Below are 72,089 nucleotides of genomic sequence, written 5' to 3' on the forward strand. Positions count from 1 at the left end.
AACGGATGAGTCCACGGCTCTTTTATATGGACCTGTTGGTTGATCTTGCTGATCTTCAGCGGAGATTCCATATTGATTTTTATAAGTGAATATATTGTCTGGTACTATGAGCTAGGGGCTATCGAAAAGGCCCTTGAGTGAGCAGGTGGTGAAGCGTTCTGGTTTGCCAATGATGCCATAGATACTTCGATGAAGGAATGATTGGAAGTTAAGATTCAACCAGATACTTGAAAGATTATGATCGGTGACACTATGGTTTCATTAAATGATTGTTTTAAAGATTGTTGAATCTGTGAAAAAGGCAAGTCCATATTGGGTGTGTAAGTGGTGTGACTAGTTTTATGTTTGTATGAATATCTAGCTAGGGGGCCTGGGAACTCTTTTCCTTGGTACCTGGGACAAAATCTAACCAATTCCTAATTGGATCCCATCACTAGAGTGGTTGGGCAGTTAGCTAACCCATGGGACTGGATGGGGTTAGGCTGGACTGATGAATCCCTAAATCGAGACTCAATTTCTGTATAGTACGATAGATGAAGTAAATCCCAGACAAAAATTATTCTATGGAAAAGAATCAAGGGCTGTGCCTCTCGATGAGGAAAATAGCGTTGGTCTCTATGATCCAAGTGCAATCTGTCCCTTGATCTGACTATGGAACTTACGGTTTCGATCAGATCAATTCAATTAGTTAAGGATTTGACTACGTTAAAGAAAAGTTACCCTGGTGGAATTGCCCGTGCTTTTCGGGCAAGGGAAGTTTTTTCGGGTTCGGTTTTGGAAGAACCGATGGTTTAGTCTCTTGTCTGGATATCTGGGGCGAGGCCCTGAGTGTGGGACCCTACCCTGCGCAAGAAGTGCTACTTCCGCTGCTAGCACCCCAGAATTCGTTGTGCAGTGGGGTCAAGGATCTCACACCTCACCGAAGTAATAAGAGCTACCATATACAAGATTAGTACATTGGTGAAACCACATTCCAGGCCACCAACTAGAGCTAATTATAGTCCAAAGAAGCGGAAGTGTCGTGAGAAAGGAAACAGAAGGAAATCCGAAAGGAATCCGGATAGGAAAACTAATAAGGGAAATTCATGAAAAGGAAAGGGAAGCAAAGGAGAAAGCAGGAAGAATGTATAAAGTCCAAGGTATGCCCATTGACAAGGAGTAAAGAAGCAACTCCATGAAGGAACATGACCTATGAGAGGATGTTAGCAAGATGAAACTGAACATCACACTACACCAAATGCTGAACTAGTTTCCAATTATAGAGGCAAAAGATGCAACAGGCCATAGTACCAAATGAGAAACCGGTGCAAATTCCTTTGTTGTAGGAACCAAAAAATCTGATAGAAGAATGCAAGAATGTGGAAACAATCTAGGTCTATGACACATTTGTTCTGGAAGTGACCATTAAGATTAGAGGGCAGAGATAGTGGCCGAGGGTCACTCTGGATGGAGAATCAAGAGTGAACATAATATCAGGTAGCTTGGCCAAAAAGCTGGGTATCACGGACATGTATCCACTCCTTTTCAAATCCACATTGTTGACTTGAGAAGAGTCGAACCCGTTTGAATAATCATGGGAGAACAAATAGAGGTGGCAAGATGCATGTTCACTGTCATGTTCATAGTCATCAAAATGACTTAGATAGCGGGTGCATATCCCGTGTTATTGGGAAGACCATGGCTCAGAAGTGGAAGGATCAAGCACAACTGGGATACAAACAAGATCACAATCGAGAGGGGGACAAAGAAGTTCTACATCTTGGTCACACAGGAAAAGACAAGATGAATCTGGCCAGCCAACCCCGCTGCATGTAGAAGGTCTAAATTATATGGAAGGGGAAGAAGACGATGAAGAAGAGAACATCATGAAAAAAAATTCAGATCTGTTGTCTCACTATTTGAGGTGGATATAGAAAGGATTGTACCGAGGTACAATCTAGAAGTCATGGTGGCTCACCCTAAAGTGCTATTAAATGAAGAAAGTGCAAAGCTGGATCTGGTCGGATGTCTTGATCCCCTCGGTTTTGATTTTTGGCGATGAAGCAAGATCCAGATGTCTTGATCCTCCATTTGAATTCTTGATGATGAAGCCAGACAGAGATGTCTTGATCTTATATCGAGATTCTTAATAATGAAGCCAAATTCGGATGTCTTGATCCTCCGTTTGGATTCTTGATGATGAAGCCAGATCTGGATTTCTTGATCCTCGGTGTCTAGATTCTTGACGATAAAGCAGGATCCGGATGTCTTGATCCTCCATTCAGATTGTTGATTTTTAATCCTGATCCTGATGTCTTGATCTTTACTCTAGATTCTTAACGATGAAGCCGGATCCATATGTCTTGATCCTCCGTTTGGATTCTTGATGATGAAGCTGGATATGGATGTCCTGATCCTCCATCCGGATTCTCGATGATGAAGCCAGATCCAGATGTCTTAATCCTCTGTTTGGATTCTCGATGTGATGAAGTCGGATCCTCCATTCAGATTCTTGATGATAAAGCCAGATCCGGATGTCTTGATCCTCAATGATCAAGCTGGATCTAGATGTCTTGATGTGATGAAGTCGGATCCTCCATTCAGATTCTTGATGATAAAGCCAGATCCGGATGTCTTGATCCTCCATTCAGATTCTTGTCAGTTCTGTTACACAGACTCACTCCGAATCCTTTTTCACTTCTCCATGCACTGCCCATTATACTATTAAGGCTCCCTCACTCATGAACATTCCCGACACGAGGAGGTGCACACTTGCTTTCTTTATCTACCCAACTAGCTTCTCTATTCAGACTTCTTGTGTAAAACTAACCTCTTACCTTCCTACTCCCCTTCTTGGTGTACCACTCCCTAGTAGGATCGCCAAAAGTGTCGGCGGCGTCGGTGTCAAGACCCAGCACTTGCATGGTTCCAAATCACCTACTTTGAATGAGGGGCAACTAATACAACTATGCCGAATGCGATAAGATAACACTGGTGCATTGAGCTACTAGTCTGCCTAATCTTGGGGGAGTTCATCGTGACTACATAGAGGTTAGTTCCTAGGTCCGATGATTCTGGACAAGAGTCATGTCTGGATGGGAATGGCTCTTGATCCTTATTCAAGATCCTCATTCTAGACAGGAATACAATTAACAAAGGCTCGACAAGGGATAGATATAACTATGAAGTGTAGAATAGAGATGAGATGGAGACCAACCCAAGAAACATTATTTAATATTACTAACATGGGGAAAATAACATGCTCCTACGCTCATATCCATGGAGTACACGTACACATGTACACATGAGCATGGTGTAAGAGTCATGGATCAAGAACAATATAAAAGATACAAGAAAAACATCCTAATGGGGTGAAAGCAATGATAAGGTGGACTGACAACCTGTGTCCTGGTTACAACTAGTTATGAAACACTTTATGAAGAGTTAAATAATTAAAACACAGCTATTTAATCTTGTTTCACATTTATTATATCTAAAAGGCACTAGATAAATTACTAAATACATCTTATGATAATATTAAATCCACTAATACCGATTATCTTCAACTGTGGTAGCAACCAATGCAGCTGGTGGAAAGTTCACAACCTTATCATGCTTTCACCCAGTGTCTTCCATATCCATCATCTTGTATATATACAAGAATCGTGTGTAAGAATCATCTCTAATTTGCATACAAGAGTGGCTTCATATAACCATCCAACAATGTGACTCTTGGGATACCCATGTGACTATTAGGCTCCCGTAAGCTTCACAAGATCCCAACTCCCCACTATCCCTCTTGTAACCACTTCTTGATATGACATCTTTTAATGACCCTCCGTCTGAATTCTCACCCAAGCTATCACACGAAAATGCTCGACGGGTGTACACACCCGTCTCACAACACCCAAGAATTCCAAAGAACTTTCCAGCTTCCTTACAATAATCAAGTAGCATAGTAGATTCATGAAGTTCCTGGGCAAATGTGGCAACTCGGGGGGGTCACTCGTATAAATATGTAAGTATCACGTGGGTTCAACAGAAGGACATTTTAAATATTTAAAACTTACAGAAATATATTTACAGAGGGGATTTATTTATTTTATTTTAAAAAAAATTTACAGATTTGAATAGGAAAGGATACATTATATTCACTAAAAAATTCACAGATAAGGGACTTTTTAAATAGGCCTTGAACGCACGTGATATAGAGGATTTACATATAGTGACCCCCCCGAGTGTGGCAAAAACCCCTGTATGGCATGATGGTGAAAGATACAAAATATGTTTGGTCAAGGTCCTATCACGAGGCATTTCAAAATCTCAACTAGATCCTAGCATCAGCACCCATTCTTCAACATCCAAACTTTGATATGCTATTCCATATATTAGTTGATACCTCTGATTTTGCCATTGGTAGTGCTTTGATGTAGGAATCGCAAGAAGGTTGGTTCAGATGAGTTTACTATGCAAGAAGGAGGCTATCCATACTAGAAACGAACTACTCCACCACCATAGAAAAGGACTCATTGGGGGGGACGATTTACTTGATCAAGAAGTTTAGGCAATATTTGTTGGGAAAGGTGTTTTAATTTCATGTAGATCACAAAGCACCCTTATATCTAGTGAACAAACCAGACCTGGCAAAAACATTAGCTAGATGGATGCTTATGTTACAAGAGTTTGAGTTCACTATAAGGCACAACTCTAGAAACAAGCACGCAATAGATTTCCTAGCAAGACTGGAGTCAGGAGAAGACCCAAAGGGGGTGGAAGATGACTTCCCAGATGCGCAGCTCTTCCTCATAGATGAAGAGAAAACTAGGTGTGGTATGATGAGATGTAGTTTTTGTCTGACTTGTCCTTTATGGAGTACATGTCTAGAGATCAGAGGAAAAAGCCAACTCTCTAGAGCAAGTCATTCATGGTGGTAGCAGGTCAGCTCTACAAGATGGGCATTGATTAAATACTGAGAAGATGCATCCCCTAACATGAATAAGAGGCCGTGCTGCTGGCAGAAGCGCACCAAGGAAGAAACGGAGGGCACATTTTCGGAGAAGTCACGGGGCGAAAAGTGTTCCAGGCAAGATTGTGGTGGGTGGCTGACTACATTAAAGGATGCACACAAGTTTGCACAAAAGGAGTGCAAATGTGCTAGAGGCTAGGGCAACCAAATGATGCAAATAGAATGCCTCACAACCCAATATTACTCCTAGAGCCATTCCAGAAGTGGGGTCTAGACTTTGTTAGCCCATTTAAGCCAACAGCTCACCAAGCAAGAAATAAATACATTCTTGTGGCTACAGATTACTATATTAAATGGATAGAAGCAAAGGCCCTGAGAGACTCTAAGACATCGTTAGCAAAGTTTCTTAGCAAAGTTTCTTTATGAAACTATCATGAAAGATTTGGGTGCCCAATAGAGATAGTGAGTGACCAAGGGAGCCACTTCCTCAATTAAGTGATCAAGAAGCTAACAGAGCAACATATGATAATACATAAGAATTCAGCAGTCTACTACCCACCATCGGCAAATGGGCAAGTAGAATCCACCAATAAAATCCTAAAGGGAATTCTAGTCAAGATGGTGATTGAGAAAAGGACCGATTAGGACACAAAGTTGCACTCGGCTTTATGGGCATTCCGAACAACTTACGAGAATGAAACAAGACTTATGTATTTTAGCATGGTGTACGGACTGGAAGCAATAGTGCCCATGGAGTTCCTCACATTCAGCCTTAGGATAGCAATAGCAGAATAGCTCTCTCTAGAAGAATCAGGGGTGCATAGGATTGAGCAACTCCTTAAGTTGGATAAAAGGAGACTACACATGCATGGACAACAAAAAATTGTATAGAAAAAAGGAGAAAGCTGCAGGTGGATAGGAAAATGAAATTCAAGATCTTCGAAGAAGGAGATGCAGTCCTGGTTTTCTCATCAATAATGGGACCCCACCCTGGAAAACTAAAAATGAGATGGACGGGCCCATTCAAACTTGTTAGAAAAATGGGGACACATACCTTTGAGCTTCCACAAGTCTAGATGGTGAAAGGCTTAGAAAACTAGTGAATGGATATGGCTGAAGCCTTATCATGGAAGAATGCTAGAACAAGAAGGAAAAGTGTGTCTAGATCTAAATACAAAAAATGTTTTGACAAGCAAAATCCGAGTCCCCTCAGGAGCCGAAGAGAATGTCCAACAAGCAAAAGCCATGTCCAGTCAGGAGGATATCAGAAATCCAGATACGATTCTAGAGAAAATCAAAATAGAAAAGAAAAAAATCCAAAAGTAGGCATTACTATGTAAGTATGACTACAATGTGGACAGAGAACAAGGATCCATCAGGGAGTGGGCAGGAAAATCAAGGTTGCTGCCCTGAAAAAGGATGTATGGATGGAAAGGGAAATGTGTCGGATCGCATTGCCTATTCTCAGCCCATCCAGTAATGACCTTTGCAAATAGTGTAGCAGGCACTCATGGTCTGAGTTTGAAAGGGATTTATGGATATCATGGAGGTGTAGTTATGGCCATACCTAGAGCAGGTGTGCATCACGACAATGACTAGATACCTCTCCATCGAGGGCCTAATTTTAGAGTCAAGTTTGTGCAAAAATTCCTTGCTATGCTGCACTCTTAAGTTTTCTGCTACTCTGCTTTCACCCCCACCTTCTATCCCTCAACCCTAACCACTCAAATAACATGGTGGAGTTCAAGTACCTCTCGTTTAATATCATGGACGGGCACATTAGACGAAGACCCGCAAAACAAAATGTGTTTTGTGGTAGAGATGATCAATCTCACCCACAAACCATATTGCATTTCAAGGAAGGCTTGCGAGATGGTGAAGGCTGTGGAGTCTGGAACAAAGGTGGCATAGGTAGAGATGCTATATCACAACCTAAAGGACCAGATAGGGAAGATCAACCACACAAACACCAAAAATTAAAAAAAGATCGCCCATATTGACACCCCTATTTAAAGCACAAGCAGGAGCCGGAAAAGATAAGGAGGAAGGCCATAAAGAGGATGGAGGGAAACAAGATGATGCAGGTCACATGGAGGATTCAGGCCCCAAAGAAAATGCAACAAAAAAGCCCCAAGAATAGGTAAGTTCCAAACAAGGAAAAGACCAGGCGGCATTAGGAAGAAAAGGTCTACTAGTGGTTATGCCTTTACATTTGGAAGTGCAATGGTGAGTGGGAGTAGCAAGAAGCAACCTACTGTTGCTTTATCTACTACTACAGAGGCTGAATACAGGGGTGCAGCCATTGCTACATGTGAAGGAGTATGGTTAAAGAGTCTCTTGGCTGATTTGGGTGAGCCTATTGATGGCAAGGTTGTCATTCAGTATGACAACATGAGCAACATACAATTGGCCAAGAATCCAGTTTTTCATGTGCAGACCAAACATATAGAGGTACATTATCATTTTGTCAGAGAGAAAGTGTTGGATGGTACAGTGGATTTGCAGTATGTGAAGACTGAAGAGCAGGTGTCTGACATCTTTACAAAGCCACTTAGCAGGGAGAAGTTTGAGAACTTCCGTACTATGTTGGGAGTACATGGGATGAGCTTGAGGGGGAGTGTTGAGAGCTTTGATAGCCCAAGCTCATCTACATCTTCATCTATGACAGTACATCATGAGCTTGAGAGGGGCTGTTGAGATTCAAGCTCAATGTTAGTTTGTACCAGTTGCACTATGTGCTGGCATGTTAGGTAGTAACATGCATGAGACATAAATGACCGCGTCTAGTTGGTCATAGTGTGTGGACATTAGCTAGGGTTACGTGTGTGTGGACACAACACAAGTAGTGTGTTGTAGATTATGGATTATGGCTTTATGCATTGTGTGAGGGGAGATGGCTTCTCTCTATGGTTAGGGTTTACAATATACATTAGGGTTTGCTCCTGTGTGTGTGTCTCCTCTCTCTACCTGTTTTTCATCACACTAGTTTCTTTGTAGTTGCCTGTGCGTGTCCTTTCAGCCCTTCATCCAGGATTAGGTCCATTGATGAACCTTTCCATAAAAAAATTTCCGTCCCCTTTCCTTCTAACTACTCATTTTCTATTTGTATCTCTTTTTCTTTGGTGGAACCTCGCCCACTGACCTCCTTGCCCACTTGGTTGGGTGTAGCTGCTTACATGGCTTTTGTTGCTTCTGGGCCTGTTAGCAAGGGTGGAGGATCCAAATTTCAAGATCCTTCCTTTAGATTTCCATTTTGTGAATGGTAGGGAATCATCTAGTTGCAAGATTGTGTGGGGGATTTCATTACGACTATAAATTTGTTTAGATATTCTCCCCACACTTCACCTCAAGCTTGTAGACGTCTAGAAATTCTTCTACATCCAGGACCGCCAGCGTGGCTTCTCACTTGACTAGCACTATCTTGTCTTTATCGGCCCTAGCCTGCACTTTCTTTATAACCTTGAGGTGCTCCTCTTTGATCAAGGAAACTTGGCCCTCTATTATTTCTTGGCTTTCCCTCACCCTATCCAATTCAATTTGTAGTTGCACATTCATTTGTTCTTTTTGGGCCACATTGCCTCCTTCGTTTTCTACATTTTCCTTTGAATCTCTTCATTGGCCTTCTAGAGATCCTTGATTTACCTTTGTAGTTCGTCCGGGTGGCCCTCTTCCAACCTCGTCCTGTGTAGCTCTTCTTTGTAGGGGTTCCTGAAGACTCAGGAATCCCAGAATCCAACTTAAATAACCTGCCTTCTTTCTTGCCTTTGGAAATGACTCTACATCCATTTTTGAAATCCTCAATGAAGCAACCATGCTCGTTTTTGAAACGAACCTGTAAACCCTGTTCCACCATTTGACCAACTGAGGCCCAAACTTTTTGTAATAGAAGGCACATACAAGACATTTGCCATAGACTTTGTTTCACCATTGTGCATAACCAATGGTACACTTCCAACATGTGTGATAGCATGTTGGGTATCATCTCTTGTCTTGACACAGCCTTTCACATCCATAGGCTTTATATGCTCAAACCATTTGCCATGACAAGTCATATGGTTTGATGCTCCAAAGTCCATATACCAAGTGTCATCACTTTCACCATTTGTCATCATAGATCCCACAACATGTCTCATGGCAGACAAGTGATTTACGCTGCCATCATTACTGCTTGATGCAAAATTTTACCATTTTCATAATTTCCACCATGTTGTGCATAATGTCCACTATGTTGTGCTCTACCCCCTCTCAAATCATTTTGTTTGCGGAAACAGTCACGTGCCATATGACCAAATTTCCCACAGTAATGGCATTCCACATTTTGCATAGATGTTTGTTGGCCTTGCAAATGTCCTCTACCACGAGGATTACCTTTGCCTCACTGAGGTGTATATCCATGACCACCTCTAGCATCATATGTAGGCTGATGAAAACTCTATTGTGGTGACTTATCCTGCCATCCACGACCATTACCATGACCACATGATGCAAATCTCCCCCTGCCTCTAAATCCCCTTTGTGAATAGAAAGCTTGATTCCTGCCATTATCATCATGGCTAGTAGATGCATCATGAAAAGAGTCACTGAGTTTGATTTCCTCAACAAGCAAGAGTAGTGAAACCAACTCATCAAAAACTGGTAAACCTGTACTCCGAACTGAGATAGATGTATCAAAAGACATACTCCTTGCCAAGAACACGCAAGGCAATGTCTACCAAATCATCATCAGGCATGGGGGCATTGATTGTTGCCAATGCATCTGCATACGTCTTTATCTCTTGTACATAATCATGGATGCTTCTTCCTTTCCGCTTCACATTATGAATTTGTTGTCTCAATTGAGACTTACGAGCACTAGTATCTGTATATCAAACAGCTTTACCAATGTATCCCATGCATCCTTGGGATTCTCAGCATCATGTATATGTATGAGTATAGCATCCGAGATACATATAGACAAGTAATGCAAGACTTTGTACACTCTCTCTGACCATTGCTTTTTTATGAGCTACAACCTGTTGTTGTGTAGGTTATCGAGGTAGTTCCGGCTCTGGCTCCGCACCTGTAACAAGGTTGCAAAAACCTTTTCCTTTCAAAAAGTTTTTAATCCTGTACTTCCATGCTTGGAAGTTCTTCCTATCCAACTTTTCACCCACAATCTATACTGAGGTCTCTAACATATTTGCTCAATGCAAATACACCTTTCGCACATGTCCAAATACACCTTTCGCACATGTCCAAATCTGTAAACGAGCCTTCCTCAGCTCAACACCACACTCTAATAAGTGTTCTAGATACTCCAAAGTACTCAACAAACTTCACTTTTGATGTAGAAAATCAAAATGATTGCATTCAAATTAAACTGATTGCATTCAAATTGAACTGGCATGTGTAGTCCAAGGTACCCTATTTTGGTGCACTTTCCAAGGCTTCAAATTGCAATGTAGTGGTTCAATCAAGTGTGGATAACTTGCATTGATACCTAAACAAGCTCAATGTTGCATATCAACACCAACCAAGGTGCGTACATACCAAATTTATGAAATCCCCTTCTTTGTTTTGAGAAAAACCAATAAAACCAGTATTAATCTCGCTCTAATTTCTTTAATCCTTGTCCAAATTGAGAGCACAGGCATTCATTATCTTAGCAATGATGTCTATTAACTTTGTGTAAAAGTAATTAGTCTAATTGTGAATAATGAGTGAGTAATTAGTCGATTAATCACTTACTGTCTCACTACTAATCACTATTAATAGCTCTGTTAATCCTTCATTAATCAGCTCAAATCTTCATGTTGCTCAAGGTTGAACTTGCAAAGACCTTATCCGCTTTAATATATACCCAATTGCTAAGCTTTCCATGCATTCATATCATCCATTTGGCATCAAAAGAACTCAACATTGTGAACTATTTGTGCAAAGAATGTGCTCCTAGCCTACAGAATTTAGTGCCGCCTGCTTGTAGGGGTTTTTGGAGAGTTTGTACACATAAATGATTGCTCATAAGCCTTAGCAATGACCTAAGGTAGGTTTCCAACAAGTCAATGCATTGATTTCATGCAAAAACCTTCACAAATCGCTTCAATTTTGAGCATATACTCACCTTTTTGGAGGAGGTTTGAATATACTCACCTTTTTGGAGGAGGTTTGAAAACCAAAATTTATCTATTCTTTTAATGCATCAATCTTGTGCCAGATTTACTCTAGGGTTTGCACATGAGTTGCCAATACATTAATCCTTGTCACATACATGTTCCTTTTCCAGATTGCATCCATTTGCACAATACATCTACATCACTGCTTTTAAGCTCCAATGGAAAGCTTGCAAAAATAAGAATTTTCTTTTGCTTTGGGCAACCCTGATTTGCATTGTTTGTGCTTGAATCACCTGCAATCCGCTCAAGGGTGTTTAGCTTTGCTTACCCGTGGTCCTTAGCTCTCAGATTTGTTGAGTATTTGTGTGCTCCAAGCTTCACACCTCCGATGGCAAGCTTCACAGCTTCTTCTCCCTCTTCTCTCACTCACTCATAAACCCTAATAGAGAGCACCAGGCTCTAATACCATGATGAAAAATAGGTAGAGAGAGAGGAGACATACACACAAGAGCAAACCCTAACCATAGAGAGAAGCCATCTCCCTTCTCACACAATGCATAAAGCCATAATCCATAATCTACAACACACTACTTGTGTTGTGTCCACACACAGCTAACCCTAGCTAATGTCCACACACTATGACCAGGTGGACGCGGTCATTTATGTCTCACGCATGTTACTACCTAACATGCCAGCACATAGTGCAACTGGCACAAACTAACATCAAGCTTGAATCTCAACAACTAGAAGAGAAGGAAAACAACGAGGCCATTCTAAGAGTCCAGATTGAAGAGCTAGAGGTGCTCATTGAAGAATTCAAAGAGCAAAAGAAGTAGGACGGACGAAAAAATAAAGGCCCTCAAAAAGGATGTAGAGGCTGCTATGCCTGCAAGGGTGACAAGAGGAAGAGGGGTAAAAATGATAGTTAATAAGTTGTCACCTTGACAACAGCAGCCCACACTAACCTCGAGAAAAGGCAAGGACAGATGGATGCCATGGGAAGGGTACACACACAAGAAGTGAGAGCAGCCCACGTTGACCTCAGGAAAAGACAAGATTAGATGGATGCCATGACAAGGGTACATGCAGAGAAAGTGCAAGCAAAGAACAAAATGATAGAAGACTTCCGAGGCTAGGCAAAAAGGGAAAAAGAGGCAAAAAGAGACTTGTAGAAAAGAATCCAAGAAGAGGTGGGCCAAAGGAGCATGGGCATCTAGAAGGAGACTGCTCTTAAATCTATGCAAAATTTAATTCAGATAGCTCAGCAAGAAGGTGCCCTAAGGCCTTCCAATTGGGACACAATTTCAAAATTCATGAAGTTGGAAGCACCTAAGACAAAGCAATAGGACCAAAAGAGCTCTCAAGGAACATGACAAGTAAGAAGACCCTCCCGTAGATCTAGACTAGTGAATGGAAGCAGCGGGCTCTTATGACTCACGGATCCAGGTGAGGAGGCAACAACTCATTTGAAGATTGACACTACTTATGCTCCTCACCAAGGGAGTCACCCCAAGAAGAAAAGGGAAGAGTGCTAAAGGGAGAACCTATAGGCATACCACCCTATGGGTAGAAATGGAGTCATAGCAACAAAAGAAGGCCAAGGGAACCCAAGCAAACCATGTTCAAAGAAGGTATTATCACCCCAGAGCAAACAGAGCCCCATACCTTCATAAAGTAGGCATGGATGTGGGATCAAGGGAAAGGTATCCGGAGGTGTGGCCCAGTGATGTGCAATTCCGATGGGCAGATGAGGATGGGCATAGGGCATGTGCCTGGGTAAGTAGCATAAAGAGGGCTTACAAGTGAGTTACAAGCCAAGATATGCCCAAGATCTCCTCATAAAGTTCATTTTAGGAGGCATAGCAACATAGGAAGTACTCGACAAAGGTGGCTGTAATAGGTTGTAAGGCATCTAGACTAGAAGATCGAAACTCAAAGGTAATCTGGATACACAATTTTTGTGAATAGCAACAACTATGGGCTTCGCTGTGGTGCAACATCCACCGTCACATCGTCAGGTGCTGGTAGCTGATGGGGAGTTGGGTCTCCATGACCAACAAATGATGACAGATGATGATGATGCCCATGGATATGATGATGATGATGCTATGATGATGATGATGATGCCCATGGATATGATGATGATGATGCTATGATGATGATGGGGTATGGGAGAGGAATGTTTTCATGTAGGAATGTTTTCATGTCATGTCATTTTCTTTTTGCAATGTAGAAGCTATGCTCCCTATGAGTGATGCTAATTTCTTTTATGTACTGTAGAGCTATACTCCTTATGAGTTAAGCTTTTTCTTTCATGTAATGTTAGAAGCAAGGAAGGGCATTATGATATGCCATGATCAAGGAAGGGTGTTAGAAAAAGTGATCTATGTCATATCATAGACAAGGTCAAAGGGATGTGGATGAATGTGGTGAAGGCTAGGAGTTATCCCACATGCAAAGGCAAAGCCCATATGGTACTTGGACCTATATAAAGGGTCATTTCAATGTAATGTCACACAACAATTCATTCTCAAGTACACAATCTCTTGGTCAAGTAAGTGCATCTTGTGTTGCTTTGTATTGCTTTTGTCATTTGTTTATAATCATGTTTAGCATTATGTTTGAGCCTCCTTAGGCTAGCCTAGCCCTAGATCCATGATTTCCAACAGTAGCCAATTAGGTCATTTGGCCACTGCCTAGATCGTCACCCAAACTTATCATGGTATCAGAGCTTAGGTTAGTGTTTAGATTAATGGTGGGTCTAGGATTACGAGGTAATTAAGACCTTACTTAGTTTTAGAGCTTTGCATTAGGGTTATTTCTCTTGTGAAGTGATGCCCATAAGTGAAGCGTTACTTAACAAGATTGCATTAGTCTTCATTTAGGGTTTCCATTGTTTTCCTCTTGCATTAGTAGAGAGCATTTTTCTCTATTCAAGATTAGGTCTCTCCACCATGTGTTATTAGGGTTACACTATAGCTTTCTCATTAGGTTTGCACTAGATCTCCAGAGAGAATTTCAGAGCAGCTCAAAATGGCAGCCACGTATAGTGGAGATCTTTGAGGTGGCAGAAGATCAGAAAGATAGTGACCCTCATCCACCGCATAAGAGAAGCAAAGCTTCACCGAGAACAAGAGGAGCAACAGTCCATTGGTTGAGGTAATAGCAGCTCAGCTTGGCGAAGAGAGAGAGAGGGCGCATCAGCGCCTACGAGTAGAAGTAGTCAACGAGTGTGCATGAGCAAATAGAGTGGAAAACACAAAAGAGAAGGAGAAGCTTCAGCAGATAGCAGCTGCCTTGTGCCAGGAGGACGCCTCGGGGGTGATCTGCAGCAGGCGCAGAGAAGGTGGCAGCAGCCGCAGGTGTGAGAGAGGAGAGCCGCAGCAGACGTGAGGACTTGCTGTGGCTACTGACGGCGGCGACTGGGTTGCACAGCTCCTAGTGAGGACAAACAGAGGGAGTGCTTGAAGAGAAGCAGGCGATGCAGTTGACCAGATCAGAGAGCGCAGCGTGGACAGATCCGGAATCAGCGCAGCAATAAACAGGACCGCCGGTGGAATAAAATCTGGCCGTTTGCATTTGAAATAAAAGACTCTCTTTATTATTTTTTTGAGACTAAGGTTTTAAAAAAAAAACTTTTAAGAGGTTGTTCCTATGGCAATTAAGAAAAGATGTTCTTTTACCTCTTTTTTGGAAAATTCTATGCATTATGAAATTGCCTCAAGGATGGGAATGCACGCACGACCAGTCAATGTGCAATGTCAGGACGAAGAAGATGCTATACAAAATGACGATGCAGATGAAGATGCAGACAGAGATGCAAAAATGGATGAAGACAAAGATGAAGATGTCAATGAAGATGAACAAGATGCTGTCTATGTTGATTATTATGTCATGGCTCACATGTCATAATGACGAATGAATTATGCCCTCTCTTACCCAAATGTTTATGTATGGACACCTCTAACCACCGATGATGTAGGTTATGTGTTTTTATGATGCTCACAATATCTCTCAGTAGGCCATGTAGCCCTCAAGGGGGGATTGATGGGGAGTTGGGTCTCCATGACCAACAAATGATGACAGATGATGATGATGCCCATGGATATGATGATGATGATGCTATGATGATGATGGGGTATGGGAGAGGAATGTTTTCATGTAGGAATGTTTTCATGTCATGTCATTTTCTTTTTGCAATGTAGAAGCTATGCTCCCTATGAGTGATGCTAATTTCTTTTATGTACTGTAGAGCTATACTCCTTATGAGTTAAGCTTTTTCTTTCATGTAATGTTAGAAGCAAGGAAGGGCATTATGATATGCCATGATCAAGGAAGGGTGTTAGAAAAAGTGATCTATGTCATATCATAGACAAGGTCAAAGGGATGTGGATGAATGTGGTGAAGGCTAGGAGTTATCCCACATGCAAAGGCAAAGCCCATATGGTACTTGGACCTATATAAAGGGTCATTTCAATGTAATGTCACACAACAATTCATTCTCAAGTACACAATCTCTTGGTCAAGTAAGTGCATCTTGTGTTGCTTTGTATTGCTTTTGTCATTTGTTTATAATCATGTTTAGCATTATGTTTGAGCCTCCTTAGGCTAGCCTAGCCCTAGATCCATGATTTCCAACAGTAGCCAATTAGGTCATTTGGCCACTGCCTAGATCGTCACCCAAACTTATCATTGTGCAACAAACTGAGCCTTCTTATTTTGTAGCAAACTTGTAACAACTTCATAAATAATGGGTAGTACCCATGTAGTTGTAAAGGAAAAAACGGAATTAGTCGAATAAGGGGATATAGGGGTTAGAGAAGACTTGGTCTACCCAACTAATATTGTAGGAAAGGAGTGTATTTTTTCCTGGATAGTCCAAGAATCATGTTGGATCTACTTGGGCCCAAAGGAAAGGAACAATACTGAATAGGAAAACAGGAGAGTTGAGTGAGCAGTTCATGAGCAGAGCTCTTGCTAATGCATTGTATTTCTCAAGAATGACACGTGGTTTGGTCTTTGTCTTACTTCTATTCACTCTACATATCTCTGTCTATTCAACATTCAATTTTGTGTTAAGTGTAGTCCTGTCTACTGGCTGTGGATCACTATTAGGATTCAGGAGCAACTAACCTACTTGCAGTCATGACCGATCTCCCTGCATCTAGGTAGACATGTAGCTCAGCCTATTTTTTCATGATAGCTTTTGCTAGGCAAAGTAAAGCAGCAATCTCCATAGGACATGCTAGAAAGCATAGATACTATGTGGATACAAAGTTTTGAATGAGAAGATTAAAATAAAGGATTGATACTATGTGAAACATATCTTGATACTCCATCAATTGACTCTTCAATACCTATACAAAGATTAAAAAAATTAATGCAAATGTTATATTATAGGTTAGTGTAAGATTATAAGATCATTTTACATTACCATGTTCAACAATAAAAAAGGATTTGATTTTCCTCCAAACTTCATGGTCAAAAAATTGTTATCCTACATAAGAAAAAAGTAGAATATACAAATATTGTTAAAAAAACCAATGTTAATCTTGGTCCAATAATACTTACTAATGTTGTGTAGTTCCATACATATGCCTTGATGTTTTGGAAGCATTCTTCCATGCCTCCATAGCTCCAACAACATCAAAATCTTCCACATTTAGACCTTCAATTCATATATGCAACAATGATTCCAAACTTCTTGTCTCAAGTTTGTTTCTTAAATGCATTTTGATGTTATTTTTTGTAGAAAAACCTCTTTCACAAATTGCCATAAATAGAGCACTGGGATCATGGCAATTTGATTCAAGTAGATTAAGTTTGCATATTTTTCCTTAAGCAAAGTATTCCAACTTATGTGTGTCTTAGTTTAACGTAAAGGGAGATTTTTTCAATCCAAAGCTACTTGCACTTTAAACACTTGAAATTCCTTTTTAATGCATCTCTCATCCACAAGGTTTACACACATTTCTCCATTAGCTGTCTCTTTTGGTCGTGGTGGATGAGTCAACCAAGGCATACATTTCATCAACCCCATATGCTTTCAAAAAGCTTCCCACTCGGGAATGAAGATGGACATAAAATCTTTAAGTTGGCCAAGACCGCATTGTCCACAAATCTTTGCTTTAACGAATCCATTAGCAATGTGCAATACTCTTTTTGATACCCTATTGCAATTAAAAGGTCAAAACCTATGGCACACCTCTCAATTTGAACTTTGAAATGATCATCTTTGATGGATGCTCTAAGTGCTGCAAGCTGGCCATTCTTTGATCCATATTTGGGGATCAAAGAAAAACCCTTGCTATCATGTTGCTATGCATTCATGTCAATCAAAGGATCCATAATGAATTCGAGTTCCATAGCACAAATTGTTGCAGTTACCAAACCAAAAAAAAATTGTGACATCAACAAAATCATTTCGAAAAGCAAGACTCAAGTGTGTAACGAATTTCCGTGACATCAACAAAATCATTTTGAAAAGCAAGACTCAAGTGTGTAAGATGCTCTAGCAAGTCGCAAAGAAAGTTCAAACTATATATGGCCTCAAACTTGCATACTCTCTAAAAAGGACCAAAGTTCTCAACCTTGAGAAATTCCAACAAAGGCTCCAAAACCTCAATTGTAGTACACATCACCCTTTGCTGACTTAGCCCCCAACGAACTTTATGAATACCCTTTATATGCAATGTAAGGAAATCAAACTCTTCTTCTTATTTGGCCAATTTAACAATACGAGTGGGACTTTTTTTAAGAATGAGACAACATCATTCAAATTTGCATCAATTTTACGAGCATAATCACTATGCTTTGTTGCATCTCCTGCACATAAATGGGTTCGATGTGCCACATATTGGATGGAGATGAGATAAGGACTTCTCTAAAAGTGTTGCAAGGCCATTATCTTTACCAACCATGATAGATGCCCTTTTTTACCCAAAGCTAACAAATTTTGACACATCTATTTCATGCAATCTGAAGAAAGCATCCAACAAAGCATACAATCCTTTAGCTATTTTATCTTCATTAACCTCTAACAAACAAAGAAATATATGCATGTGGTTATAGCTACCATAAACTATCAAGTGCTCTCTGCTTTTGAAATATCTATAGACTCATCTACATAGATGCTAAACACAAGGCTTTGCTTTAGCCTACAAATTGTTTCCATTTTTATAGAATCTGCCATAAAACCAACAAAAACTGTAGCAACCTTATCATCGTTGTAAAGCTGCTCTGGCACCCTAGGAGCCCCACAACATTGAAGAAACTCTAACAAGTACAGGTGCTTCAAAAAAGCAATGTCATGCTTTGCTAAGAAATATGCAACTCAAAAAACGCATGCAATGCTTTCTTCAACATTCCTTATTTGTTTTTTCATACCTTCTTCCAAGGGTTTTTGAGCATGTCCTTGAGCATATTCATAAAACTTATGTGTTCTAGAATTAGCATGTTGTTTAATGGCACTCAGTTGTACATTGATTGAACCACTAGTCCCATATTCACTCTTGCTTATTTTTTACTTTTTGACAAATAGTGCAAAACACTCTTCCACTTTGTCTATCAAAATAAGCCCACTTAAAAACAATGCCCCCATGCTTCTATCCAACTTCTCTTATCCTTACTTTTTAGATTCTAGTTCCCTCTTCTGCACTCACATTTTCAAGAATCTCTTCTTCTACTTCATCATATTAACACTGCTATTGACATTTTTCCTATGTTTCCATGAAAGCTTAGGGGTTTTTGTGAATCTAGCATTAAGGAGTTTTTTCTATTTACCATGCATAATTCATCGCCAATATTCAAGTTCCAAAAATATAACATAAAGTTTTGCTAAAGCATTAGAAGTGCACAAGAAGATGCTTGATGTAGGGATGAGAAGATCGATAAAAATGAGAGAGCTTAGAGCAAGCTAAGGAGAGCAATAAAAATGAGAGCAAGCTAAGGAAAGTTGTGTGTCTCTCAGTGAATGTTGTTCATGTTGACTTTGAGAGGGTGCATGGTGTTTGATCACACGACAACATTTGCAAAGCTAAAGGGGACCCGAGGCAGTAGACTATGCCTGGAGATAGCTCAGATCTCATCAGCCTCAAGAGCTCTCATCTCAACTTTAATTTTAAGCAAAAAAAATAAGATGAACGTTCATCAAAATTGCTTACCCTTTGGTCGGTATGGCTGTTCAAAAAGCATGTAGACTCCAAAGCATTTTAGCAGCCTTGTTTGGGCCTTCACATCCTCTTCAACTAGTGGAGCCAAAATTTAGTTGTAGGACCCGAGTCGTCCGACTGCACTATTACTACTATCGGAGACTCGGTGCTGAATGACTTGAGAGTGACAAGTGATGATGTCATCCTTGCTCCATGCATAACAGCAAGGGCCTCAAGTTGGCCAACATTTGTTCACAGACCTCAATGTTAGCTAGCCAGAGCCGCGGGCTAGTGCCACAGAAGTTGTCAGATAGCTACATGTTAGTACCCTCAGGGCTTACCTACTTTATTGCAAGAAATGTTGCTTCCTTAAACACAGCCAATGCATCGTATCATCACAGTACTAACAAATACTGTAAGTATAAATGGATGAGGCTTGAGCCTTGCAAAAGGCTGGCGCACTGATTGTATCACTTGCTATTATTTTTAATATAAGGAAGACCATTCTTTTTTGTTATCTTCCTCTTGTACATTCAACTTTCTATTACGTCTCTGTGTATTTCAATTTTGTTTCATACGCTATCATCGTTTAATGTTATCTAGTAAGGTATCGTGTTTCTACACTGTTTATTAAGCGGTCAACCTAGTTAGTGTTCTCACTGATCTATGTGTTGTGTTTGTTTGTTTTGTGTTAGATCTGTATTTGTCTAGTGTATGTTGTGTGCATATAACCAGTGAACCTCAGTAGGTTGCACAGCGAGAATAAGCAATCATATTCCCCCGCCAACACTTTGGTAACCACGATGCTTCTTGTTATTGCCATTTTTCTTACTGCCTGATTACCATCGTGTTTGAATCTTTTTCCCTTGTTTTCAAACCCTTCCCTCATGTCAGCACGTGAAAGCCGCTCCTTGCAGTGCAACCAAGCTCATCAATTCTTGTTTGCCAATCCTAAAGACCAACCCGACAATCTAAACCACCAGAACAACCCGCATCCCACTCAGAAGAAGAACCACTCACCTCTACTACCACCACTGTTCATACCAGAGTCCACCACCACCACCACCCCTAGCCCCATCTCCTTCGTTACCTCAACACGATTCACCAACCATCTATTAATGTAAAGTACCCCAAATTTTTTGAGAAATCCTCGAATGATGCAGATGCTTACATCTTGATATTCGACACCACCTGGTGTGTCAATGTACCTGGCTTGGTTGATCAACAACTCAAAAAGGCTGCCTTTGTTCCCACACTCCAGAAGAGTGCCACTCTTTGGGTTTCTCAGTATGAGAATGCCCATTTTTCCACCTATGATGCCATCCGGGATGCATTCCTTCAAGGCTTCAGACAAGACAAGACATATGTGCATGTGCTGGATAAGCTATGCGGAATGAATCAGAGGAGAATGACAATAGAAGATTATGCTGTAAAGTTTTGAAAACTCATCCGCAGGCTAGATGCAGCTAATCGGCCCATGTAGGAAATTATCAAATCTTATTTCATGAAGGGCCAGCAACAAGCAACTCAAACACTGCAGTGCTAGTGCTAACCCGACTACTATCACCATGGAGGAGCTTGTAGACTCAGCTCTCAAAGTAGAGCGGGGTATTGGTAGGCCCGGGCAAAATCAAGGAGGAAAAGTCCCAGAGTAAAAGCAAGTCCAAGAAGTCCTCATCTGGATCTTCGGATGAGGAGAATCATTTCGATGATTCCATAGCCATTGAGGAATCGGAGGAGGAGGAAGAACATCTCAAGACTGGGTCCAAGAGCAGGAAGACAGGGAAGACACCCAAGGAGCTGGCTGCAGCCATGGCTCAATAGGCTAGTAAAGGTGCAAACCCCACTCCTACCATCGTTCAGTCAAACATCTAGCATGTGAGTGTCACAATTATGGACATGGAGCCAATGAATGCAGCTTGAATTAACTCTGGTGTGCCATTTGCAAGACAGCCACACATACAACTGAAGCCTGTCGCCGCCGCCGCTATAATGGCAGCAGAGCCCCCCCACAACCGGTAATTCAACCTCCAGCAGTGGCCGCGGAGTCCAAGACACCCAATCCATGGCTATGCGTGACCAGTTCCGTAGACCCCAATTTTGCCCCTACGGGAAACTTTCCTCCCCATAGGATGTCACTGGTTTCCCAAGGCCTGTCCTTACATGCATTTATCGCCATGGCCAAGGCCACCGGAAGTCAGAGGAGGGTGAACTATGCATAGAGCAAAATTAGAGGGAGCACAGGCTTCTGTACCCAATCAACCCGTAGTAGTGAACGTAGTGGAAATCCAAGCTCTGGATGAGCAAACAGTACCTTGGCCAACCACATGGGCAGCCAAATCATCAGCCACCATGGTGGTGGGGTGACCAGATCCATGCAACCCAAGGATCTAGAGGCGATGCAAGAACCAACCTTGGATAAGAAGGGGAAATAGAAAGGATTCACTTGGTAGGAGCAACACAAAGTCTTGAGACAGAAGTATCTGCTTAGATGGAGGAGCAACAAGCCAAAGAGGCACTTTGGAAAAAGCACCTGGAAAAGCAGGCCAATCTGTCGACCGAAATTGCAACCCAATTTTTCAGAGATAAGCTTGGAAGGAAAAGAAGGCAAAGTGGCCTCACCAATTAAGATGCAATGGTCAATGAAAGGTGCAGAGACACCAAGGCCGGAAGAATGTGCGGAAGCATAGAAACGAGTGGATTACCAAGAAGACACACAGAAGCAGAATACCAGTCATATGATCTATGGGAAGATTTGAAGCAGCAGCCAATACACATGTCAGTGGAATAGTTACATTAGTACCAAGTTTCAGGGGAGCAGCTGATTGGTCACTTGAAACCTCAGGGAGAGGAGGCACCACTCTTGCAGCTGGAAGCCTTGAATATTGAAAAGGCAGATACCCCACCAAGGGAAGCCCCCATTTATGATGAAGCAATTCCAATGATCAAGGTCAAGTTGGCCAGAGTGGATATATCATAAGCTCTACTGGATGGCGGTTCCGAAGTCAATATCCTATCTGATGCAACATGTAGAATGCTCAGATTTAGTAGATGGGAGCCCACACCATTCACTATCAAAATGATGGATCAACGGCAAGTGCAGCCACTCGGATTGATCCAGAAGCTCACATTGGGAGGTATTTGGATACAGTTTCTAGATAGCAGTTGTGGTGCTCCGGATGGAAGATATCAAAGGCACTTATCCAATGTTGCTTGGGAAATCCTCGCTCCACCAAGCACGGATCAAGCAAGATTGGGATGTAGATATGATTACTATCCATGTGGAAAGAAGAAAATAAAGAGCTTTGTCTCACCAGCAGGTAGAAAGTGGAGAAACCAGCCCTGTTGGAAATAGCCGAAGGAGTCAACATGCTAGAAGGGCTACGAACTCGATGAGGAGAAGGAGTATCTCCAATAAAATGCTAATTTGGTCAGCCTGTTTGAGGTTGATGTAGTTCAGATAATGGACAGGTATCGACCAAGTAGTCCGCAAGAATAAGGTTCCCAAGGATAAGTCTACTCCATGATGGAAGAACACAGTCCGAAGAAAGCATAAGATTTTTATGAGGCTCTGGTTGAGGGAAGGTACTACTCTGAGCCTACAACAACTTTGTTTGCAGTAGAAAAAGCTTTTGACAAAAAGCTCAAGCACTTCAAGAGGGTCAAAGAGGATGAATTGATGGAAATGAACCTCAAAACTGACAATGATCCCAAGCTAGTCTGGATCAATGCCAAGCTGGACACTGAGTTTCGTGAAGAAGTCCGGGTGTTACTCACTTCTTTTAAAGATGTCTTCGCTTAGCTACACCGAGATGAAGAGGATTGATCCCATCTTTTACCAACATCGGATCAATCTAAAAGAAGATGCCATCCCTCGGGAACAAAGATACCGAATTATGCCAAAAGGGTGAAGGAAGAAATAGATAAGCTGCTACAAGTTGTATTCATATATCCGATTGATAAGGCAACATGGTTATCCCCAATCGTAATAGTGCCCAAGAAAAACCAAAAGTTGAGGGTTTGTATAGATTATCAGAAGCTGAATGTAGCAACCATCTTAGATCCTTTTCCCTTGTCGTTCATAGATTCCATGCTTGATGTTGTAGGCCATGAGATGTATTCATTCCTAGATGGGTTTAGTGGATATAATCAAGTTCAAATGGCCCCGAAAGATCGAGATAAATCAGCTTTCATCAGAGAATGGGAAACTTTTGCATCAAACATCATGACTTTTGGCCTCAAGAATGCTCTCGCCACATTTCAGCGGTCCAAGAAATCTTGCTAATTTCTTGACCACCTTTGTGAGAGTATTCATTGATGACTTTAGTGTTTTTGGCAAAACATCTCAAGATTTGATGTACCTACAACTATGCTTGGCCGAATGTAGACTCTCCAAATTAAGCCTAAATCTAGCAAAATGTGCCTTTGCTGTCCAAAGCGGAATGCTACTAGGCCACATCATTTCCAAGGAAGGAATAGCAATTGACCTGGACAAGGTCGAGGTGATCCAGAAAGCCCCAACTCCAACAAATGAGAAAGAGTTGAGAAGATTTCGGGGACAAGTCAGATGGCAAAACCAAATGCTCAAATACCTTGCCCATGTAGCAGCCCCAATGAATCAAAGGATGCTGCAGATCAAAACACCTCTGACCAAGCAGTTAAGGTAGAAAAATTTCAACTAGATAGAGGAATGCAACATCACATTCTGGCATCTCAAGATCATGTTATCAGAAGCACCAATTTTCCAACCTCCAAACTGGGACTGCCCTTTCATGTCTTTATGGATGCCTCTAATGTTGCAATTGGCAGTGTGTGCTGATGCAAGAGGCCGAGAAGAAATGGTTCTAGCCTATCTACTATGCCAGTCGAAGGCTCTCTAAATGATGAGCATAACTACTTAACCATAGATAGATAAGTGCTTGGCATGATCTACTCAGTAACCTAGTTCTGGCACTACCTATTGGGTAATAAATTTACCTTTCATGTGGATCACTCTGCCATGCTGTATTTGGTAGATAAGCAGAGTCTAGTAGGAAAGCTAGCCAGATGGATACTAATTTGAGTTTACAATAGTGCACACCCCAGGTGCCAATCATAGAGTGGCAAATTATTTATCCCGGCTTAAGTTCAGTCAGAGAAGCCCCAACCCCAGATGACCTACCAGATGCTGAGCTATTCACAAAACTGACACAATCATCCCCATCCCCCCCCAGACATGGTATGATGAAATGCTAACATTTTTTGTCACAGGTTTGATGGAGGATAATCTTTCTAGAGATCAGCGGAAGTGGATTGCAATCTGCTGCCGTCACTTCCAAGTCATAACCGACCAGCTATACAAGAAAGGGATCAACCGAATCCTCCAAAGGTGTATCCCACCACATGAGTAGGATGCTATCCTCAGAGAAGCTCACCAACAAGGAATCAGTGGGGAGGTCACTTCTCTGGAAAAATCACCAGGAAGAAAATCCTCCAAGAGCAGGTCTTTGGTGGCCAACAGTACTTGGTGATGCATAATATAGATGGGCCAAACAATGTGACATATGCTAACTTCTTGGCCAGCCAACTGACAGGATTCCACACAACCCAATCCTTCCCTTAGAACCATCCCAAAAATGGGGCCTCAACTTTGTAGGTCCATTTAAGCCCCCATGCTGTTTTATCGGTCACAAGTATAACCTAGTAGCAACAGAATACATCACCAAATGGGTAGAAGCCCATGCTCTTCGGGATGACACAACACAATAAATTGCGAAATTCGTGTGCGAGATGATAATCACTTGTTTTCGGATGCCCGATTGAGTTGATCACTGACCAAGGCAATCACTTTGTCAATGATGTCATTCATAAACACTCCATAGTGTACTATCTGCAAGCCAATGGTCAAGCTGAATTGACTAACAAAATCCTCAAGAAGATCCTCACAAATTTAGAATGACTAGAATGAAAGTCTTTATTCAGCTTTATGGGCATTCCGCATAGTCTATAAGATTTCGACCGAAATGACCCCATTCAAACTAGTTTATGGCACTGAGGTAGTCGTACGAATGGAATTCCTAGTGCCAAGTCTCCGCATCACCATTGCAAAAAAGTTAAGCCCGAAAGATTTCCTTCAGCATCACGTGGACCAGCTCCTTGCATTGGACGAAGCTCGCTTCAAGAGTTTCTATATCACCATAGTCATCCACAAAAGAAGGAAGAAATGGGTCAATCACCACTCCAAGTTCTGGATGTTGAAGGAAGAAGATCCAGTCCTCTTATTTCAGTCTTGCATGGGTCCACATCCTGAAAAACTAAAGCTCTGGTGGACAGGACCATTCTGGATCATGGAAAAGTTCTATTGACGGCACTTTTCTTCTCAGCATGCTCAACGACATGGTTCCTAAAGCCAGTCTCAACAACTGCCGCCTGTAACCCTACCATGCATCGATGTCGCCGAATCCCTTCATTAAGGTGACAAAACCACCAATCCACTACTTGAGCATTCATCACCATTATGATAGCGGCCCTCTCCAAACAATCATGAAAGATTCGCCTCAAGTCCTGAGCGACATGACGCAGTCTCATCAAGAATTTTCAACCACTGCGCGCCAATGCTACATGGTAACTCTTTTTAAACCACCCCAAAATCCAACTAATCTTGGTGTATTTATTTTTTTACATGCAGAAACCCTTCTCGCCCCAAGCCATAACCCTTTTCCTGCAACCTTCTACACTTTCTCTCTCCTTACACATGCTCTGCACCACATAGCCATGAAGAAAACCATATATTTGCCCAAAGGTTGCCCAAAGGCCAACTTCTAAACCTAGAAAATCCAACCCCCATGTCTGAAATTGAAGTACAACTCATCTGTACATCCACACCCCATGAGATACAACACACTCCCAAAACCCAATAGCCCCTAGTTCCTTCTTCTGTCTGTGTTTACACAAGCTGAAGTTACCATTACCCTGAAAAGGAAGCCAGGTCCTCGTAGAAATTTCTACAATGAAGGCCATTCACATTAGGAAATTTTTGAGCTCATTTTGGGGCCCTGTAAGGAAGTTTGACCGGAATTTTATCCAGTGCCCCTTTTTGGAGGGAATATTCCGGTCAAACTTCCTTACAGGACCCCAAAATGAGCTCAAAAATTTCCTAATGTCTAGCAGCGGTAGTAAATATCCTTACAACAAAAGGAGAAGCCAAGGACAGCTAGAAAGAGAACCACCTTCTTTGCAACACTGGAGATCAAAGAATGGGTTTCAAAAGCTCACTCCTAGCTATGCCAACAGCCAGTAGGATAGTCATAGCTCTGATGACAAAGACAATTACTCTGGTGTGAGAGGACAAAGAACCCAGCATTCTTGAAGATGGAGATACAACAACAATGACACCAAAGAGCATTTACAAGAAGACAGTCTAGTTTTGAAGTTACTACCACCAATTGTAACAAGGAGGAACATGCAAACACAATGGCTCATATTTAAGGATCATGGGCAACTCCTCTATCTCCCATCTTTGTGCTCCTTAGGATATCACTAGCAAAGGCAGAGCCATCCTCACCTCAGAGCATCACTTTTCCCTCTGAAGTAAGTGGTGAAGTTAGGAAAGTGCCAAAAGCAACGGAAGTGGAGATACCCCCACAGAAGTTGCTAGCACTAATTCCGCCAGGCAGGCACCTATCACAATATAGGAAGGCTGCAGCTTTGCTGAAGGATTATTCCTGCTCTCCAAAGGAACTATGACCAGCTGCTACTATGAGTGGCTAATCACCATGATAATACCCGACAAAGACCAATAGTAAACCGACAACCACGACACCACCGAGATCCTGGCTCGCATCAAGGAACTCAAGTACGTTGGAAGAAGTAAGTACTACCACGTAAGTTTTCTTCCAGAAGTTTGCTTCTGGGAAGCAATCCCTAGAATTCATCTCGTTGAAGGCATTCGTCATCCTCCACCTTCCGGATGCACTTCTTCAAGACGTGCATGCTACCATAACATTTAGGATTTGGCCTCTACAAGCGTTGAACCAGAGGTCATCACTAACACCTCCATTAACTGTGATCAGAACTCACCCACTCATCTCGTTGAAGGCATTCGTCATCCTCCACCTTCCGGATGCACTTCTTCAAGACGTGCATGCTACCATAACATTTAGGATTTGGCCTCTACAAGCGTTGAACCAGAGGTCATCACTAACACCTCCATTAACTGTGATCAGAACTCACCCACCAAGAAGATGACAACATTGTGGGTTCGAGTCATTAGATTGGGAATCCGACCCACCCGGTGTGCCAAGTGTTAGCCATAGGCTAGCTTGAGCCACGGGCCAGTGCCGTCATAGCAGTGCTGCCGGACAACCGCATGTCAGCACCGTCAATCGTCACGGCCTACCTTGACTCGACTTAAAGGAAGGAGTGAGGCCCCCGCCTCAATATTGTTGCTTGTGAATTCAGGCCGAGGTATTATTATTCAGCCTGCTAAATATTTTAGAATTGCTCGATGCTTGACAAACAGGGGTGATTGACCATGAAGATAAACGCAGAAGTGTTCTTGATATACGTGAGTGGCTGCAGCTCGGTAAGCTACTGCTGTGACTATGAGGGTTGACTATATACAATATGACTCGAGAGTGACGAGTCGAAGGCTGGCGCACTTGCATTAATCCGAATTGAATCACTGGCCCAAGTTGACATTATCTAATATCGCATTATTAATTTGTAAATTAGTAATTACTAATTATTAATAACTATTAAGTTTTAACTAATTTACTAATTAGTCTTTATGAATTAATATTAAAAATCTATAATTAATATCGATTAAAAATTTGTAAAAACTATATTAAAAATTTGTAAAAACTATATTAAAAATTTAAAACTCTTTGAAGCTTAGATATTTAATATTTTTTAAATGTTTAAAATTTTAAATAAAGATCAAATAATTATATACCTCTAAAAATTACAATTCATAAAAACCTTCTAATTATATTTTTTTAGGTTAAATCTCAATTTTAACAGTTCACATTACACTAAACCCAAGTTTTTCATGAACGCAACTCGAGCAGTGTTCACAAAAAACCGAGGTTGAGTGTCCAGGTGAATGGCAAATTTTAAAAAATAACATTCAAATTTTAAAATAACAATTCACAAAAAAACCTACAAAAATTTGTGGTTGGAGATTTTTTGAATTGTTAGGAAAAATAATTTGTACGAGCCAACATTGGACTTGAATCTTTTTTTAATAAAGTTTTTTGTGGGTCTGATACAGCGCTAGAATTTGAAGGTTGGAGTAACCTTCCAAGGGAGTCAAAACCTTCACAAGAAAGGTAAAAACACAATTACCTTTAAAAGAAGGGAAGGGTTTTGGGGGAAATTTAGTTATAGGCCCTCCCAATCTCTTCATAAAGAAAAGCTAGTTAAAAAAAAAGCCCCTTAAAAAGAAAAAAAGGGTAACCTTCAAATTCTAAGCCTGGTCGGATATAGACAAGGGGGGGGGAGGGGACAAGGGGGGTACCTTGCGTGGAAAGGTGGGATATAGGCAAGGGGGGACAAGGGGTACCTTGCGTGGAAAGGTCGTAACTATGGGGATTACTCTGGACTCCGGAGCAACGATAGGATTTGAAGGGCACCCAAATCTTTCATATGACAGACACCTAAAAATTTTGCCCTTCTTTCAAGAAGAACAAATTTCTACAATGCCCGTCTAATGACAGATGAATAAAAAATTTTCCTATCGAAAGATCATCGTGATGCTTGAGTCATGTACAAATAGATACAAAGCATTTTGTATTGTGTTTACAAGATTTTATTTTAAGATCGTTATCAGTTATCAATTGCATAATACTTATTGACATTTAAAAGCATATCCATATTTATCTATATAAGAAAAAGTTATAAATTTATGGTACTAACACAGAAGATCGTACAATCATCATCTCATGGTAACTTTTATCACTACATTTATCCAAAGTAAATTTATTTGAATTCATATAAACAACTTACATCATAAGAGAGATTTTCATGATAACTTTAAATGAATTAGACAAGATCTTCACTTCATACAATATTTAAATCACTTCATCTCACCTTAATCTAAAAATCTTCAACAGAATCTTCACATTAAGCCCTTGAATATGCAAATTGAATAATGTATACAAGGCCAATATAATAGAAAGCAAATAAAAACCCAGGGGAAAAAACCCCTCTTAAAGAGGGTAAAAAGTGCCCTGGAACCTAAAAATCCAAAATTCATAAGAAGGAAACTTCAAATTCAAGCTTCTCGCATAGAAGTGGTCTCCATGGATCTTGATCTTCTACTCTTCATAGCTTTCCAAGCTTCAAAACATTCATCCCAAAGCATGTCTTCAGGGTTGTCTACCTTGGGAGTATTCAATCCCACAAACATCACCAATCCCAACATATCAAGGGATAACCTATTTCGAAACTTGTCCTAAATTTGGAGTAAAATACTTCACAGCTTCAAACAACTCAAAATCAACCTTAAAACGATTCCATAAAGCATCCACTAAACTTCTAACATAAGTAGTAGCCATCATTACTAAATTCTCAATCACTATATGTAGAGTTTCATATGCATTCACAATATCTCCTTCACACATAGGCCCCAAGTGTAAGACATGTGAGTGTATTTTGCCAGCACTATCTGTAAAACTCACCACCCCATTTTGTCCATGAGCCATGGTCAAAAAAGCATGTGTGTGTTTTGTATCAAAGCCAAATACTCGACCCAAGAAAGACATTTAAAGTGTCTCTACAACAGACTTTAGATGACTTCCAATAGCAGAAATATCTGGATGCTCCTCTTGGAGCTTGCAATTGAGCACATTTAATTCTCCAAGCACATCGGCAAAGAAATTCAAAAGAAATTGCACCTTATAGTTTGTCAATGATGCATATAACTCACTATCTTCATGCTTCAATGCTGTCAACAAAGCTGGCATCAGACGCACCACTCTTGTAAGATCCCTGTTCCCACCGAGCAACGGATTCGGGGTACTGGCAGCGGAAGTAGCGTTCCTCGCGCGGGACAGGGGTCCCACACTCGGGGCCTCGCCCACGGATATCCGGATAAGAGACTAGTCCGTCGGTTGTTCCAAAACCGAACCCGGAAAAACTTCCTTTACCGGAAAGCACGGGCGATTCCACCAGGATAACTTTTTACTCTAACGTAGTCAAGATCATTTCTGATCGAGATGATCCAGTTACATCTATAAGGTACTTAGTCAGTTCAAGGAAGAAACTTGCACTTGGATCATTGGGATCAACGCTTTTTTCCCCATTCAAGAGGCACAGCCGTTGATTCCTATCCATAGAACAGTTACTATCCGGGATTTATTTTTTTTTCTATCGTAAAAACAAAAGTTTGAGTCTCGATTTACGGATCCATCAGTCCAGCCTAACCCCATCCGATCCCATGGGTTAGCCAACCGCCCAACCACTGTAGTGATGGGATCCAATTAAAAATTTGGTTAGGTTTTGTCCCGGGTACCAAGGAAAAGAGTTCCAAGGCCCCCTAGCCGGATGTTCATGCAAAATAAAACTAGTCACACCACTCACACACCCAATATGAAATTGCCTTTTTCAACCAGATTCAACCAGTTTAAAACAATCCTTTAATAAAACCATAGTATCATTGATCACCATCTTCCAATTTATCCAATTGATTCTTAATTTCCCATCATTCCTTCATCAGAGTATCTATGGCATCATTGGCAACTAGAACGCTCAGGAGCCGTTTCGATAGTTCCTAGCCCATAATACTTGGCAATATAATCACTTAACATGATGGACTCTCGTTGAAGATCAGCAAGATCAACCAACAGATCCATATAAGGAGCCATGGACTCATCCATTGAAGACCAGCAAGGTCAATCAACCAGATCCATGCTCGATTTCAGAAAACAACTCCAACTCTGTTCCAATATCTTCCTCGACGCACGCGTGGGTATCCTAGGCAACCCAGAGCCCGAGCACCGTATGGTCAGCACCCTCTAGGATCCTTCGCAGGTAACCTAGCGCTTCACGCATAGGCCGCTTCCTTGGCCCCTCATCCACCGTACCGGAAGCTCACCATTTTAATCGCACCGAGGCTGGTCAAGACCTCGGCCGACCTTGCTACGCGAGACGTCCTTCATTGACTCCCCGTCAGCAGTTGCAACTTTACCATCACGACTTTAATCACAAGACGGTCAAAATGCTCCCCCCAGCATTCTTGACATAAAACAATCATTTACAAACAGCATTTACAAACAGCATTTACAAACAGTTTACAATACAATTTCTATTTTAACTTTCATTTTTCCACATTATCCCTCCTCAATCTACATTACTTATTCCATATTCCATTTATATGTATACTCATCCCATCACATCATTTCCATCTCATCACTTCAGATTCCCTCACCTCACAATCGTATATTCACATCCATACATCTACAACTATATGCGTACATTCACATCTACATGCATACATCTACATCCCTATGCATACATCCACATCCACATTCACATTCACCTCCATACATCTACATCTATATGCATACATCCACCTCCACATTCACATCCACATCTATACATCTACATGTACATGCATACATCCACTTCTACATCCACATCTACATCTATACACCTACATCTACATGCATACATCCACATCTCCATTCACATCTACATCTATACATCTACATCTACATGCATCCATCCACCTCCACATCCACATCTACATCTCTACATCTACATCTACATGCATCCATCCATATCTCTATCCCCATCTACATCTATACATCTACATCTACATGCATCCATCCACCTCCACATCCACATCTACATCTATACATCTACATCTACATGCATACATCCATCTCTCCATTCCCATCTACATCTATACATCTACATCTACATGCATCCATCCACCTCCACATCCACATCTACATCTATACATCTACATCTACATGTATACATCCACATCTCCATTCACATCTACATCTATACATCTACATCTACATGCATCCATCCACATCTCCATTTACATCCTCATCTACACATCTATTTCTACATGCATACATCCACATCTCCGTGCATACATCCACCTCCACATTCACACTCACATCCATGCCTCTACATCTACATGCAAACATCCATATCTCCATGCATAATAATATTCTTTTAATTAATCTAGGATGATAGTTCCTAGAATATGGTAGGAAGTCCTCTTTTTATGCTTTGAATGAAATTATTTTATGCGTAATTTCTATAAAAATTTTGCCATAGCTCCGCTACTATGACTGATAAATCTCAATTTTTTCTAAGGGATAAGGCTCATTATTAAAGAAATAATTAGAATGGTCTCTAATTGGATCATCAATCCATAATGGTCTCTAATTGGATCATCAATCCATAATAGTCTCTAATTGGATCATTAAGAAAACAATTAGAATGGTCTCTAATTGGGTCATCAATCCATAATGGATTGAATTATCAATGTGCATAAACTAAAAGCATAGCAAAAAGCCATTAATTTGGCCTCAAGCATAGCTTAATCTTGGATTAAGGAAAGGCTTTATGAAAAGCTTCATTGGGATTGAGAATGGTTCATGAGTATGACCATTTCTTGAGTGAGAGAGAGAAATTACATAAAAACCATTAGAATTTTAAACATAAATGGAAATTAACTTCTATAGCATTTATTAAATTATGTAACTCTTCACTACTATTCACCAATTAACTTCAATAGCATTTAAAAACCATACCAATTAAACTTCTCAAGCTTGAGAGGGGTTGAGAAGAGAGAATCATTGAGAAATTATAGAAAGATCAAAATTCAATATACTTACCTTATGATTTGCTTGATTCTTTATTCACGGTAGAGGTCCCCAACCAATCAATTGGTTTAGTATGTTGATGGAGCCACCAATGGGGATTGAAGAAAGAGAGAAGTATCAAAAACTAGTGAATTATTAAAGAATTCACAACTCTTGGCTTAGGTAGAGTAGAGTAACAATGCATAAGACATTATATATTTTGGCTTAGGTGGAGTAGAGTAACAAAGCATAAGACACTATATATTTTGGTTTAGGTGGAGTAGAGTAACAAAGCATAAGACACTATATATTTTAGCTTAGGTGGAGTAGAGTAACAAGGCATAAGACTCTATATTTTTTCAACAAGGGGAGGCTTCTATTTATAGGAAAATTTGAGCTCCTAACCAAACAAACTGATTCTAGAATTTTCCAAGTCAGTTTGGTTGAATTTGGACTAGATTTGGACCTAGTTTGGTTACTTTTTGATTCGGTTTGGTTCCATTTTGATTTGGTTTGGTTCAAGAGAGATGAGAGATAAAAATATCACATTATTTTTGAGTTTAAAACTCATTCAAGCATGTGAAATATGCACCTCCTTTAAAGAATTCCCCTTCCTTACATATGTGTCAAAATTTTATTGCTCATAGTTTTTTACTAATAAACCTTGTACATTTTCAACTCTTCATCTTATGTGAAATATGCACCTCCTTTAAAGAACTCCTCTTCCTTACATATGTGTCATAGTTTTTTTACTAATAAACCTTGTACATTTTCAACTCTTCATCTTATGTGAAATATGCACCTCCTTTAAAGAACTCCCCTTCCTTACATAGGTGTTTATTTACTAATAAACCTTGTACATTTTCAACTCTTCATCTTATGTGAAATATGCACTCCTTTAAAGAACTCCCCTTCCTTACATATGTGTTTATTTACTAATAAACCTTGTACATTTTCAACTCTTCATCTTATGTGAGCATTTACTCATTTTTGGGTATCTTCTTTTACAAATTGGATTTATCTCCTCCCTACACATGGATTGATGCTATTGGCCCATAGGAACCTTAATTGGACCATAATCTAAAAAATTCTGAAAATCTAGACCCTTAGACTAAGGTTCTTTATACTTATTTCCAATTAATTCCAATTGCACATTGGAAAATTCTTTTTGAATTTCTGTTTCAGGGGAACTTATTTTAATAAGATGAGTTATTTTTCTATCCAAAAATATTCATAATCTGAATATTCTCTCTCTAGCATATTTTTCTCTCTCTAGGCTAAAACAGTTAGAACAAGGCCTTTATATTTCTGAAGAGGGATTGATTACAGGGGAAGATACTAGACATCAAAAAGGGGTTGGGAGAGGAATCTTACATTCTACCCCACTTAAAAAAACGCGAGATGTCCTCATCTCGCAGGTGGAGTATGCTCTCTTTCATCATCTTTTTCTTCTTCAATCACATTCAACGTTATGCCTTGGAAGTGGACGGTCGATTTTTCCCTGGTATTCTGCTGGATTATGGATGACTTGAGAATTGTCGGTTAAGCCCTTGGTTTTTTTTTTTTTTCAATTGCAGTAAGGATCTGCCCTTCTTTCCTCTTCTACTTCTTCTGCAATTGTGACTGCTCTGGCTGCTGCAGTCTGAGGTGGAATTCTTTCTCTTTGGTTGCCCCTATTCTGGAAAGGAGTTCTGAGGTTACTCTGGGTAGAGCCAGATGGTTGATTTGGAGTTCTTCTGGGGTTATCCTGGCTTGGGCGAGACGGACCCTGATTAGACTGGTATGAAGGAATTGGTCTCTGAATTCGGGGTCCTAGACTTCCCTGTCCCCTTGACATGGCAGGAGTTGGGCAGTCTTTTAACTGATGACCGAAACCTTGGCATCCAAAACACCGGTTCTCACTTCTGGTCTCATTGTTCTGCATCCTTAAAATAGATGGTCCTCCTGAGAAAGTATTCTGGGGGAAGGATCTTCCTTCACTTTGGAATCTTCCTGCATCTTGATTCTGAATTGGTCCTTGCTGCCTCTTTGGGGACGGAAAGTTTGAAGTACCTTCCTGGGCTTGGAATCTTTTAAAGTTAGAGGGTGCAGGCTTTGGCGGGACCTTTACTACAAAGGCCTTGGCAAAATCCTTTGCCATTTTTACTGCTTCAGCCATGGACACTGGTTTGGCATTTTTGACCAATGTGTCTAAGGGTTCGTTCATTCCCCGAATGAACCTGGCCATGAGCTGTTCTTCGTCTAGAGGTGGTGAGTATTTGAGTAGAAGAGCAAAGGCCTGGTGATATTCTTCAATGGTTTTGTTCTCCTGCTTTAGTTCTAAAAATTCGTTCATTTTGGTTTCTAAAAATCCAGGAGGGCAAAATCTCTTTCTTAGATAGGTTTTTAGATCATTCCAGGATTGAGTATTTCTGTCTAGACGATTGGTGTCACAATGGTTCCTCCATGCTACCCTGGCTGTTTCCACTATTTTCAACCGGCCAAGAGCCATTTTGCTCAACTCATTATAACCTGTGACGTCAAAATACTCTTCCATGGCTTCCACCCATTTCTCCACAGCCTCACCCAGGTTCTCCCCTTCTCCTTTGAAGGGTCCTGGCTGAGTCCTATGAAGAGCCTTGCGAACATCAGGGTCAAGTTCGTTATCTTCAGAGACAGGGTCTAGCTGCTGACGGCTACGGTTTCCTCGTCTCATGATTCTGTCAAAATTTAAATATTAGAGAGAGAATAGTTATAAGATCAGAAGGGAGATTCTTATTTTTGAATACTTCAATAACTGGGGAGAAATTTTACATTCTACCCCACTTAAAAAAGTGCGAGATGTCCTCATCTCGCAAGGTAGAGGATAACTCTTTGTCTTAAGATCCAATTTTTATTCTGGGGTTGCTTATATTCTGGTCAACCCAATAGAACACTGGAATAAATATTCCTTATATAGAACTCATCATTAAATAACAATTCATTTAACATGCTAATGGTCCATTAGACCGCAAAGTTTCCTTCGGAACCTTCCTCCCTTCGGAAATTTCAGTCAAGCAAGTTCTCAATTTGACATCCCTTAACTTGATCTACCGGTCAAGTATTAACAGTAGCAATCTAACAGCACAACCCACTAACCTCATAGTGATTTGCTGAATTCGTTATCATCATTCTAGTTATGAATATCATCACAGGGACTCGTCCCATTCCCCCTCATTGTGGTTTCATTATATTTCAACTAATTTTTAAAAATCAACATTTTTCAATCAGCATTTTCAATCAGAATCCAAATCAATTCATTCATTCTCAAACAGAATTAAAAATCATATCAATCACATTCGAAATCATCATCTAGATAGCATTAACGCTTATAATTTCAAGTCTTAGATTTACTCGTATATACTGTCAGTAAAGAGCTGCAGTATACTCTCGGTATATACGGGTAGTCACGGCCCTTGGAATTATAAGGTAAATACTATCATGTCTAGGCCTCAAGCAAGTCAGGGATTCTATATAATTGCGACACTTCCATCTGAAGACCCAATTACCAATTTACGAGTTTCAGTTTGAATATCAAATTGTATGAATTATATCACACAATTATAACCTTTTTGTGTTTCTTAATAAATTTTTGATATATTTGTCTTCTCAGTTGATCTTTATTAACCAAATGCTCTGATACCAACTGTAAGATCCCTGTTCCCACCGAGCAACGGATTCGGGGTACTGGCAGCGGAAGTAGCGTTCCTCGCGCGGGACAGGGGTCCCACACTCGGGGCCTCGCCCACGGATATCCGGATAAGAGACTAGTCCGTCGGTTGTTCCAAAACCGAACCCGGAAAAACTTCCTTTACCGGAAAGCACGGGCGATTCCACCAGGATAACTTTTTACTCTAACGTAGTCAAGATCATTTCTGATCGAGATGATCCAGTTACATCTATAAGGTACTTAGTCAGTTCAAGGAAGAAACTTGCACTTGGATCATTGGGATCAACGCTTTTTTCCCCATTCAAGAGGCACAGCCGTTGATTCCTATCCATACAACAGTTACTATCCGGGATTTATTTTTTTTTCTATCGTAAAAACAAAAGTTTGAGTCTCGATTTACGGATCCATCAGTCCAGCCTAACCCCATCCGATCCCATGGGTTAGCCAACCGCCCAACCACTGTAGTGATGGGATCCAATTAAAAATTTGGTTAGGTTTTGTCCCGGGTACCAAGGAAAAGAGTTCCAAGGCCCCCTAGCCGGATGTTCATGCAAAATAAAACTAGTCACACCACTCACACACCCAATATGAAATTGCCTTTTTCAACCAGATTCAACCAGTTTAAAACAATCCTTTAATAAAACCATAGTATCATTGATCACCATCTTCCAATTTATCCAATTGATTCTTAATTTCCCATCATTCCTTCATCAGAGTATCTATGGCATCATTGGCAACTAGAACGCTCAGGAGCCGTTTCGATAGTTCCTAGCCCATAATACTTGGCAATATAATCACTTAACATGATGGACTCTCGTTGAAGATCAGCAAGATCAACCAACAGATCCATATAAGGAGCCATGGACTCATCCATTGAAGACCAGCAAGGTCAATCAACCAGATCCATGCTCGATTTCAGAAAACAACTCCAACTCTGTTCCAATATCTTCCTCGACGCACGCGTGGGTATCCTAGGCAACCCAGAGCCCGAGCACCGTATGGTCAGCACCCTCTAGGATCCTTCGCAGGTAACCTAGCGCTTCACGCATAGGCCGCTTCCTTGGCCCCTCATCCACCGTACCGGAAGCTCACCATTTTAATCGCACCGAGGCTGGTCAAGACCTCGGCCGACCTTGCTACGCGAGACGTCCTTCATTGACTCCCCGTCAGCAGTTGCAACTTTACCATCACGACTTTAATCACAAGACGGTCAAAATGCTCCCCCCAGCATTCTTGACATAAAACAATCATTTACAAACAGCATTTACAAACAGCATTTACAAACAGTTTACAATACAATTTCTATTTTAACTTTCATTTTTCCACATTATCCCTCCTCAATCTACATTACTTATTCCATATTCCATTTATATGTATACTCATCCCATCACATCATTTCCATCTCATCACTTCAGATTCCCTCACCTCACAATCGTATATTCACATCCATACATCTACAACTATATGCGTACATTCACATCTACATGCATACATCTACATCCCTATGCATACATCCACATCCACATTCACATTCACCTCCATACATCTACATCTATATGCATACATCCACCTCCACATTCACATCCACATCTATACATCTACATGTACATGCATACATCCACTTCTACATCCACATCTACATCTATACACCTACATCTACATGCATACATCCACATCTCCATTCACATCTACATCTATACATCTACATCTACATGCATCCATCCACCTCCACATCCACATCTACATCTCTACATCTACATCTACATGCATCCATCCATATCTCTATCCCCATCTACATCTATACATCTACATCTACATGCATCCATCCACCTCCACATCCACATCTACATCTATACATCTACATCTACATGCATACATCCATCTCTCCATTCCCATCTACATCTATACATCTACATCTACATGCATCCATCCACCTCCACATCCACATCTACATCTATACATCTACATCTACATGTATACATCCACATCTCCATTCACATCTACATCTATACATCTACATCTACATGCATCCATCCACATCTCCATTTACATCCTCATCTACACATCTATTTCTACATGCATACATCCACATCTCCGTGCATACATCCACCTCCACATTCACACTCACATCCATGCCTCTACATCTACATGCAAACATCCATATCTCCATGCATAATAATATTCTTTTAATTAATCTAGGATGATAGTTCCTAGAATATGGTAGGAAGTCCTCTTTTTATGCTTTGAATGAAATTATTTTATGCGTAATTTCTATAAAAATTTTGCCATAGCTCCGCTACTATGACTGATAAATCTCAATTTTTTCTAAGGGATAAGGCTCATTATTAAAGAAATAATTAGAATGGTCTCTAATTGGATCATCAATCCATAATGGTCTCTAATTGGATCATCAATCCATAATAGTCTCTAATTGGATCATTAAGAAAACAATTAGAATGGTCTCTAATTGGGTCATCAATCCATAATGGATTGAATTATCAATGTGCATAAACTAAAAGCATAGCAAAAAGCCATTAATTTGGCCTCAAGCATAGCTTAATCTTGGATTAAGGAAAGGCTTTATGAAAAGCTTCATTGGGATTGAGAATGGTTCATGAGTATGACCATTTCTTGAGTGAGAGAGAGAAATTACATAAAAACCATTAGAATTTTAAACATAAATGGAAATTAACTTCTATAGCATTTATTAAATTATGTAACTCTTCACTACTATTCACCAATTAACTTCAATAGCATTTAAAAACCATACCAATTAAACTTCTCAAGCTTGAGAGGGGTTGAGAAGAGAGAATCATTGAGAAATTATAGAAAGATCAAAATTCAATATACTTACCTTATGATTTGCTTGATTCTTTATTCACGGTAGAGGTCCCCAACCAATCAATTGGTTTAGTATGTTGATGGAGCCACCAATGGGGATTGAAGAAAGAGAGAAGTATCAAAAACTAGTGAATTATTAAAGAATTCACAACTCTTGGCTTAGGTAGAGTAGAGTAACAATGCATAAGACATTATATATTTTGGCTTAGGTGGAGTAGAGTAACAAAGCATAAGACACTATATATTTTGGTTTAGGTGGAGTAGAGTAACAAAGCATAAGACACTATATATTTTAGCTTAGGTGGAGTAGAGTAACAAGGCATAAGACTCTATATTTTTTCAACAAGGGGAGGCTTCTATTTATAGGAAAATTTGAGCTCCTAACCAAACAAACTGATTCTAGAATTTTCCAAGTCAGTTTGGTTGAATTTGGACTAGATTTGGACCTAGTTTGGTTACTTTTTGATTCGGTTTGGTTCCATTTTGATTTGGTTTGGTTCAAGAGAGATGAGAGATAAAAATATCACATTATTTTTGAGTTTAAAACTCATTCAAGCATGTGAAATATGCACCTCCTTTAAAGAATTCCCCTTCCTTACATATGTGTCAAAATTTTATTGCTCATAGTTTTTTACTAATAAACCTTGTACATTTTCAACTCTTCATCTTATGTGAAATATGCACCTCCTTTAAAGAACTCCTCTTCCTTACATATGTGTCATAGTTTTTTTACTAATAAACCTTGTACATTTTCAACTCTTCATCTTATGTGAAATATGCACCTCCTTTAAAGAACTCCCCTTCCTTACATAGGTGTTTATTTACTAATAAACCTTGTACATTTTCAACTCTTCATCTTATGTGAAATATGCACTCCTTTAAAGAACTCCCCTTCCTTACATATGTGTTTATTTACTAATAAACCTTGTACATTTTCAACTCTTCATCTTATGTGAGCATTTACTCATTTTTGGGTATCTTCTTTTACAAATTGGATTTATCTCCTCCCTACACATGGATTGATGCTATTGGCCCATAGGAACCTTAATTGGACCATAATCTAAAAATTTCTGAAAATCTAGACCCTTAGACTAAGGTTCTTTATACTTATTTCCAATTAATTCCAATTGCACATTGGAAAATTCTTTTTGAATTTCTGTTTCAGGGGAACTTATTTTAATAAGATGAGTTATTTTTCTATCCAAAAATATTCATAATCTGAATATTCTCTCTCTAGCATATTTTTCTCTCTCTAGGCTAAAACAGTTAGAACAAGGCCTTTATATTTCTGAAGAGGGATTGATTACAGGGGAAGATACTAGACATCAAAAAGGGGTTGGGAGAGGAATCTTACATTCTACCCCACTTAAAAAAACGCGAGATGTCCTCATCTCGCAGGTGGAGTATGCTCTCTTTCATCATCTTTTTCTTCTTCAATCACATTCAACGTTATGCCTTGGAAGTGGACGGTCGATTTTTCCCTGGTATTCTGCTGGATTATGGATGACTTGAGAATTGTCGGTTAAGCCCTTGGTTTTTTTTTTTTTTCAATTGCAGTAAGGATCTGCCCTTCTTTCCTCTTCTACTTCTTCTGCAATTGTGACTGCTCTGGCTGCTGCAGTCTGAGGTGGAATTCTTTCTCTTTGGTTGCCCCTATTCTGGAAAGGAGTTCTGAGGTTACTCTGGGTAGAGCCAGATGGTTGATTTGGAGTTCTTCTGGGGTTATCCTGGCTTGGGCGAGACGGACCCTGATTAGACTGGTATGAAGGAATTGGTCTCTGAATTCGGGGTCCTAGACTTCCCTGTCCCCTTGACATGGCAGGAGTTGGGCAGTCTTTTAACTGATGACCGAAACCTTGGCATCCAAAACACCGGTTCTCACTTCTGGTCTCATTGTTCTGCATCCTTAAAATAGATGGTCCTCCTGAGAAAGTATTCTGGGGGAAGGATCTTCCTTCACTTTGGAATCTTCCTGCATCTTGATTCTGAATTGGTCCTTGCTGCCTCTTTGGGGACGGAAAGTTTGAAGTACCTTCCTGGGCTTGGAATCTTTTAAAGTTAGAGGGTGCAGGCTTTGGCGGGACCTTTACTACAAAGGCCTTGGCAAAATCCTTTGCCATTTTTACTGCTTCAGCCATGGACACTGGTTTGGCATTTTTGACCAATGTGTCTAAGGGTTCGTTCATTCCCCGAATGAACCTGGCCATGAGCTGTTCTTCGTCTAGAGGTGGTGAGTATTTGAGTAGAAGAGCAAAGGCCTGGTGATATTCTTCAATGGTTTTGTTCTCCTGCTTTAGTTCTAAAAATTCGTTCATTTTGGTTTCTAAAAATCCAGGAGGGCAAAATCTCTTTCTTAGATAGGTTTTTAGATCATTCCAGGATTGAGTATTTCTGTCTAGACGATTGGTGTCACAATGGTTCCTCCATGCTACCCTGGCTGTTTCCACTATTTTCAACCGGCCAAGAGCCATTTTGCTCAACTCATTATAACCTGTGACATCAAAATACTCTTCCATGGCTTCCACCCATTTCTCCACAGCCTCACCCAGGTTCTCCCCTTCTCCTTTGAAGGGTCCTGGCTGAGTCCTATGAAGAGCCTTGCGAACATCAGGGTCAAGTTCGTTATCTTCAGAGACAGGGTCTAGCTGCTGACGGCTACGGTTTCCTCGTCTCATGATTCTGTCAAAATTTAAATATTAGAGAGAGAATAGTTATAAGATCAGAAGGGAGATTCTTATTTTTGAATACTTCAATAACTGGGGAGAAATTTTACAGAATCCGTTGATCGGTGGGGAACAGGGATCTCACAGTTGGTATCAGAGCCAGGTTTTGAAAGCTAATAAAGATAATTAAATTCTTATCTGAAATTGGTAATAAGAATTCAGAAACAGCATTTTCATAATGTATTTTCATCCCGTAAGCTTCTTTAATGAAGAAATTTTAATCAAAGAAATTATTTTTATAGATGGAAGTTCCACATTTATCTGGTATTCCCGACCTCACCCAGTCTCAAGATATGATTGCATTTGCCTTCGAGCATCTCATCTCTTCCGCTTCAACTCAAACAAGCCGAGTAAGACTTGCACGCCATTTCAAGGATTTATATTTTCCTACCCCAGTGGAGAGAATACAACATAAGTGGGTTGCAGGGCAATATGTCCACGCTCATTGCAACCACCATACAATGCTGTGGCAGAATCTCTCATTGACTATGATCCTGTTAAAGCTGAAAATGGTGCGTGGTGTCATTCTATATCATTCGACACCTCGAAATTTCAGACTTGCATGTCAAATTTATAGACTCCTTAGTCGATTTATCCCTAAGGAGAAAATAATAATTTCCTTCGCAGTTAGAGAACTTATGTAACAGGGCATGACTATGGCCCAGTACCGTCGTCTTATACGTCTCTCGAAGAGATTTTGAATTTTGGAGCCGAACCACTCTATGTAATTATTGCAACTTGTATATAAATATACAAATGTTTTTTTTACGGACGATCGGATAAAGAAAAATCTATTTATCAGACTTAAGTCATAGATCTCCAATAAGATCAACTGAGGAGCAAATTATGTCAAAAGTTTATCAAGACGCACAAAAAGGTTGTAATTGTTTGATATAATTCATACAAATTGTTAATTCAAATTGAAATTCGTAAATTAGTAATTGGGTCTTCAATTGGAAGTACCGCAATTGTATGGAACCCTGACTTGCTTGAGACCTAGACATGATGGTATTTACCTTATAGTTTCGAGTATCATGACTATCCGTATATACCGAGGGTATAACTGCAGCTCTTTACCGATAGTATATACGAGTAAATCTAAGACTTGAAATTATAAGCGTTAATGCTATCCAGATGATGATTTCGAATGTGGTTGATATGATTTTTAATTCTGTTTGAGAATTGATGAATTGAATTGGATTCTGATTGAAAAATGACGATTTTTGAAATTTAGTTGAAATGTAATAAGCTGAGCGAAACCACAATGAGGATGAATGGGACGAGTCCCAGTGATGATATTCATAACTGGAATGATGATAATGATTTCAGCAAATCACTATGAGATTAGTGGATTGTGCTGTCAGATTGCTACTGTTAACACTTGAGACGGTAGATTAAGTTAAGGGATGACAAATTGAGACCTTGCTTAACTAAAATTCCTGTGGAGGAATGTTCAGAAGGAAAATTTTCAGACTAATGGACCATTATCGTGTTAAAGATATGAATGATATGATCTGAATGAATTGTTATTTAATGATGAGTTCTATATAAGGGATAATTATCCCCGTATTCTGTTGGGTTGACCAGAATACAAGGAACCCCAGAATAAATTGGATCTTAAGAAAAAGAGTTGTCCTCTACCTTGCGAGATGAGGACATCTCGCACTTTTCAAGTGGGGTAGAATGTAAGATTCTCCCCCAGCCTTAGAGGTATACAGGAGTAAGAATCTCCCTTTCTGATCTTATAATTATTCTCTCTCTAAAATAAAAGAAAGATTCTGTTTAAAAAAGGAAGAACCTTTTTCCTGAATACTTCTCAAGAGTCCCACCTGTTTTAAGATTCAGAACAATGAGTTCAGAAGGAGAATCGATGTTTTGGATATCAAGGTTTTGGTCTTCATTCGAGTACGGCCCAAAAGAAGTTCTTTATCTCTTGGGAAGAAGTTATCTCCCAGATATTGTGGACCAAAGAAAGTAGGTGATTTAGCTTACGAGCTTCTTTTATCTCCTCATCTCAAAGTTTGAATGCCTTCTATAGAAAAATGTGCCAAACCCAAATCATGGAAAGACGGTAAAACTTCAGTGGCAAGTTACCGTTGGCTTCTAAGTTACGCTAGCTCCTTCCTTTATATAAGTCGTAACTTTTACTTGTCGTTCACAGTAATCTTACTTCCATCGATCTCCTTTCTTTCTTAATCTCCTTCATGGCTTGGCAACAAGAATTAGTTTTATCCATGATGATTTCTCACCTTCAAGACGCAAGGGAGTCTGTGAAGAAAGATTTTATAGAGCAGTATGAGCGCTCACTTTTCCCTCACTTGGGAACTTCTGTAGCGCAGACAAAATGGCGGACCTATCAAGACATAACTAGGGTAACACCCTGGGGTCAGCAGCACTTTCGTAACAATGTCCGCTTGGCCATGGTTATTGAAGCTTTGGGTTTGGGTCCCCGATACTACTGCGTCATGAGATCAAGGCATCCTGGGTTTTCTGAGCGGGTCTTCTTACTGGCGTGTTTTCTTCCTCATGAGAAGATATGCCTTTACCCCGTTTTTGGCTTGCCTCTCAGAGGTCCTTTTCTTAGAACACCTCATACCACTGAGATAGGTGCAGCAATAACCCATCATTCCCATAGATGAGTTACCTTATACTTGTGCAGCTTGTGAGGACTGCTTTTGTGACCATATGATGGACGGGCTTATGGAAGTGTAAAGAGTTCCTCTATCTTTACTGTATAAGTTCCGAGAATGAATAAAGTTTAAATCTTGTTCGTATTTTGAATCTTGCTCTCTTTAAGACTTATCTTGGTGGTTAATCTTGATTAAAATTTTTCTCTAAGTCTCATATTCGTGCATCTTGCGAAATTATCCCAGTTTGCGAGATGAGGACATCTCGCATTTTTTTAAGTGGGGTAGAATGTAAGATTCCTCCCCCACCCCCTTTTTGATGTCTAGTATCTTTCCCTGTAATCAATCCCTCTTCAGAAATATAAAGACCTTGTTTCTATCTGTTTTAGCCTAGTGAGAGAAAAATATTCTAGAGAGAGAATATTCAGATTTTGAATATTTTTGGATAGAAAAATATCTCTTATAATTCAGATGAGTTCCCCTGAAACAGAAATTCAAAAAGAATTTTCCAATGTGCAATTGGAATTAATTGAAAATAGCTATAAAGAACCTTAGCCTAAGGGTCTAGATTTTCAGAAATCTTTAGACTATGGTCCAATTAAGGTTCCTATGGACCAATAGCATCAATCCATGTGTAGGGAGGAGATAAATCCAACTTGTAAAAAGAAAATACCCAAAAATGAGTAAATGCTCACATGAGGTGAAGAGTTGAAAATGTACAAGGTTTATTAGTAAAAAAACTATGAGCAATATTAAAAGTATGACATATGTAAGGAAGAGGAGTTCTTTAAAGGAGGTGCATATTTCACATAAGATGAAGAGTTGAAAATGTACAAGGTTTATTAGTAAAAAAATTATGAGCAATATTAAAAGTATGACATATGTAAGGAAGGGGAGTTCTTTAAAGGAGGTGCATATTTCACATAAGATGAAGAGTTGAAAATGTACAAGGTTTATTAGTAAAAAACTATGAGCAATATTAAAAATATGACATATGTAAGGAAGGGGAGTTCTTTAAAGGAGGTGCATAATTCACATGCTTGAATGAGTTTTAAACTCATAAAAATTGAGATATTTCATCTCTCCTCTCTCCTCATTCAAGTCTAGTTCCAAAAAGTTAGCTTAACTGACCTAAAAATGGTCAAATATTGACCAAACTGATTTAGAAAATTCTAGAATCAGTTTGTTTGGTTAGGAGCTCAATTTTTCCTATAAATAGAAGCCTCACCCTTGTTGAAAAATATATAGTGTTTATGCATCGTTACTCTACTCCACCTAAGCCAAGAACTGTGAATTCATTTAACAATTCACTAGTTTTTGGAGCTTCCCTCTTTCTTCAATCCCCATTAGTGGCTCCATCAACATACTTAACCAATTGATTGGTTGGGGGCCTCTACCGTGAACAAAGAATCAAGCAAGTTGTAAGGTAATTAGTGAATATTCATCTTTCTATAATTTCTCAATGTTTCTCTCTTCTCAACCCCTCTCAAGCTTGAGAAGTTTAATTGGTATGGTTTTTTTTAAATGCTATTGAAGTTTGAATAGTAGTGAAGAGTTACATAATTTAATAAATGCTATTGAAGTTAATTTTCATTTATGTTTAAATTCTAATGATTCTTATGTAAATTCTCTCTCTCACTCAAGAAATGGTCATACTCATGACCCATTCTCAATCCAAATCAAGCTTTTCATAAAGCTTTTCCTTAACCCAAGATAAAGCTATGCTTGAGGCCAAATTAATGGCTTTTTCTTATGCTTTTAGTTTATGTATATTGATGATTCAATCCATTATGGATTAAGGATCCAATTAGAGAATCATTTTAATTATTTCCTTAATGATAAGCTTTATCCCTTAGAAAAATTGAGATTTATCAGTCATAGCAGCGGAGCTATGGCAAAATTTTTATAAAAATTATGCATAAAAAAATTTTCATTCAAAGCATAAAAAGAGGACTTCCTACCATATTCTAGGAATCATCATCCTAGATTAATTGAAAGAATTTCATTATAATCATGGAGAAATTGAATTTTAATATTATGCATAAAGGATAAATTTTTATATCAAAAGTGTTATTTTTACCATTTTTATTTTCATGCATAGAAGTATGCATAATGGATAAATTTTTATATCAAAAGTGTTACTTTTATCATTTTTATTTCATACATAAAAGTATGCATAAAAGAAAATTTTTATATCAAAAGTGTTACTTTTATCATTTTTATTTTCATGCATAGAAGTATGCATAATGGATAAATTTTTATATCAAAAGTGTTACTTTTATCATTTTTATTTCATACATAAAAGTATGCATAAAAGAAAATTTTTATATCAAAAGTGTTACTTTTATCATTTTTAATTTTCATGCATAGAAGTATGCATAAAGGAAAATTTTTATATCAAAAGTGTTACTTTTATCATTTTTAATTTTCATGCATAGAAGTATGCATAAAGGAAAAATTTTTATATCAAAAGTGTTACTTTTATCATATTGGATTTCATGCATATAGGTATGCATAAAAGATATTCTTTTTATACTAAAAGTATGATTTTCCTCATAAATGGATTTTATGCTTAACTTAGATGCATAAGAGAAATTCTTTTATTCTAAAAGTATAATTCCCTACCAAATTGAAATCATGCATAAGAAGATGCATAAAAGATTGATTTTAATTTCGAAAGTGTTAGTCTCCTTAAATGGAATTTATGTATAAATAAATGTGTAGAGAAATCTTATATCAAATAAAAGAATTCTCTTAAAAAAAAAAAGATATGAAATGTGATAAGATGTGATAAGAGGTGTATGAGATGTGATAAGAATTGATAAGATGCGTATGGAAAGTGATAGGATGTGATAAGAGGTGTGATAAGAGGTGATAAGATACTTATGAAATAAGTTAGGATGTGATAAGATGAATTAAGATGTGTATGGGGGGATGAGGTAAGAAGTGTATGTGATAGGATAAGATGTATATGGGTTGTGATAGGGCGAGAATGGATGTGATGTAAAAGATTAGATGTGAAAGTATATGGGGTTATATAAATGGGAATGTGAAAATGGATGTATGTATGTGGATGTGTGGATATGGAGATGGGAGTGTGGATGTATGAACATGAAAATGGATATATGCATGAAGATGTATATGCATAGATGTAAATGTGGATGTAGATGTGGATGTAGATGTGAATGTGGAATGTGGATGTATAGATGTGGATGTATGGGAATGTGGATGTGGATGTATGTGAATGTGAATGTAGATGTGGATGTATAGATGTGAATGTGGAATGTGGATGTGGATGTATGTATGTATGTGGATGTAGATGTGGATGTATGGATGTGTATGTATGAATGTGGATATGGGATGTGGATGTATAAATGAGGATGTGAAAATGGAGGTAAGCATGTAGATGTGGATGCATGTATGTGAATGTGAATGTAGATGTGAATGTGGAATGTGGATGTATAGATGTGGATGTATGGGAATGTGGATGTGGATGTATGTGAATGTGAATGTAGATGTGGATGTATAGATGTGAATGTGGAATGTGGATGTGGATGTATGTATGTATGTGGATGTAGATGTGGATATATGGATGTGTATGTATGAATGTGGATATGGGATGTGGATGTATAAATGAGGATGTGAAAATGGAGATAAGCATGTAGATGTGGATGTATGGATGTGAATGTGGATGTGGATGTGGATGTATGGATGTGGATATGGATGTGAATATATGATATGTGATGTGAAGGAATCTGAAGTGAAGAGATGGAAAAGGAGGTGATTGGATGAGTACACATATACATGGAATGTGGAATAAGTAATGTGGATTAATGAGGGATAATGTGGAAAAATGAGAGTTAATATAGAAACTGTATTTGTAAACTGTTTGTAAATGCTGTTTGTAAATGGCTGTTTTATGTCAAGAATGCTGGGGAAGCATTTTGACCGTCTTGTGATTAAGGTCGTGGAGACCTAACTGATAAAGTTGCAACTGCTGACGGAGAGTCAATGGAGGACGTCTCGCGTAGCAAGGTCGACCGAGGTCTTGACCAGCCTCGGTTCGATTAAAATGGTGAGCTTCCGGTACGGTGGATGAGGGACCAAGGAAGCGGCCTATGAGTGAAGCGCTAGGTCACCTGCGAAGGATCCTAGAGGGTGCTGACCATACGGTGCTCGGGCTCTGGGTCGCCTAGGATACCCACGCGTGCGTCGAGGAAGATATTGGAACAAGGAGTAAGAGTTGTTTTGTGAAACCGGGCATGGATCTGGTTGACTGACCTTGCTGGTCCTCAACGGATGAGTCCATGGCTCTTTTATATGGATCTGTTGGTTGATCTTGCTGATCTTCAACGAGAGCCCATCTTGATAAGTGATTATATTGCCGAGTATTATGGGCTAGGAACTATGGAAACGGCCTCTGTGTGGACAGGTGGTGAGCGTTCTAGTTGCCAATGATGCCATAGATACTCTGATGAAGGAATGATGGAAAATTATGAATCAACTGGATAAATTGGGAGATTGTGATCAGTGGTACTATGGTTTCATTAAAGGATTGTTTTAAAGTTAGCTGATGCTAAGAAAAAGGCAATTTTCATATTGGGTGTGTAAGTGGTGTGGCTAGTTTTATGTTTGCATGAAATTCCGGCTAGGGGGCCTTGGAACTCTTTTCCTTGGTACCCGGGACAAAACCTAACCAAATTCCAAATTGGATCCCATCACTACAATGGTTGGGCGGTTGGCTAACCCATGGGATCGGATGGGGTTAGGCTGGACTGATGGATCCATAAATCGAGACTCAACTTTGTTTTTACGATAGATAAAGTAAATCCCGGATAGAAATTGTTCTATGGATAGGAATCAACGGCTGTGCCTCTTGGTGGGGAAAAAAGCGTTGATCCCAATGATCCAAGTGCAAGTTTCTACCTTGAATTGACCAAGTACCGTTAAAGGTGCAGTCAGATCAGTTGATCCGTAATGATCTTGACTACGTTAGAGTAAAGAGTTATCCTGGTGGAATCGCCCATGCTTTCCGAGTAAAGGAAGTTTTTCCAGTTTCGGTTTTGGACAAACCGACGGATTAGTCTCTTGTCCGGATATCCGTGGGCGAGGCCCCGAGTGTGAGACCCCTACCCACGCATGATGTACTACTTCCGCTGCTAGTACCCCGAATCCGTTGATCGGTGGGGAACAGGGATCTCACACAAGGTATGTATAAATGTACTTGTTTGTGTTAGTCTATATACTATTCTAGCAAGCTGAATGATGCTAATATTTTTCAGGCATTATACTCTCTGCAAACTAGGATCAGTTGATCTGCTGATTTCAGCAGACCCTTGTACATACTAGGTTGTCTAATATTTGGGTGCATGCAGGATTGATTAGGATATGATGTGAAGACTAGGCCTCTCAAATTTGGGCCAAAGACCAAAAGATGGTACCTCAAGGAAAAGCACCGTAATGAAACATTTGTGGCCTTCACTGAGAACCCCTAGGGGACCAGACCAGTGGTCAAGGTGTGGACTGGCAAGTATGTGTTGGAAAGGCTGGCCCCTAATGGATGCACCACTGCAGCTATGATGATTGCATGCATGCAGCTTGGGTATCACGTGTCTTGGAGCCTATCCTCATTTGTGTGTGGGAAGATGATCGACAGGATATGTAAGCTCCTCCCCTTCACCTGTTGGTTGATGATCCTGCGCCTGCGGAAAACCGACCATCATCGGGGCCGCTGTCCGCCACCCAGGGCCGCGCCACCAACCTCGTCAGTCGAATCGAGAAGCCCATCAACCGCTAGCTCACCTTCTCCAAGCGCCGCAACAGGCTACGAAAAAAGGATTACGAGCTCTCCGTCATCTTCGATGCGGAGGTGGACGTCGCAATGTACTCCGCCACTGGAACGCTCTTCGAGTTCGCCAGCTCCAGGTAGGGGCCTTCGTCTAAGTTCTCCATTGTATAGTGAATTAAAGCTTTACTGCGTTTTCAAGCGTGAAACCAATATTTGGAATCTCAAGATTAGATGAATTAGCTTTGGAGAGTATAAATAAACGGCTTTCTCCTTTCTCCCTTAATAAGTCCCAAGGAAAGGTGCTATCTCTTGTTAAAAATGATATTTTCCAGTGACTATGAAAATGTTTGCATAGCCATAATTTTGCACATCACGTGTCCTGGCTCAAGGTTCGTGAACTCGTGGAGTTTATCAAGATTTTATTCATGAGTAATCTCACTCAAAATATAATTTGGGCCTTAATTTGCGTCTTGATTTTCAGAAGTATAAGGAGTGGACAGCTACATATTCAGTTTTTTCAATTAAAAGGGAAGTGCTTTGTTTTGATAGCTTGATATAATTTGAAATGTGATTGTAAGCTTCAATGTGATGAGCTATTCTCATGAATTCATGCATTCATTAAAATTTTGGTCATCATTAGCAAAACACTTGTATAAGAATATGTAGTATATTGCCAATGAGGTGATAGCTCAACTGGTGAAGGTGTTTGCCTAGGACCAAGAGGTCCTGGGTTCAAAACCCCCCTTCTGCTTCCTCGGCAGACCTACGGGTGGATAAATAAGGGCCTACGGGCGACTATCTATGGGCAGTGAAATTTGGTAACTATGGGACGATCTTGAGCCAAAGGCCACTTGAAAAAGAAAGAAAGAATAGGTAGTATATTATCATTTCTTTGGTCTTGCAACACTAACCTTGACAAAAACACTTTAATACAAATATGTAGCATACTGCAAAGGCACATGAGCTATAAGAACTAGAGTACAAAATGATGTGATGTGTATGAAAAAATTGTATCTCTTCAAAATGGTGATATTATGAGTTGTGGTTTTAAACTCATATGATTAAGTTGATCAAAATGTAATTTGTAATACTCATGATGTCATGCATTCATTAAGAATCAAAATCTTGAACATAAAGAATTAAGGGGTTGCTTAAAATCGTATATAATATTGACATAAATCTTAAAAGAAGGATGTATTATCATTATCATAGGAAATATTTTGTCCACAATTAATTTGACCTTGAAAAATTGACAATAAGTAAACACTTCTATAAGAACATGTAGGGCAGTAGACAGGTGTGTGAGCTGCAGAAACCAACATGGAAAATTTTGTGACATGTAGTATATCTTGCAAGAAAATGTTCTTGAGACCATTACTATAATGTTTGCATTTTCTTTATCCTATCAAGGTTATTATCCTATTGTGTGTTCTTTTACTTGAATTTCCTTGCATGTTTTAGAGGAAATTTGAAATTGAAGTGATCTCAATGAGAATTCTTACCATATATAGTTTCTATATTCGACCAAAATACTATGTAACATAGCTTTGCATTTCGATGTATGGATTATAATCATCTTTGTAAATTAAAAAAAGAAGAAAAGTAACCATGAAGACCAGAACCTCATTTTTTCTCCACCCACCATAGATCTTTCAAAGAGAATTAAAAAGTATGTATAGATGTTTACTAAGGTAAGACTAAGTGAATAAATTGAGAAAATACCGCCATTATCTTGCCATTTTTTCACAACAAAAAAAGTGAGATTTCACGGTACACAAAACATGTCTATGTTATGGGCTACCACACCTCCAAGAGGGAACTCAATGCATTCACCTTAGGGAAGAGCAATAAAACACAACTGTCATAGGGCATTTACCAATGCTTTGAACTTGTGTCACTTGTCTCCAAGCTCACTTGAGAAGCTCGAATTCTCCAAGCTCCACCTCCCTGCTTTCACCGTAGAGTTGCTCATACCACCACACAAGGCAATCACTCTCTCTCACTCCTCAATACAAGCATGCAACATACAAGTCTTGATTAAGGAGGATGATAATAACAATTAGCATTAAATAAAACATACTAATACTACAGATGATTGAAAATAGAGACCACACATTGCATTGATTTGATGCCTCTTTAAATAGGTAGAGATACACGCATTAGCTTGGCTCTAATGATGATTAGGTACTAACCTTTTTCATAATTATCTCCATGATTATCTCCACTGCTTGCTTGATTAGGAGCCAAGAATATCTTGAATGTAGGCGTGTAGCCAAGAATATCTCCAATGTAAGGCGTGCCTTTTGTTGTACATCTATGAGCTTAAACAAGAGTAAAAGGGCCAAGACTAATGCATCAATAACCTTTGAGATTTGAACTCTACCAAGAGGATGTTCATGTGTGCATGTGATGGAGCATATCCAACATCCTGCTTGATCCATACATGGAACATGAAAACATAATGCAATAGCATAGCTCTACATAAAAATGCATGAGTCCTAGGTATTTTCTAATCATAGTGCATCCCTCCAAAGCCCCATCATCACTCGATGAAACATAGTGCCTCATGTGCACTATCATGAGTTGGGCATAGAGACCTAACACTCCCATCAATCTCCCCTTTGAGGGCTATATGGCCAAGTGAGAGACAATGTGGGAACAGACATATCACATAACCTACATTATCGGTGGTTAGAGGTGGTTTTACATATGGGAAATGGAGAGTAGTACATGGCTTTTAAAAAGCCCATGATGCCTCTTCATCATCATAAGCCTGGCATTTACATGGTAGCATAGTGCAATGTTTTCTTCAAGTGTAGACGTGCTAGCAATGTTTTCTTCAAGCATAGACGTGCTAGGAATGTTTGCTGCACCTTTGTTGTAGCACTTTTCTACAAGATATCCTAGCTTTCCACATGTTGTGCATTGAAGCTTTGGTTTATCCTTGTGATAACAATTCTTTGCAAGATGGCCAATCCTACCACAATGAGTGCATTGAGGAGGTTTGATATTCTTCTTTTAAGTGACATATGCTTAATCCATCAACTTCTCTTCAGAGGCTTCCTATCGTAGTTGTTTCTTTTTATATTCTTCCATAAGAGAGGACTCCACATCTTGAATTTTAAGATCTGGAACATTCAGAAGTGTAGTTACAATATTATAATATTCTTTAGGCATACTATTTAGCAATAAAGCTATTGCCTTGATATCTTCTAATTGTGTAAGGAGACTTTTCATCTTATTAAGACGATTGGGAAAGGAGTCTCTGGTCTTCATAGTGAGCCTAAAGATTTGTAGCTTCACATTTATCTTTGAATTCTTTCCACTAGTACCAAAAAGTCTATCAAGAGTTTGCCATGCTATTTTAGCTGACTCTATGTTTGAAATATGATGTAAATATTGATCGCCAAGCCCAAGTGCTAAAATAGCAAGTGCCTTAGTGTCACAGAGTTCCCATTGTGCTTTTCCTTCCCTTATGGTGAGTCTATCATTTTCAGATGTAGTAATTACTTTCCACAAATCTTTCTTTTGAAGGATAAACCTGTGCCTAGTCTGCCAAGTATGAAAATTTTTCCCAGTAAATCTTTCTAACTATGAAGTTTTGGACATGATGGCAAGGTCTTACTTGAGAGACTCTCTTCGAGAAGTGTCTAATGTTGAGGTAGACAGAGATTAGTTATCCATTACAATTCCATACAAATGCATGTTTGTGGGTGGCAAGAAAATCACCTAAACCAATATATTTGGCATAATTAAAATACCATAGTTTTCTATCGAGCCTTGATTTTAATTTTTTTAATCACTCTTTTCCTCGGCTTAAGAATTTGTTTAGTTGGCTGATTTACCAAAGCTTTAGAGTCAGATGAAATTTGTATGATTTCTTCACATGATCTAGTCAAATCATCAATTAAGAACATTGCAAAATAGTGTTCAAATACTTGACCTTCAAAGAAAACCACCTTGTATTTTGTTGTCACAGATCCGGTTGAGTTGAGCAGAGCTGAAGGAGATCAATTCACCAAGGCATGACCGTGATGAGCAGATGAGTTTGATTTTTAATAGAGCTTATTACTAAGGCTTATAAACCTTATGAAAATTATTTACTTCAAAGCCTTAATTAAAGGCTTAAGAAAAGTGGCCACATGGCTCGGGTAGCGCTACTAGCAAAGAGCGAAGCTGGTCGTGTGGCTTAGCTCAAGTGTCGACAGCAGTGTTCTTGATCTCGTCGGTAGCATCTAGTAGGTCTTCGGCCCATGGCGATGGAGTGGAGCATGGATGTGGCAGTGATGGCAAGTGCTCAGAGTCGATAGAATTCTAGTGAAGGAATGCACATGCTACTCTAATTGAACCTGGCTCCGATACCAAATCTTGATTAAGGAGGATGATAATAAAAATTAGCATTAAATGAAAACATAGTAATACTACAGATGAAAATAGATACCACACATTGCATTGATTTGATGCCTCTTTAGATAGGTAGAGATACATGCATTAGCTTCGCTCTAATGAGATGATTAGGTACTAACCTTTTTCATAATTATCTCCATGATTATCTCCACTGCTTGCTTGATTAGGAGCCAAGAATATCTCCAATGTAGGCATGTAGCCAAGAATATCTCCAACGTAAGGCATGTCTTTTGTGGTACATCTATGAGCTTTAACAAGAGTAAAAGGGCCAAGACTAATGTCTCAATAACCTTTGAGATTTGAACTCTACCAAGAGGATGTTAATGTGTGCATGTGATGGAGCATATCCAACAAGTATAGAGAAGGCACAAGTGCTAGAGTTCTCTCTGTCTCAAGACGAAAGCAAGAGCTCTCAATAGCACAAAGGGAAATTGTGTCCATTCATTATGAGAAAATGCCTTGTATACAATTGGTCCTTATTCACACTTCGACGCCCAAAACGTACTTAACTAAGGACTTGGATGGCCAATATCTCATAATGTATAACTTTTATAGTGCCTTTGCATGACACTTATTAATGTCCTCAAATGGAGGAGCATATTTGTTAATCCAAAATGGGATTAACATCTCCCCCTACTTGATGTAGGTTCTGTCCTCAGAACCTATTACCAAGGTTGAAAGGACTGGTCACTGAACTCGTGATGATAGAAGTTCTGGTATGACTAAAGCCTTTTCAGGGTTCTCATGAATGCAGCGTGTGATATCCAGAACCTACTGTGTCAACCATGTCCTCGAATGTGACATGCATATATGCTGGTAGACACCTTAGGCATGATAATATAACATCATGCCTCTGTTACTTGGTCCTTGATTCATGTCGAACTACTGCAGCTGATCAGCACCATATCCATCATATATTTCTTTGGGTTGATCTCTCAAGACCACGAGCAGTTTTAGGAATCGAACACCAGCCATAATTATCGGGTCTGAGATATGGCGCCATGCTTGTATCCAATTCAGCATCTACTTTCTCTTCTCTCCTATATCTGTAAATGTTGCTTGCATGAAGATGGGGAAGTTATAGCAGACATGTGAATCCCTTTACTTTGCCTCTTGAAATTCCAATGGTGTCCACCTTCTCTTTAGTGGCATGTACAAGGGATCTACTCTTTGTGCTGGTGGTGCACACATATATTGATGGCTATGCTCTCGGATTGTAAGATAATCTTTTCTCCAATCTGGCTGTATTCTGAAATCCTCTAGCTTGGGGTTAGAATCATCTGTGATAATTGTTGTATAACCCCCTTTTGTGTGGATTGGATTGACCTTCCTCCACCTGCGAAAGCACTAACTGATCATAAATATCACAATCCTTATTTCCAATAGATCTGCCAAATGTGGATTTGCCATCTTGGTGTTCCGTGCCACGTTGGACCATAAACTGCCATCTCTTGCCAAACGTCTGATCTAGGTGCTTAGAGAAGATATGGTACATAGGGTTGCTTTGTTGGTGTGACATCTGAGTATGCTTTGGGTAGGATCCACCGAGTAGTTACATTAATACCTTGAAAATGAGCTTTGGTTTGAGTAGCAGATTCCCGGCTCTTATGAATCCTTCGTACTCTATAGCACACAAGGACTTGAGAATTGTTTCATTAGTAAACAGTTCAATTACATCTTGTGGGGGAGTGTGACTTACCCCTGGCTGTGGTGGAGACGGTTAAGCTCCCGTAACTCCTCGAGGGTGAGAGTGTTAGTGGGAAATTCTAAGGGTTGAGAAGAAAGAGTAGAAAAAATACAGTCCGCTTGAGATTTGTCAGTAGGCAAAGGATTTGGATATGGATCAAGTAATTGATTGGCAACATTAGAATATACAGGGTAAGTAGGATTAAGTGAAAAACTTGATGTTTCTTCTTGACCATGTCGTGAATTTGGGGGTGGGTGGTTGGGTTTGTGGAGCTTCATAAAGTCTTGTAGCTCAGTATTATCCTCTGGATTTATGTTGGATACTCAATATGTGTTCTATCAAAAGTATAAAGGATGTTGGTTAAGATGGCTTTTAGATGTTTGTAGATATTATGTTATAGTTTTAGAATACCAGAAGGATGATATAAAGAGGACTCACATAGATTTAAGTGCTAATGAGTATTATATACCTCTAGCCACCCATGGCTTATGATCCATTGATAACTTTGGGCTACAACCTCGTAGTTGGCCGGTGTGTCAGGAATATCATCTAGAACAAACAGGTCTAATTTATCAACACTATTGTCCAGGATTTTGGAGTTTTGTAGCACCCGTCACCAACTACAAAGGTTGAGCACAATGGGGTGCAAGGGATAAAAGTAATTATCTTTAGGATGTCAGTTAGTACTAAGTCCCCTTGAAAAATTCCCATGATGAGGGTAGGATCATCATCATGTTCTGTGTTTTAATTAATTAGTGTTAGTTCTCCTAGGCTTAGATCATCAGACAGGTTTATATCATATTGAAGTAAAGAGAGGGTTAGTGTAGACAAAAAGAGAATCAGAGTTTGAGAAGGGTCCTGAGGAGTTACTGGCAAACTGACCTATATGCGAGGCTCGTTCAAGGAGTAGTCACATCTCGTCTATGGGTTCTTGTCGTTGGCTGCATTCTTGGATGGCTAGCTGGCATTCCAACTCTTGGATGCGTGAGTCCTTGGTGTGGTGAGAAGGTTTGAAATAGTTGTTTCTCTCACCATCTTGGCAGTATCTAGCTCTTCAAAGTGCCTTGTTACTTCTTCTTGTGCTCGTCTCGTGGTAGCTTCCCTTCCTTGAGCCTATGTAATCCTTTGAAGTCTTTAGGCAGCCAAATTTTGACTTTTTTGTAAGCTGGTGTGTGACTTGCACCATAGCTTCTTGGTGTGTAGCCATCATTTTTTGCATATCAAACTGATTGGTGCTGATTGTCTCATTGAGTGCTCTAATCTTCTCGACATTTGCTTTGTTGTTCTATTCTCTTTCTTGTTGTTGTTGGCTCACTCTGTGTTCTTCTTCCTTCAGAGTTAAGGAGGATAGTGTATGAAGTTGGCCTTGTAGCTCTTCTTCCTTGGCTAGGGAGGTGTGTTTTAGCTATTGAGCATGGATAGCCGCTTGCTCCTGGTTATGTGTGAATTTCTTCTGAAGTTGCTTTTTGGCTTGCTCCACCTATGCCTTCAAATCTGTATTCTCTTTGATCTTTTGCACAATGGTTTGGCTTAGAACCAGATTGTTGTTTTCTAGCGCTTGGTATCTGGCTTCCTGCTCCTCGGCTGCCTTTAAGCTCTTTAGGATAACATCCTTATGGGTTGCTTTTGCTGTTGTGAGGTGATCTTGAAATGTATGTACTTGTTTGGTAGCCTCTTGAACCTGCTTCCATAATGTGGCATTATGATCATGAAGCATGTGGGTTGTGAGGAGATGGCACCGCCATACATGTTGTTATGATCCCAAGGGGAAGCACTTGTTGGCTATAGCCCCTTCCATTCTAGCGTGTGGCAAATTCAAGAGATCGTCCAGTCTCTCCACAATTTCTTGAAAGAATCTTTCATAATCTAAATTATGGAGGAAGGATGTTTCTGGTATCACCTCCTCATCCTCCAGACGTCTTCTTTTGCTAGTACTTTTGGTGTATCTTCAGCTTGTGGTTGTTTTCTTGTATCCAGTGGCTCTTCTGTGAGTTGCACTGGGAGCGATGTAGCATCTTCGAGTCCTTGGGAATCTGTTGCTCTAGCAATGCTTTTGGTTCAGAGTCTTTTTATAATTCAACAAGTGTGTCTAACATTGTTAAATTCTTTAGGGGAGAAAGATTCTTGAAGATTAATTGTCTCGGACTTTGAGGAGGAGTCAGGTGCTGTACTTTCGTCCTCTCTTGAGGTGTTGCCAAGCTGATACTTTCTTCTTGATGCCCTAGTACTTCCTGGTATGACTTTATTTCTTGAGCTTGCTCGGCCTCAATCCTTTATATTTCTTCGACATCTGGTATAATTCCCCTCATTTTTTTTCAGTCTTCTTCTTCCTCCCTCTCTTGATCTCCTTCATTATCTCTTTAGTCTCCACCACCAGCATGGCCTGTCCTTCCTGCATCTCTTTGGTAGTCAATGTTGGTTGTTCTGTCAAGAGTGCCAGTTGCATTCTTTCTTCTGGTTCTAGATCTAGAAGAGGCCTCTACGCCATGTGACTTGGCGCATGTGTCATTAGGTACGAGTTGCAGATCTTCGACTGATGGACCTTTAAATAATTCTCCATCTCTGTGTGGATGTAGTAGGCCCAATCATCCTTCTTTTCCTCATGCACCTTGGCTATTCTGTTTAGTGGCACCCTGTTGTACCTGTCTACTGGCTTCATTTCCATTATTAGTGATATTGTCTCGCATGCTTTTTCTATGACTTCATCCCTGATATTCTCATATTTTGATCCATTAGAGTTGCAAGAACTCTTCTTTAACATTGCATATAGGGGCATCTTTTCAAAGTTATGTGTGTGTATTTTTACTGGTGGTGGTAGCTTGAGAGCCTCACGTATTAGATCCTCCATGATCAACACTTGCTCTATGGTGCCATCCACTTTGGTTATTGTCCCCCTCTTGGTGGCCTTGTCGTATGTCTTGATGTACTCTCTGCACATAGCTTTGTGTCAATGTTTTGTTGAGGGAGATTCTGTGCCATCCATTCGAGACCCACCTTCTCCAGCTTGTCTTTGACTTCAGCATCTTCCAAAATTTGGAGGCACTCAGGACTGTGCTACTATAAGGCTACCTTTTCATGCATAGTGTGGATCTCTCTACTGATTATTGCGCCATGGAATGCTTGGGCATACTAACCCAGGTAGCTCAGCTTCGGGCCCCATGTGGGTCTTTTCTTTTTACTCACTAGAGATCTCGTTGCACTAGCTTGTGTCACCGTGGGTGTCTCTGTGGCTTCTGGGTCAGATGTTGTTGACATCAACATTTGTACATTTAGAAAAAGGTCAGTCTATAGATTGGTGGGGGCATGTGCGACACCTTGTTGTTTTCTCTCTCTTTTGTTTTGGGTGTCAAGGTTAATTTTGATGGGAAGTGTGTTAATGGTGTGAGAAATTGAGGGGGTTTAAGTGATGCGACATGACAGGGTCCAAATTCTCGTGATTTGGTTAAACACTGTAAAAGTCAGTTCCATGAACTGGGGTAACTCCGTGAAATGGAATCCCATGAAAGTTAGTTTTGTAACATGGGATAATTCCATGAAATGGAATTCCTTGAAAGTGTAGGCTGTGAAGGCTAACCTCATGAGATGGGGTAAACTTGTGAAATTCAGTTTCGTGAAATGGGATAATTCCGTGAAATGGAATTTTCGTGAAATTGTCTAAGGCCGTGAAAGTGCAGGGCGTGAAAGTCAGTTCCGTGAAATGGGGTAATTTCATGAAATGAAATTCTGTGAAATTGTCTAAGGTTGTGAAAGTTCAGGCCATGAAGGGTAATCCTGTAAAATGGGAAAACCCCTGAAATTGCAGGTTTTTGGCTTTGAGTCGTGAACTTGTAGGTTTTATACCTTGAATCAGTGAAGTTGTTTTCATGTTTGATTAACATGTTTTTATGCATGCATGATGTTATTGAACCACAGAGCGCGGGGTTTGTGAAAAGATGATAAACGAATGACATGGGCGATGAATGATTTCAAATCTTGCAATTTTATGTATATGAAGAAAAGATTTGAAAACATGAAAAGAAAGAAAACGCAAAGAAAAGGCACAAGCTCCCACCTCAAACCCGTATGTGTCGATTTTGCACTCGATCAAGTAAGGAGGAAAGCGATGAGAGAAAGGCTCGATGCTTGCATTGCGCACAGGATGAACGATAAATGTAAAATTACGAAAAAGGAAGGAATTTCAATTTTATGGTTCAGCCGTCAGACTGGGCGGTTGCCTTAATGAAGAATGGCACGTAAATTCCTATGATTGGTTGAGAAAAAGTAACCGTTTCACGATGTGAAGCCTTTAAGACCAGTTCACAGCGTGAAGCCTTTAAGACCAATTTGCGGCATGAAGCCTTTAAGACTAGTTCACAATGTGAATCGCTTAGAATGTTTCATGGCATGAACTATTTTGTACTAGTTCATAACATGAACCTTTTTGGACCACGTGTGTGTAAGATTGATACCCTATATTTCTCTTCATGCCTAGACACAACCATGCATTCAAAGACTGGATGAAGTGAACGATACCCATTTTTACCTTGTATCCATGTTTTGAGTAATGGATATCTTCATCTTTTTATTGCCATGGAAACCAAGGTGGTACTTTGGCACTTCTGGGTAGGTGTTGTTGCAGGCGTTTTAACTCCATGTGAGAGTGTTTGATTCTTTCCTCTACCCAGCTAAAGAGTGTTTCTACTGAGTCCTGTGGATTGGGGTTTTTATCGATGTCTACTTGTTGCACCTTCTTTTTCTTCTTTTCAATGTCCTTGTTCAGCTCCTTAATTGAGGTGGCCATAGGTATTGGTTTTGTTATATTTAACTTATTTTGTTGGGTTGGCTTCTTCTTTCACACCAGTGTTAGTGCACTCCTAGCATTGGTTTTAGTTGGGAGTTAGTTTTGAATGCCTTTATTTTCCTTTTCTTTGTATTTGGAGGTATTTGCAACAGTGGCCACTAGGTGGAGTTATGGCACGTATACTATTTTATTACCCTGGAAATAACCTTGTGCCATAGCAAGTCCTTTCGAACCCATTGCTTACGAAGGCTTTATGGAGTGTTGTTTTGTTTGGAGTACCGCCAACTTACCTATGAAGACCATTTCTATCCCTTGTCTCCTCTTTGAACCTTTCTTGCTGATGCCTTATTGACGCCCTTCCTCATCCTTGTAGAGCTGGTTTCCAGGTTGACCCTTAGGCACCCACTATTGTGTACCCTATGACTTGGGCTATTTTTTACGTAGGGATTACGAAATTGATGCCTTTTTTGCTACATGAGCTGATGTCACCGTGTTTGGTGTTTCTATATCCTCAATCATGGCCTGCTTCCCTGTGTTTATCGGGCTCCATAAGGGTACAAAAATGACATTGTTGCCCTCGTTCAGTAGTGTTGTCCTCTTCTCCCATTTGATATTACAATTATTGGCACAAATCCAAGATCATTCTAGGATCCTTTCCTCCTCCATCGAACCTGCAGAGGCATGACAAACACCTTTCCAACTAAGGAATTATTTCTTATGGAAACATTAATACTTCGAAATCCCTTAGCTTCTGTAGTTGTCAAGTAGTGCACACTTTGTACTTGTGCATTGGTGGTTTCAAGGTGCATTTATCTAAGGCTAGCCATGTCTCATATGAGATCAAGTTATGACTTGATCCCGTATCTATCAATACAATGCTTATTCCATGACATTTAGCCATAGAGTGATTCGCACCTTGAGTCATGCTAGCTCAATGTTTAGTTCATCTTTGTCAAGGAGAGTTAGTGAAGCCATATTCATGCAACATTCTCTTCTGGAGTATCTGTTTCTCCCTTGCCTTAGCCTCTTCTTGAGCTTGCTAGATTTTTTCTTTTGCGAGCTCCTTTCATTGTTTTAAAAGATGTTCTTGCAAGAGCATCTCATTAGTGGTCTAAAATATTTTTTAAGTTTGCTTTCATTGATGTAGCCCTCTATTTGTACGCCCTCAATTGTCTCAATTTCGACCTACCCCTGAGGTGTGATCTCCTCGGACACTCAAAAATGTCCTAGACCTCTGTACTTGAGTTTTTTTTCTAGTTCTCCCTACACCATACATGAGGGACAAGGTCCCCTGTTTCTAGTTCTTTTTGTTTTAGATTATTGTCGAACCAATGTTTTCTTCGTAGTTTTTCGACCATAAGTCCATGCGATGTAATTAGTTTGGTTTCATCAAGCTTCTCTAAATTGATTAGTCTTTCAGCTAATGCATTCTCCGTCAAATATTCTTGCACTACAATTCTCAAGCTTGGAACTAGGTATTCCATAGGCATTACTGCCTCAACACCATAAACTAGATGGAAGAGAGTATATCCTATCACTACCTTATACAATGTTCCATATGCCCATAACGCTGTTGTTAGATTATGTTCCCAATCCGTTCGATTTGCTTCCAATGTTTTTGTCTCATAAAATCTTTTTTATACTCTCTGCTTGACCATTAGTTTGTGGACAATAAGGTGACGACTTCTGGTGGACTACAAGGAATCTAGCAAAGTAATAAGTGATCAATCATCTCATTAATGAAATGTGAACCGTGATCACCTACTAACTCTAATGGGCAGTTGAATCCCGAAATAATTTGCTCATATAGGAACTTTGTTGTTTGTGCATTAGCTCGCTTAGAGGCTCTGGCTTCTATCCATTTCGTGACATATTAGGCTTGTGATGGATGCGCAGTTAGACTAATAGATACAACAAAATCAATTCTCCATTTCTCAAATGGTTGTCTTACAATAATAGGGGTAAGTGGCATCCTATCCCTTTGTTGCGGAATAGCAAATCGTTGACATTCTTCTCACCTTTTGACAAACTCTATGGCATTCCTAAAACAACATTAGCCACCATAGTCCTGATTGAAGTACCTTGCGAGCTATAATCTCTCTAGCAAAATGTCCTTCGGCTATCCCTGAGAATGTGCTTCATCCAATATCATGAGACGAACTCTTCTCTCATGCATCTATTTAGGACATTATCCTTACCTAGCTTGTATAGTTCTCCCACAATTAATTGATAAGGTGCAGCAAGCTTAATAAGCCATCACATTTTATCTTTGTTCAAGGGTTGTTCTTACGGAAAACCATAAGCTAGATAATCAGATATTTCGTTGCTCCATTTGGACACCAGGTCCAGTTTCAACAAACAAGCATCATGGAGGTCATCAATCAACACCAGTTGAAATTACCGGTTCTCCATTTGAAATTCTTGACATATGATCGGCCAACACATGTTGTGTCCCATTTCTCACCGTAACTGTGAAGTCAAATTCTAATAGTAATAGAAACGAGTGTGTGATTCTTCATGTGGTGCAAGGCTTGTTCACCAAATATAATAAGGCCTGATGGTCTAGGAAGAATACGAATTATTGGCCCAATAGGTAATGTTGATACTTCTTGACTGCATAAACCATGGCCAACCCTTCTCGCTCTATGGTGTTATAATTCGCCTCTACATCATTCAATTAGCGACTTGCAAAGTAGAGTGGGTAGTCTGAGATTTGAACTCACCAAGCTGTGGCAATACACATCCAATAGCAAAGTTTGATGCATCGATATGTACGTGAAATATAAGGTCCCAATTAGGTGGTCTTAGAATTAGCATGCTAGTCAGCACTTGCTTCAATCTATCATATGCTTCCTGGCATTCCTTAGTCCATTCAAAGAGAATGAGTAGCTTATAAAAAGGCCTGGTGATTTCAGCATAGAAGATTATGAAGCGGCGGTCATACCCAACATGGCGATTTCATCTCTTTGTAGTTCCGGGCAAAACAATCCTTAAACTCTTTAAGGAGACTAACAAGCTTATTTTTTTCAACTGGAATCAAGTCCTTAGTGATATAAATAGGTTTGGTTTTCTCCCTTGGTTCTGCAATATCAACTTCCTTGACTTTATCTGGGCCATCGTATGATGTGGACAACCCATCTTCCTTAACTCTTTTTGCCATCAATCGGACCACCTTTCCTTCGTCAATTGTGCACGTTTTGAAATGTTCTGGTACTGAAAGCAGGCCTGGTTTATCCTCATTCTCACTTTTTGTTTTAGCCATAACTTTCCTGGTCTCTCACTCAGCCTCTGCCAAAGCTCTACCAAAGCTTTGTTTCATTTTCGGTGCCCAGTTTTATAAGCTTAGGCATTTTCGATTCTTGAAGGATGAATTCCTCCTATGTTTCCCTTCAAGTGATATCTTACTCAACTCCTAACCCCAATTCTTAGAAAACTCATCCTGTACCTGATATCTTAACCACTCAGCATCCGTGGATTTTCTTCGCAGTAGGGCATTTCATCGAGCGATATATCGTTCTTGCTTTCACCATCTTCTAAGGTGTTGGGCACTGGTACGGCCCTATGATCTAGTCCCTTCTATGCTAGAGGCCTCCTCTTCTGATTCCTCATCAATGGTTTGCCAATTGACCATACAGAGACAGAGGTAGTGGAAATAGTTCCAGATTCCACATATTGGGTTCCTCGAGGTTGCATCACATCTATGGTAGCTAGCACATGCATCGAGTTTTCACTAAAATCCGGAGGAGGAAGTGATGCATACATTTCCATTTCCTCTTCCTCTTGGGAATTTTCCACCATGAGCTAGCATATTTATATGGATGTGGTTCGTTTGGTTGTGACCGAATCATTACGGAACAATTTTCTTTCCATGGGGTGTGCTTTCCATGTTCTCAGATCTATCTTTAGAATTTGTGAATCCCTACGAACATACACATGGTCTAATGCCCAATCGTGCACTAATTTGGATTCCCTCATGGTCTCCCCAATATTATGTCGCATGAGTCTAGTTGGCATAGAAAGTCCATTACTACAAATGTATGATGGTAGAAAAACGTAAAGAGTTTGAGTCTCACATTCTCTAAAAGCCCAATGGGCCTTGAAGATGTTCTGTCTGCCATTTTAATGAAGATATACTCTTTTTAGATTGGGTTTTTTTCCAGTTTTCCAACATCGTTTTGTGATGATGCTCACCCCTGCCCCATCATCCAGGATAGCCAATGCGTGGTATCCATTATGATGATTGGGATCATAGAATTAGTGTTGTCGCTTTTGTAATAACGCCCCAACTGATTAACCGGTATCTTGACGACTCTCGTTGTTCTTTCCCTTGTGTGTTTTAAGGTTCTTTCTTCCAAAGGTAATAGTACATCCTCTATAGTGTCGGTTGGCCTTAGTCCGCTTTCTATCCATTCCTTTATGTCTTCCCATAATGTTGGTGAACTACGTAGTAGTTGTCCCAATGTCATTTAGTTTCTATGGTGGTTAGATTTCTTACAACACTCAATTGAGTGCCTACTGAGTGGCATGAACCCACACTCTCTTGATAGAAAGCTCCTGGGTGATTTGATGCACTATCGTAAGGAGTGAGGTTGTCTCCCGGATGAGATTTCCAGACCTCAAGTGCATGTGAATATGATTTGATAAGCTATTTGATGTCCCAATTAAATTTTGATTAGATAGTATTGACTTGTTTTTTGAGGCCGTGAGATTGTAGAGAACACAACTTGAAATTTTAAAAAACTGTTCACGTCATGAACGATTTTCTGCACTTTCACGTGTTTAAATTTTTTTCTTAGGACTCACAAATCCATGTTTCCTTGTTATAATTTTTGTTGGTCTCAAGAACTTCCTTTATCTTAATCTGACAATACCATGTTTGTGAGCTAGATTTAATAAAGGCGTGAAATTACAGAAATAGTTTACGCCGTGAAGGGAAAATGTTTCACTTCGTTAAATGCAAATGGCTCACGTCGTGAAATGAAAATGGTTCACGCCATGAAATGCTCTGAAATAGTTCATGTCGTGAAATGAAAATGTTTCACACCGTGAAATGCAGTTGGTTCATGTGGTGAAATGATCTAAAATAGTTCAGGTCATGAACATTTTCTGCTAATTTACAATTCTTAATTTTGTCAGACCCATGGTGTCAGAGGTGTCAGGATAAGGCTACTTATTTTAGGCAAGATAATCCCATGAATTACGACACTAATTGCGAGGATCATGCCGCCAGGAGGGTTTCACGCTGTGAAGTTGTAGAAAATGTTTCATGTCGTGAGATGGTCTCCTGCAAATTCACGTGGGAAATTCTTTTGTTGACTGAGATGAATTTGGGTGCAAAATCCTTATCCAAATGCTTTCAAAATGATTGTGCCATGTATCTCCCACCTCTCCCTCAAGCCTCTTGAGTCTTGAGTCTTCCAACTTCCAAGCCTCTCTAGGCCTCTCTCTTTCTCTCTCTCTCTCTCTCTCACTCCTCAAGGCTCACGAGTCAAGCCATCTTCAACCATGGCATCCTCCTCACATGCCGGGCCTTCCCGTAGAAGGACAATGGGATGGACATGGTGGGAGGAGGTTAACTACACCCCATCTGCTCATGGAGGTAGTTCTCGGCCACGGGTATGCAAGCTTTGCCCGTATCGATGGGTGGCACCGACAAAGTGCGAGCCCACCTCTTGCATGAGAGTGGGCATGAGACGAGAACTTCTTGACAAGCTTAGCTATGAGGTAGTCGAAGCGACAAGAAGGACACCACGAGTGGCTGTTGTGGATCCCGCGACGATGGGGAGAGGAACTCAAGCCTCTACAATGGAGTCATGTGGTGGATCGGGATCATGCACACCATCACCTTCACCATCAAGTCGGAATATTACTCGATCCTTGACGCCGGCACCCTCCATCTCCACGGCCTCTCAACCATTACATGGCCCATGACAAAAATCAACACTTGGGGAGAATTGGAACCCCAAGTTGAAGGAGGAGGTGGATATGGCGGTGGCCCACTTCTTCTTCCACAACCACATTGCCTTTCAAGCGGCTAGGTAAGTGCAATCGATCAGTGCCAATTCATCATTCATGTTTTCATCATCCTAGTCCCCTTCTCATTAGTAAATTACTTTCTTGAATAGGTCGGAATACTTCAAGGTCATGGTTAAGAAGATTGGGGAGTATGGCTCAAGCTATACGCCTCCCTCATCCGAGAGCTTGCACACTACATTGCTCGAGAAGAAGAAGAGCATTGTAGAGCAAGCAGACGACAACACAAAGCGGCAATGGGAGAGGAACGGAGTCTCCCTCATTGTGGATGGATAGAGTGACACCCGCAAGAGGAGTATTCACGGCATGGTTGCATATTCCCACGGAGAGATGTACTTCATCTCATCTCATGATGTATCCGGCACTGGGAAGAGCGCGGATGTGCTTGTGGTGGAGTGGGCTACCACCATGGAGATCATTGGCCCTGAGCATGTAGTGGGCTTTGTTTTGCAGATGGGGAGCCTTCCAATAGGGCAGCAGGAGCTATTCTCCAAGGTATGTATGGACATGTCACGGTGTCTTTTTGTATGGCTCATTGCCTAAACAACCTCCTCAAGGACATCGGGGCATTACCATGGATCAGCCCGCTCATTGAGGAGGCCAACACCATGGTCTCCTTTGTCCTCAACCACCAAAGACTTCAGCATGAGTTCAACAAGAGGTCCTATCTCTCTCTCCTCAAATATTCCCCGACACCCGGTTTGCCTACAACTTTCTCATGTTGGGCCGGTTGAAGGATTGTAGCGGTGCTTTGAGGGGGCTTTTCCTTAGCGACGAGTTTGTCGCCATGCAGCAAGAGTCCCATACAAACACTGGCCAAGAGTGTAGGCTACGGGCAGATGACGCCTCTTGGTGGGAGCGTGTGAAGAGCACAAATGCTATGGTGAGGCCCATAGTCCACCTATTGAAGATTGTAGATGCTATGCAACCATGCATAGGCAAGGTCTACGAGGCCATGGATCGCATGATAGAGAAGTTGAAAGACTTCGTGCCTGACAAAGATAGATACAAGGAGATCCATGCCTTGTGTCTAGGAAGGTGGAATTCCTACTACTCTCCATTGCATGCAACCGCTTATGTGGTGGACCCAGAATTCCAAGGCAACAAGCAAGAGAGTGATCGGGAGGTGAGCGCTGGATGGAGGATCATCTTGGATCATCCTGTGCTTGATGCATCGGTTAGGTGCAAGATCAGGGACCAACTTTCGATGTACAGGGCATTTCATGGCTCCTATGGCTGTCATGATGCACAAGTTGACCGCTCCAAAGTTGGTGCTGCTCTATCGTGGGAGGACTTTGGTTCAAATGGTACCGGAGCTGCAACAGCTTGCCATCCGCATACTTAGCGAGGCCATCAGCTCCTCTTGCTTGGAGCAACTTTGGAGTACCTACAACCACATTGCCTCTAGGAAGAGGAATCGACTCGGGGTAGAGCGTGCCAATGACCTTGTCTTTGTCAGCGCGAACTTGCGAATGCTTTGCAAGAGCATGACCAAGAAGGTAGATTCCTTCACCGAGTGGGAGATGAGTCAACAAGAAGAGCAACAAGAGGATGAGCTGCAGGAGCAGCATGCCAATGAGGATGAGACTGAGGATGAGCTTGATGCTTCTTTGGCACAAGCTACCCATGACCATGAGGCGAGAACTTCACGTGGATGATCATTCCTGGATCATGATTCATGGGCCTCACTACTTAGCTCTAGCCACTAGCCTCTAGCCTCTAGCCTCTAGCCTCTAGTCTTCAACACTTTTTTGTCATTGACTCATTTGAGTACGTCCATGTATACTGCCTCCTCCTTAAGCCTTAGTCATGACTCCTGACTCTTGAGTCATGACTCATTTTGTATCTACTTAATTATTAATATGACTCAAAAGCTTACCATTTTAGTGTAAATGTGTGCTCATTTTGATGTACTTCCAAAGTAGAATAAGTGTAGAGTAGAAAAATTTTAAAAAAAGTATTTTTTGAGTGTCGTTCCCTCCCCTGTCCCTATTCCCTACTTATGGCCGTCCCTCGTCCCGTCCCCGTCCCCGTCCCCGTCCCCCTGTCCCCCATCATCGTCCCTCGTCATCGTCCCCTATCCCTTGTGACTATGCTATGATCCAAGACCAATACTACCAAACAACCCTCCTTGCTCCTGTTTTTGGTTCTTATCTGGTTCATAGTCTTTACCTGGCTGCCTCTTCTGGATATTAGCACCAGATAATTGTCCATGATGGCATTGATAATACACATGACATCCCCCTCTACTAAACTTGATGACGGGATTCCAACCTGTTCTTGCTATGACTGTTATCATTTCATTCTATTCCCGGAGTCCCTCTGTCATCCATCCATACCTGGCAATCCTTTTCTCTAAAAGTCCAGCCCGGTCTCCAAACTACTTTGTCACAAACTAAGATCTATGCATCTGGTTCCATCTAGTCCACAATCCATTCTTGCCTTGACTCTGGAGACTCTCTTGGTCTTCATTCCTGAGAAATAAGTCTGGCACTCTCACATCACCCTTTGGAGGATAATCTTGCCTTAGGACCATTGCCCAAGAATCTATCTGGCTCACAGGACTGCCAGCCCCTCTGGCTTTGTGGAACACCACCACAACAAACCTCCTAGGAGCTCTTCCCGTTCTGTGTTCCTTGCCTTGGGCTTCGTATCCGCCGTGTACTTTCCTGTACCTTGGACCTATACACCATCATATGGGACTGATTCAGTGTTTAGCTTTGCTGCTGAGAGCCTGATGCTCTGATACCAATGTAACATGCGGAAGCTCTAAGAGTCTTTTTTCAGCCCTAAACACTACTAGAAAACATCTGCTGATGCAAAACACAGATATGTAGAGAGACTAGAGAGAGAGATATGTGCTGGAAAATTCAGTATATTACTATAGTACAGAAAGGTACTTGTCTACAACCATAGGCTCTCTTGAAGAAAAGGTGATAACACCCAAAATTCTGTCCCCCTATGGGACTCCTACTACTGACCCAATCCCTAGAGGATTGAATGGTTCTAATAATGAGCACATGGCCCCCTTTTATAGGCCCTCTCTAAGGCTTGGCCAACTGGCCGAGCTGGTTGGCGAGTTCCACAACCATAAAACACTTCAGCGCTTGCCCGACTTGGGCAATAACTACCTTAAACACTGTTTGACTGGTGGTCTTCTTTGATCATTAGTTGCCCCACTGTCGCCTTGTCCTTTTTTTGCAGCACCTGCAGCAGTCGACACAACTCTGACGTCATCCTTCATGCAGCTGTCAATCCATTTTGACAGCCCGTCGACAGCCTCTTCCATGCTATGTTCCAAGACCAATACTACCAAACAGCCCTGCTTGCTCCAGTTTTTAGTTCTTATCTGGTTCATAGTCTTTATCTGGCTGCCTCTTTTGGATCAGCACCAGAGAATTGTCCATGGCATTGATGCACATGACACTAGGTGCCTGGTACTTGGCTACAAGTTAAACAGTAGGGTAGGACAATGTGCACCTAGCCAAGACCATGTACGAGACTTTTACACTTGACCTTTGATGCTTAGAGTGTAACCCTAGGTGACTTGTCTCTGACTAGGGGGCTCACATAGGATCAATTTCCACTTCAGGTCTTGCACCTTCTATATAGATATGTCCACGTGGCATCCAAGTGTGGGATGCACGTGACAAACTTACAAGGCAAGCAGGAGAAAGTGGAAAAAGATTTCCTCCATGTCCCAAAGATGACACTTGTGTTCTTCTACAAGGATTAAGTGGTAGTGTACATTGTGCAAAGAGATGTGGATATCCCTAAGGGCATGTTGCCCATAGTTGTTGTTATGCAAAAAAATGTGTATCCAGATTGCCTCTAAGTTCAGATCCTCCAGTCCATATGTCTTATGGCCTATCCAACCACCTTTATAGGGTGATCCTGGGCATATCTTGGCTCGTAAGCCCTCTTCCTATGCTGCTTACCTAGGCATGCCATGTGCCCGTCCTCTCATGGGCCTGTTGAAATTGCACATGAATGGGTCGTTCCTCTCGATACCTTTGCCTTGCCCTCTTCATTGTGTCCATAGCCATGCCTGGTGTGAAGGCATGGGGCTCTGATTGCTCTAGGGTGATGATATCTTCTTCGAAGATGGTCTACTCAAGTTCCCTGGGCCTTCTTTTCCCACCTCGACGCCATTTCCACCCATAGGGTGGTATGCATGTAGGTTCAGCCTTCTTCGGCACTCCCCTTCCCCTTTTTTCTTGGTGACTTCGTTGGCCACGGGAATTAGTAGAGTCTCTCTTCCAATGAGTTGTGGCCTCCTTACTCGGATCCAGTTGTCATAAGAGGCAGTTTCTTCCATGCACTGCTCTAGATCTGGGGGAGGGGTTTCTTTCCTATCCTGATGCTCCTGCGTGCCTAGGGGCTACTTTGTCCCTGTCTCTCTGTCTTAGGCATTTCTAATTGGTTCATGAATTTTGCAATTTCATCCAAGTTAGAAGGACTCATGGAATGTGCCTACTAAGCTGTCTAGATTAAATTTTGCATACATTTAAGAGGAATTTTGCAAT

The 72,089-nt window shown here is 40.4% G+C and overlaps 1 pseudogene; it reads right to left on the minus strand.

Annotated features, from left to right (window-relative positions):
• Window positions 1-29,602: 29,602 nt before the first annotated feature.
• On the minus strand, window positions 29,603-50,655 carry LOC147626667 (uncharacterized; annotated as a pseudogene).
• Window positions 50,656-72,089: the final 21,434 nt, after the last annotated feature.

The sequence above is a fragment of the Cibotium barometz genome, chromosome 22 (assembly GCF_041138505.1).
Source record: "Cibotium barometz isolate CiBa-2024 chromosome 22, ASM4113850v1, whole genome shotgun sequence".
NCBI lineage: Eukaryota > Viridiplantae > Streptophyta > Polypodiopsida > Cyatheales > Cibotiaceae > Cibotium > Cibotium barometz.